We start from the raw sequence: 72,089 nt of genomic DNA on the forward strand, positions 1-72,089 counted from the left end.
TTATTTGTTGTCTCGTTCTACTTCTGAGCCCGATCCCTTTATTGACGAAGGCGAGGATATTGGTTTCGCTTCCTCGATGGCAAACATTTCTTTTGCGATTTGTTTGTTCTCCGTACACTGTTTGGACTCCTCTCGATGTTGGGAATTTGAGGACCTGGTGTAGGGTCGAAGGTACAGCTCTCATGTTGTGAATCCATGGCCTTCCGAAAAGGGCGTCATGTCGCCGTCGATCACGTGAAACTTCGTTTCCTGGATGGTTCCAGCCGCGTTTATTGGTAGAATTATCTCGCCTTTGGTGGTTTCACATGCCAAATTGAATCCGTTCAGAACCAGGGTTGCGGGTACGATCTGGTCCCGCAGACCGAGCTGCTCTACTACCTCCAATCTGATGATATTGGCCGAGCTACCTAGATCAATCAACACATGCTTAACTTTAGTTTTATTCATGAGTACGGATATTACTAGCGCATCGTTATGAGGTTGTACGACCACTTCTGCATCTTCATCATTGAAGGACAGAGTTTCTGTGGGTGTGTAATCTTGAGTTCAAGATCGCTTTTCTCTCACAATCGATGTTTTAGTGCGTTTAAGCACTGGTCCCTGGGGGGTATCGGCACCGCCGATGATCATGTGAATGACGTGTTGTGGCTCTTCCTACTCGTTTTGCTTTCCGAAATCCCTGTTTTTGAAATGGTTCCTCGCCCTATCGCTCAAATATTCCCGAAGGTGTCTTTTGTTAAATAACCGGGCTACTTCCTCTCTTAGTTTCCTGCAATCTTCCACTCTGTGGCCATGGGTGCCATGATATTCGCACATTTGATTGGGATTCCTTTGGGTAGGATCGGTCTGCATGGGTCGAGGCCATTTAGTGTCTTTGATGCGTCCGATAGCCGACACGATGGCGGATGCATCAACGCTGACGTTATATTCTGATAACCGAGGTGCTTCTATAGGATCGACATATTTATCAAAGCCACTCTTGCTCATAAGTCCCCGAGAATTTTGCCCTCGATCAATCCTTCGATTGTTCCGAGTGGTATTGCGTGTTGAATCGTTGTTCATCCGATCTGCGACGTACGGTTGATATCGGTTTCTGTTCGATCTTTGTTCTCTGTCGATCTCTCTTTGGTTTTTAGTAGCTAACCTGTTCTGATGCATGGATCCAAACGGAGCTCCCAACTGGTCATCTTCGACCCTAATTTTCGACTGATATCGGTTGTGTATATCTGCCCAAGTTATTGCTGGATACTCGATCAGATTTTGCTTCAGCCGACGTGACGCTATCGAACTTTGCTCGTTCAACCCTTGGGTGAAAGCTTGGACGGCCCAATCGTCTGTGACCGGTGGAAATTCCATGCGTTTCATTTGAAATCGGGATACGAATTCCCTCAGCATTTCATTACCCCTTTACTTTACTTTGAAGAAGTGTGATTTCCTTGTTGCAGCCTTTATGGCACCAGCATGTGCCTTTACGAACGAATCTGCCAACATGGCAAAAGAATCGATGGAATTTGACGGCAGATTGTGATACCAAATCATCGCTCCTTTCGAGAGGGTCTCCCCGAACTTTTTCAACAACACGAATTCCATCTCACCGTCCTCTAAATCGTTACCTTTGATGGCACATGTGTAAGAGGTGACGTGTTCGTTAGGATCGGTCGTACCATTATATTTGGGAATTTCGGGCATACGGAATTTTTTGGGGATCGGTTTTAGGGCCGCACTCGAGGGAAAAGGCTTTTGTATGAATTTTTTCGAATCCAGCCTTTTTATCATTGGTGGAGCCCCCAGGAATTGATTGACCCTGGCATTGTATATTTCCAATCTCTTGTCATTGGCTTCGACTCGTTTTGTGAGTTCCTTGAACAATTTAGTAATTTCGGGAGTGGTTCCCGATTCTTGCTCGTTTGATTTCACTATGGCTGGCTCCGTTCTGAAGCTGATTTCTCGAAGCTGATTGGGATATGGCCTGCTTTGTATATGAGTTTGGCTATGCAATTGAGCTATCGCTACTTGTTGGGCTTGTAACATCTCGAAGATCATACGTAAGCTGACTCCAATTTCCCCCACGTTATGGGTGTCTCGAGCTACGGATCGAGTACCGCTCTGAATACTTTTTTCCGGTTCGGAAAATTGGTTTGCCTCAAGAGTCACTTGCGAATTGACATCTAACGGTACTTTGATTCGAATCTCGGGTACTTCGATTCGGGCCTCAGTGCCATCGTCAAGTGGCCTTCCGGCCCCGGGTAACAAGTTGTTGGTTTCATCTTGAAGGCCGGCTTCGTGGTCGATAGGTAAAGCCATTGCTGATTCGAAGTTGTAAACAAGTGTGTATTGCAGATTTATATCAAACAATCACTGTTATCCTTAGCCTTACGGTGGGCGCCAAACTGTTTACCCGAAAAATCGGATAACGTTAAATTTGTATATGGTTCTAAGGATATGTGATACGATTTGATACAAATCGTATAGAGAAATAAAAATATGTGTATTCTTGACTATGAGAATGGGAATAGTAAGCAAAAAGAATGAATAAAACAAAGCAAAACAAGCACAAGGAGATATCTTTCAATATCAGAAGTGATATTTTGTTACAGTGTATTCTCCGTCGTCTATGCTTACAAGGATTCCCCCTTTTATAATAGAGGGATTCTACTTTATTTATAATAAAATAAAATATATAGCGGAGGACCCATGATGAATTGTCTCTTCCTCGATTCCCGCCAAGATTCTCTCTCTTAGTGCGGTCGTAACGGCTCTTGTTTGTGAGCTCGACACTGGCTCGAACTCGTTATTGGGTCGAGCCCTCGGTTTTGGCTTGAGTTCGACCTCCGGGGTGGGTGTAGCGCATTTCTAACCTCGAAGTAATGCCTTGCAGATCGATTTGGTCACGGGCTCGATAAAAGTATCGAGCCGACTCCTCGATCAGCCTTCGGACTCGAGGCTCGTTTGTACTGCCTTCGGAACTCATCCCAAAATCCCACTCCGGTTGCTTACCATTTGAACTCGATCGAACGTAGGAAAGCCGAAATCTATTTCGACCCTATACAGGGTTATATTTTAGTTCTTAAAAGTCTACAAATTACAAGACATAAGTTCTTGATTTGGTGAGTTTTCTTTCTTTTTTCTTTTTCTTTCTGAAGTTGCAACTTCTTTTGATAACTCTTTTTGTCTTGCCAAATTTGGAACCTTACTGTTGAGAAACTTCCAAGGTAGGTGACGGCAAGGAAGGAATTATTAATGTGATGAAAGTAATTAATAGGTGACATTATTTTGATTATGGATGAGTTTGTTAGGAAATATAAATATCAAACTCGCTATAAATGGGATGCATAATAAGCTACTTGCATGACATCTCTTCTAACACTATGTTAGATATATAACCATTTTATAACAACACAATAAAACTTTAAAGCATGTTATAATCATTTCGATAAATGATTTCTAATCAATTACATTGGTACCAAATATATAATTGACTAAAGTTCTCCGTATTGATCCATAAATAAAATCAAGATTGTAATTTGCATACCCAACTCCCTCAGTCCATCTAGAAAACCACAAGAATTAAGAGAAGGATGAGCTATGGTTAGATGTGAAGCAGGAAGCAAATGCTGTTGACCTAAGATATTTGCTTATAATACAAGCATTTATTGTGAGAAATTTGTTGAACACTTACATGTACGTTCGATTAATGGTTAATTAATGATATTAAAGGGGAGCCCGATGTACTAAGCTCCAGCTATGCGCGGGGTCCGGGGAAGGGCCAGACCACAAGGGTCTATTGTACACAGTATTACCATGCATCAGGGCCGGCTCTAACGTTATTCCAAGTAAGGCTTTTGCCTTAGGCCCCCAAATTTTGGGGGCCCTATTTTTATTTTATTTTTATAGAAATAATAGGTTTATAGGTATTTAAAAAGTAAAATATTTAATACTTTTCATACAAAAGTAGAGTTTTCCTATAACAGTTGCCACAACGAAAAATAGTTTTTCAAGATTATAATTGATAAAATCTTGCCTGAGATTAACAATGTCTCAAGATGGTTTAAATGAATTGGCTATATTATTAATTGAAAAAGAATTATTAGAAGAATTCAATTATAAAAAAATTATTAACAACTTTGCATCTCGAAACGATAGAAAAATAAACTTCAAATAAAAATATATATCATACCTTTCTTTTAAAAATTTAGGCCTCATATTAAACTTTGGCTTTAGGCCACACATGTGTTTGAGCCGCCTCTGCCATGCATTTCTGCAAGAGACTATTTTCACGGTTAATTAATGAGATTGAAGATTTTAAAACAATACTCCCTTAGGTTCAAAATAAGTGATTTTTTGGTTATTTTCATACATATTAAGAAATTCACCTTTTAACATTAATTAGCAATAAAATTGACCATATTAACCTTTACTATCTCTTCACATAAATTCATTGGAAATATAACAGATATTCCGAGATTCTTTACTCGAAAGGCAACTTTGAAAAAAAAAAATTAATTCCTTCTTGATATCTGAAAAAATTAAATATTATGGACCACATAAAAGACCAAAATATCAATTAAAGTAGACCGGAGAGAGTAATAAAGAGCAACAACAAAACCAAAAGCATTTTATATGAGTTGAAATGGATATATAGTATCTCTCCCTTTTCTTATTCAGATGTTTCGAATTCGAGCTCCGAAAAAACAAATTGCGTGTCCGAATTAATCGAGCCACAAAATTGATACCGGACACCGGCTATAAGAAAAAAATGGTTAACGGCTAAAACCATTTTAACCGAGCCGTGAGAAAATAGTTTGGCAATAATCATGAAGTTGCATTGGCTTGGACCAGTAGACTGATAGAGCAATCACAGAAAATGATGTCCTATATAGCGTTGAAATTTAAGAGTAAATACAATTTTGACTTTTATACAATTTTGCCTGCTGACTTAATCCTTATTCCCTACTCAAACAAAGACACCGACATTAATATGTAATGTTATTGAGTGTCAACTGTTGACGCATCTTTGAAATAGGCTTTAAGCTTATAGAAATAGACTTTTGATATAGGTTTTAGTTAAGAGCTTAGCCTTCACTTTTTCTCAAGAGGCAGGCAAAGAAGACATGATATCCTCAACTTGAAAATAAATTTGGAGATCCGATTCCAGGACAAAAATTAGTAAACAAATTAATCAAGAAATAGAGGCGTACATAAAGATGCTAGTGGCAATATCAAATTCCATATCCCATATATATATATATATATATATATATATATATATATATATATATATATATATATATATATATATATATATATATATATATATATATATATATATATATATTGGACGGTGGACGTCATTATATTATCACCATAAAAGTTTGTTTCCGCCGCATAAGAAGAAGAAAAAGAATAGGTCAAAAACAGGCCTGACTCGGACTACTAATGACCTATGCTCGCATCCCTAATAATTTCAATAAATACAAAGTCAACCTACTTTTACCCTAGGGTTGTCTTTAACATATGTCTATGTTCTTGTTCAGAGCAAATTAATTGGTTGATTTCACGGATTGAACTCGTGGTTGATTTCACGGATTGAACTCGTCATCTTGCTATAGGTATACGCATGTCTCTTCATCAAATTTAATCATGTGGTGAAACATAATTGTGACTCTTGGATTGTGGTCATGATAGTTCAACAATAGTGTTACACATTGGATGGGAAGATTAGCATGAGCATGTACAAACCATCTCAAGCTCAATAAGGCTTTCTAAAGACAAAATTACCCATATCTATGTAGCACTAAGCATCAATCGTGCATTCACAATGCAATGGTCAAACTCGTAGTCGAGAAGCATCGTATTTTGACTCAAGATCTAATCCATTTAATTACTTTCAAACCGAACCAAACTTACGTTAGCATGAGGTTCAAGAGTTGTGCCTTTTGATTCCTTCTTACTCGCACAAGGTAGGAATAAAGTATGCATACAATCTACTTTTCCCATAACCCACTTATAAATCATACTAGGATAATATAGGTCCATCATGATTTAGTGTTTTAATATTTCATAATTCCAACTAATCAAGATCAATTATCATGCTTTTCCTAATCTCAGTCATCTTAATTCTTATCCGAGTAAAATCGACGTCTGATTATCAAGAATTGAATTCCGTGATCAGTTATAAGATAAATACCATTTCAAGAAAAAATTTATGCTAGGAACATCATATATTCTGATTATTATAAAGAGTTGAGTTGTATTCTTCTAAAGAATAATGTTTTATTTTAGGGAGTTTTACAGATGGATTTGCAGTCGTACATACCCTATATTTGTGTCACCTTTTAACATATACCCTATTTTTTAAAATTATTGATTTGTTAGCCATCTCAAAAAAAATCCGTAATAATATGATAATTACACCCTTGACAAAAGATATAAAACGACCTCCTCCACTTCTCTCAGCAACTTTATAAAAAAATCAGAAACTTGTCCAGATTCATCTTTAGAATCACACTTGCATGAAGTTGTTTCACCTTGAAGCTAAAACTTCATGTTAATGTAGCATGAAGCTGTTTCATGTTGAAGCTAAAACTTCATGCTAATGCATGCTGAAGTTATTTATCCTGCAGTCTATAGTTTTGTCATGAATTTTATCCGAAACTTTAGTCTAAACATGCTGAAATTATTTAGTTCATTTGCTAAAATTTCAGACTAAACATGCTAAAGTTATTTAGTTCATTTGCTAAAATTTCAGACTAAACATGCTTAAGTTATTTAGTTCATTTGCTAAAACTTCAGACTAAACATGCTTAAGTTATTTAGTTCATTTGCTAAAATTTCAGACTAAACATGCTTAAGTTATTTAGTTCATTTGCTAAAACTTCACACTAAACATGCTTAAGTTATTTAGTTCATTTGCTAAAACTTCAGACTAAACATGCTTAAGTTATTTAGTTCATTTGCTAAAACTTCATACTAAACATGCTTAAGTTATTTAGTTCATTTGCTAAAATTTCAGACTAAACATGCTTAAGTTTTTAGTTCATTTGCTAAAATTTCAGACTAAACATGCTTAAGTTATTTAGTCTTGTAGTATGTAATTTTCTAATGAGTTTTTGCTAATGCATGATGAAGTTATTTAGTTCATTTGCTAAAATTTCAGACAAACACATGCTGAAATTATTTAGTTCATTTGCTAAAATTTCAGACTAAACATGCTGAATTGTTTTAGTTCAGTTGCTAAAATTTCAGACTAAACATGCTTAAGTTTTTGTCTTGCAGTATGTAATTTTCTAAAGAGTTTTTGCTAATGCATGCTGAAGTTATTTAGTTCATTTGCTAAAATTTCATACCAAAACATGCTGAAGTTTTGTAACGCAGTCTACAGTTTTGTCCTGAGTTTTATCTGAAACTTCAGTCTAAACAAGCTGAAGTTTTTTAGTTTATTTGCTAAAACTTCAGCCTAAACATGCTCAAGTTTTTGTCCTGCAGTTTGTCAATAGTCTTTTATTAAAGAAGGGCAAAATCATCTTTTAAAAATACTTTTAACAAAAAAATGAATACGGATACAAACAAAAAAATAAAACGGATATAAGTTTATAAAAGGACGACCAAATAGGGCGCCCCATGCAATTTTTCCAGTTTTACATGACACATCTGTTTGAACCTTTATATCTTCAGCATCGAAATTGATTTAAGTTAGTTGCAGGCTTGCAGTTCCCATGAGGAGTGTTAGCTCTAGGGCAAGCCGGATCTGGCTTTCTTTACTTTTCTTTCTTTTCTTTTGTTACAAAAATAAATAAAAAATTTATCCACTCTCCCTTGACCAAATTTAACATTGTTTTGGTAAGCACTAACAGGCATGGGCGGATTTATAGGCAAAAATATGGGGCATGTGCACCTATGATCTCTCCGCAAAATTAGATATTTTATATACATATTTTTTAAAATTGGTATAATATTAACTGTTGACACCTATGCTCAAATAAGGTTTAAAAATGCACTTGGTTGAAGGTTGAATTAATTACCAAGAGGAATAAGGATCAATGTCCATTTAATACATATAACAGGATCAACTTTCATAATAGAGGGAATTCAGATTTTGTCTTTGCCAACCTATGTTAATAGCAGTATAAATGATAGCCGGTATGACACAGTATCTTAGTTAATTCATCAATTTTCTGGTGCCCAAAGAATTACAATTCCATTATTTGCAGCAGCTTAGCCACTGGACAGAAGAAAAATATTGGCATTCATGTCAAGGAATGTAGTACATTGGGTTAGGAAGCTTGAATGAGCGAATAGAAGCAGAGGAACCCAACAGATCACTCCACTGATCTCCAGAGTTGCCCACTATTCTGAACCCCTCTTTTACCATCTCATCCCTTTTCTCTGATTTATACATTGTGGCTGATTTTCCATGGTCCTCCGAACCCCTGCATAGCACCATTAACAAACATTAATCCAGTGCACATGTTCACATTTTGTTTTCCCCACATGGAAAACTAAGTCCAATCACTCCAGGATTGCGCACATCTAAAGAAAGCCCCAAACCCACTCTTACACCAAATCTATATTTCTTAGTATCCTTTCTTTGCAAAGACTACTATCTGTATCCAAACCCCAACAAGTTAACCACATGCTGTTCTTCAGACTTTGACATCTAAAGAGAAGAGAGCAGAGAGCATTGAAGAAAGACAAGGAAAATATTCATGCTAATGTTTATCTTCATCTTGCATTCGACCCACCCCTATGAACTTAGATGTGATAAGTAATTCAAAGGCGCCCAGAAGGATATCTTCCAGATTAACAAAATAATGGCCTTCTTGAGCGGGGTAAATTTGGTCAACAACAACAATAACTATACCCCCGGAGGGATAGGGAGGTTGTTTCCGAGAAAAAATTGGTCAACTAAAAGACAGAATTAAATCTACTTAAGAAGGGTTCACCTCACCTAGATTAAAAATATGTGCTGGTTGTGAAGTCAAGGAAACAAGTTGCAGATATCAAAAGATTACACGCTCAGAACTACAGCATAAAGCACTATTTCCAGAGTCCTACAAGGAAAGACAATGCATAAGATTATTTTCTACTTTCCTCTGGTGTTTTATTGTCATATTCCATCCAATAGTTGTGCCTGAGGATTCTATCTACTTGATAAATCATCATAAGATAAAATCATCTTTTGGTTTTAGCACCTATACTTTAACAAGTTATCCACTTGCTAAGGCTTCATAGCTAGGTCTCCAAATCTTTTGCCATGTAAATATCTTGCTGGACTAGGAATTATTTGACCTATACAGTTTTCAGAAGTTTGGTTCCTTTTCATGCCTTTAGAGCTACCTAGTACAGACCAAGTAGGGTTAATCATATTCCTGGAAAATTAATTGCAGCATGTAGAATTCCCTGGATTGATATCAGAGAGTCTAATATATACAACCATAACCTGAACAACCAATTGAACATGACAAAGATGCACAAAAATTAACTGATTTCAGCTAATGGTGAAGTACTACTCATCACACTTTCCTCTAACTAATTCATTCTTATGGAGGACCAATTTGATTCTTCTCAAAATTACTATGATTGTGAATTAGATAAGGGCTTTACAAAGTATCTCTAAATTGTCTTAAATGACAAACTATTTACTATAAGTAGATCTAAATAGAGCAGAATAGGTACAAATCAACATATAATCAATCATAGCTAATTTCCATTTTCAAAGTTTCCGGCAATAAATGGACACAATTCTATTGATATACAATCTGATGCCACTATAACTCACCTCAGTATAAGCTTGTCCCAATCCTGAAAACCAGCATTCATCAAATTCTCGACTGTAACAATTCTGTGTCTTTCACTACGCCCAGTCAGCAAGAACACTTTGAATCCTAGCCTCATAACATCTTGATAAAGCTTCAAACTTGACCCAATGGCAGGCGCCACTCCTTTCTCAACCCATTCATCAAATTTCACACTGTCAAATACCTCCAACCTACAAACAACCCCCAAGAAAACCATTTCACAAAATCAACAAAATTTATCAGTAGCATACAAATGTACATAGAATTATGCTCAAAATAAGATCTCATATCAACATTCAAGTTGTCCCAAAAGCTTAAGTATAACTCCGAGTATAATAACAAAGTTCCTTTTTTTTATCACTTACTCCCTCCATCCTAATTTATGTAGCATATTTTCCAAAAGAATATTAGACTTCCATATTTAGAAATAATTTAATTTTAAGCTTCTCATTTTTTCTTATTAGACCACAAGTTTCAAAAATATTTCTTTCTTTTTATACTTTATGTCCATATCACCCCATAAATTGGAAAAGAGGAGTACTAGAAAGACAACACAACACTGCCATTTAAAATAAGAAAATTAAAAACCCCAATCTTGAAAAAAGTTATGAAAATCATACCCATAGCCATGTTGCGAATAATAGGGAAGATTTGAAAGCAAAGTCTCATCAACATCAAAAACCCAAACATCTTTTCCATCTCCGCCCAATTTCATGCTTTCTGCATAGGTTCCAGCTTCACTTGAAACTCTATCAATGTCCAACTTATAAGCCCCACCATTAATATATTGCCTCACGTAATCGGCACATTCCTCTGGAATTGTCTTCCATGGGCTTAAATTATTAGTCTCCACAGCAAACCTCCAACTCGTACACTCTAACTGAAGTTCATCAATAATGGTTTCCTTCAATTGGGGTTCAGTATTTTCAGGGAACTCAACAATTAAGGTATTAAGATTTTCATGTCCAAAGGCGAAATTAAACAGAATCAAGAAAATAAAAATTCTCATTTTTTGGGTATTTCAAGAAAATTCACGCAGGTCCTCCTTATAGGGTAGGAGGAGGAAGGGGGGTTACTGTATATATACAAAGAGAAAAGAAGGAATACGTAGAGTTGCGTGATGGGGTTACAATTTTTTGCAGAGATTCGATTCTGTATATTCTTTTCTTGATTATGGATAGGAAAACTTAAGATAGTAGTAATAGTAAAGCTTTGTGTCTGCGAATTCGATACAGATGGATAAAAGAAACAAAGAGGAGAGAAAGGGAGATAATAAGAAAAGAACAAGGAAGGTTGTAATGGGAAGGAAAGCTATGGTAGTAAAGTAAATGGAGTCAAATGAGATATACAGAGAATATGTCATACGCGTATCAGGTGTGGGGCCCGTGGGGATTGGTAGGCCAATGAGATTGCTTCATTGGTTACGGGGACGTTTAGTCAGTTAGGTGCGATCATTCATATATTTGCCTAGGACTAGGATTCAAAGTTTTGTTTCTGTTTTTGGTTTTCTCTTATGTTTTTAATTACTTGGAGCTAAGGGTCTACTTCATCTTTGTGCATCCATGATATAATTAAAATTATTTTTAAAAAAGAGTTAATTTTTTTCCAACCCAAAAACAAGGGAGCATATGATATTCAATACGTTCACTTTCAGAAAATAAATTCTTTTGTTTTATTTTTCTACAATGATGTTTAATTGGACACATTTTAAAATTATCAAAAAGTATAAGAAGTCATTTTTAGAACAAACTAAAATAGAAAGAATTATAAAATAAAATTGATGAAATATCATAATATTTTATTTATTGAAATACTAAAGTCGTATCTTATGAATAAATAGAGTCAATTGTACAATAGACAATATTGCCTACGTGGTAATGATGCCCAATCTTATAATTAGAAATAATAAACTCAACAAAGATTGTCATCGAATCTCACACAAAGTAGGTGTGTGTTAAGGTGTTAAAGTGTGTGCAAATTTGATAATTCTTAATGTAATCTCCAAACAAAAGAGTGTTTGTTCAACTGCTTCTAAAGTTACTCCTAAAATTACTATTAGAACTAGGTTAGAAATTTTATTGAACACATTGAATGCAAGTAAAATGGTTTGATTTCTAATAAGAGAAGGACCAGAGTTGTAACCTCAATATGGCATAATTAGTTCATGGGTGTATTTAGCTTGCCTAAATATTTTGGAGTAGTGATTATAGTCCAATTGTTAGCTACCCGCTAAACTTTTCCCACTCTAGCAAGCTTATCCTTAAAAAGTTCTTCCAAACCCAAAGAAATACATTAAAGGGATTTTTATTTTCCTATACTACATATGAAACTTATTTATCCTCCATAATCAAGTTTTAACTTAATTACAAGAGCATAAATAATTTACCAATTATATACAAATTAGTATTTATGCGTATTTCTTTATATTATGAATTGAATAAGGAATCAGTTATTTCCCCTCCCTCCCTCCGTCTCTCTCTCTCTCTCATTCTCTGTTCTTCCCCAATTTTTCTTCCTTCGCCTTTTATCCTCTTTTTTTATCAATGAATTTCAATTGTTTTTAATATAGAGTGTTAATTTAGCAATTTCCTTTCATGTTGCATAATTGGTGTTCGAATTGAAATTGTCAATCAATAAATTTGAAGGTGTTTGATTCTCCACCATTGATAGCCATTAAAAAGCTTCAAAGCTTTGAATTCGAATTTGGATTTTCAAAAACTATTATTTGCTTGGATTAGGTGTTGTTGCAAACAATTAAAAATATTTTTTGGAGTTTATATCTCAATTTTGAGGGTGTTTGGTAAAGATTAGACTTGATTTTGGCTGAATTTCATATTGAAACTCGACGAAGAAGAACACATGACATACAATATACTTACCAGATTGTATTAAAGTTGTATGTAAATTGTATTTAAGTTGTATTCTGTTGTAATTATATACTATTTTTTTAATTTAAATGATATATGAAAGTTGAAAAATAGTTGTATAATGTATGAATCGTTATATGAAATTTGTAGAGAGGAAGAAGAATACACCGCTTACAAAATATATAGAAATCATATACAAAATACATACAAAAGACGTATTGTATAACAATTGTATTTAAATTGTATGATGTTGTAGTTGTATTTAACTGGGTAGAAATGATGTATGACAATTATAGATAAGTTGTAAATAAGTTGTATACTATATAATTTGTTGTATGAAAGTTATTTTTACTATGTATGTTGTTGTAGATATTCAAATTTTCATTAAATTTGTACGAAATTTATTTTTAATCTGTATGTTAATGTACCATACATTGTTCTTTTCTCAATTGATTTATTAAGGAAAGAAAAGTAGAGAATGAATTCCAAATCGACTCATGTGCACTAATTCATATTTGTTTGAACTGAAAAACTTGAATATTGATGGGAACTGAATGATTTGGTGGAAAAATTTCGAGTTTCACAATAAAAGTGCCATCGCCGCATTTTGGAAAAATTGAATTTATGTGAGATTTAAATTTTGTGTGAGAATTTAACTGGGTGGCATAGATTCTCGTTGAAAATACTAATACAAAGTAATCTTAAGTTTGGAGGCGATATATTACAAGATATAAGTGATCGGTTTCTGATCCTTTTCTTATTCCCAAACTGAGTTACACTCCTACTAGTTCAAATTTAATAGAGTATAAAAGCACTCTAATCACTCAGATTAACGTTAAGAAATCACTAAAAGAAAATTGACCCAACATTTAATCCTTTTTTCTCATTAAATTGGGATTCAACGGAAAATTAAAAGAAAGACCGAAACTGTTCCCCACTGCGAGCGACGATGTGCAACACCGGGAAGGGATGTTAAACAGCTAGAAGGAGTCTTATTAAAAGAGGAGTGAAAGAAAAAATAAGAAAAAGATGCAACTAAATCCCCTAAATTAAGGCACTAATAATGAATTGTATATAATTTGTAAGTAATCCTTGTTTAGGGCGGGTAATATACAAAATCAGGACAATTTTGGTAAATAAATTTTAAATATTATATAGGAATTAAAAAATCTCTAAGGACCCCAATTGATAATGACCCAAGTAGAAATCTTTCTATTCCTTGTTTTATTCCTTGTTTGATTTTACTAATCAAGTTTCATTAATTCCTAAGTAAGTTTAAATTCTTACTACTTGTTAACTACCCAATCTAACTTTTACTTTTTCATAGTAAGAAATAGATAATAGAGGGCTCAATCTAGTGTATGTAATCACCAAATTAGCGTGAAAGCATGAAAATAAGTAGGTAATCACAACCCAAGTAATAATACACAATGAATATCAAATGTCTATTCACATTAATACCATAAGAGTCTATAACCCCAGCTATGCTATTCATGCTAAAGATAAAAACTACAAGTTGATTTAAGAAGATAAACATAATTAAAAACTAAATGAGTAAGAAAATTCAAACTCTATGAAGATTCCAAATCCTTACTAAACTACGTTAATAATTGTTGTCTTACACCAAAGGATAAAAGATGATTGAAGAAAATTAATAAGCTAAGAATCTATTTATAACAGTGTGAAAGTCCTGACAAAAATGTCCCTAAAATGCTAAATCTTGGAGCCAAAAAGAATTTGTTTCCACATTTTTTGCTTCTCTTCAGTTCAAGTCTTGTTTCGGGTGTTTTTCATGAACTGAAATGGTGGAGCTGAAACTTTTTCGTGGGCAGAGTTTTAGCTCTTTTAGGTATCCAAAATCGTGGAGCCAAAAATATTTGATCTTCAGGTTTTTCTTCAATCTTCTAAACTTCAATACTTAACAAATTCTTCCTTTTTAGCCTCAAAATCGGCTCCACGGTTATGACACACGGGCACGATTCTTTTGCTTATTTCAATTTTCCAATTCTTCAATCATTTATTCCAAATTATTCCTTTTTATTAAATCATTCATCAATTGTTTTATTTAGGCTCAGACACCTGAAACCAATTAAATTTAGTTAGTTAAGGCTATTAAATCTTATTTAAATTACCTTAAAACTCAAGAAAAGGTATGAATATCACATGGCAATTAATAGCTAGGTTGAATAGTCTCAAATTCACTAGCAAATGAATGTGGGACCAACAATCCAGTAGATGCATGATATATGTTTGCTCATAAACTCTTGGAAAACCATGATTGATTTGTATATATATTCTCACCTTATCAAATCATTTAACCATGGTAAGTTGATATAATTCAGTATAAATATCCGATGCAAACAAATTTTGGTTGAGTCAGAAATGGTGTTAGCTGGCCTCTTCAACATGTTTCCATCAGAGTAGTAGGACTTTAAATTTAATTTAATCTACCTTTTTGAAAACCTTTTGGATAAAAGAAAAGTTAGTGCAAATGAAAAAGATATTTAATTATTGTAGTTTCTGAAGATTGTGAACGTTTTGCAGGTATAAGTAGATTTCTTTTTTTTTCCAAGTACTTCAAAACACTCCTCCATGCAAATCTTTTACTTTTTTTGTATTCATTTTGCCAAACACCTTAACCAAACAACAAAGAGTAGCCCTCAACTAGAAGTGAGAAAGTTTCAGGCTTTCGCTGCAACCATAATGTTTATGCCCGAGGGGAAAACAAAGCAAGCTAAAGAACAGAAAAGGTAACTGCTTTGGGCTTGAAAAACAATTGAGTATTCTTCCTATGAATTTAACAAATACATGTACTGTTGACAACTGCAGTATACTAATCTGTTTTACCTTTTCAAAAAAATTGCCTCCCATCTAGAGAGAAAAAGAGAGATGGCCACAACAAATCGTGTTTGTATATACATCTTAACAAGAGGCTATACTATCCTAGAAAATATCCTACATAACCGGCTACAAAACATGAGGGCATTCTATCCTAAAAACGTCCTAACCAGCTACAAAATTATCTCGAACATCCTCAGATTTCCGAGCTCTGTGCACAACTCATAAGTAGGGAAAATATGATATCAGCCCGGAGAGTACCCAGCTTTTCCAGTCCTGCTAAGTGGTAATATATGTGCCCTGATACCTCCACATGCAGGACTAGGGAGTGCGGAATGCTGTGAGGTGCTCATTAGCTTTCAACACAGGAAGGGGCCAGAAGATAAGAGCCCTACACTGCACACCCTTTTCTGTAGATTTCATGATTGAGTTAGATCAATATGAGTTCAGAGATATTGCCGCAAGCTTTCACCACTCATTGATTCCATCTCCTTGAGAATTTCTTGTGCAAGAGACTTGACAGGAAGCTCAACATCTTCAAGCAGTTCCCCAAGGAAGGGAATGGTCTCGGCCAATAAGACCAGATATTCTTCTTTCAGATTCTCCACCAGATACTTAACAATTCTCAACCCCAAAATCCGGGAGCGCAATTTCTCACTACGAGTTTGCATTAGCACCTGTATAGATAGTGTGAACAGTCAAAATCTCTCTGAAAAACTTTATGGTTTCTTAAGCATGCCAAAGGAGCGAATGAGTGATCAAATCAGGACGAGACAAGGTTGACAGGTTTTTTGCATAAAAGATATGTAAATTAATAAACGCCAAAAAGACTACCATTTCATGCATTTATCCAATTTAGCATGTTGTTCAGCAGGTCACAGGTAATGTCTCAGGAGCAATGAACAAGAGAATTTGATGATTAAACAGAGAATTGAGAAGTTATACCCAAAAGCTTGCCAGGATGAGTGGCAGACTTAACTTTTTTTGGGTAATTCCCGCAACAAATAAGTGTGGGTTTAATTTGTCATTTTCTATTTAGTATTATCAAATACAATGAATGAACAAAACAAAATGTAGAATAAGATTTTGGATGCAATTAGTTCAAAGGAGTAGCATGATAGAGAAGAAAAAAGCTGATCTCTTATTGCAGCCCATACCAATAGTAACAGAAACGGCAAAAGTCGACTTAGGATGACCACTTTAAGCATTACCAAAGAACTAATACATAATCAACTGACATATGATACAACCCGCTTAGATCAGCAGGTCATTAAAAGTACTGAATGGATCTCAGATATCAGCTGGAGAGGAAAACTAGAAAACAAACACAGAATCTATAGTTTTCTCATTCTCTTCAACAGAGGGATTCTGGGGGTCACTGTGGTAGAAGCGTATACGGATAAATTAACATGAAACAGAATTGATCCCAGGAAATTTTCCAATGTGGGTCACAGAACAGAAAATAGATAAATAGTAAATAATAAACAGTGGTAAAAGTAAAAATTTTGTAATCACCTCATGGTTTAGCGGCTTCCAGAGTAGGTCAGAACCAGCAGTTACAGCCATCTGACCAACACATGCAACTAATAAATCATCAACAACTTCCACTGATGGCACATTGGGATTTTGTACCAGGGTAGCAGGTGGGTCTGTTACAAGCTGTGACACTATTGGTTTTAAAAGAACCTAATGAAACACGAGGAATATCAGTCAACTGAAGGGAACAATGAAACAACAGTCGGAAAAATTTATGCCACTTTCAGCTGTACAGCTAGCAAGAACCTACCTTCTGCTCATATTTAGCACAACACACGTTCTTTACACCTTATATTACCACACATTTTAATTAACAGTATGCAAAGCAACTTGTATTATGTTGGATGAAAATAATAATCACTACACCCATACGTTCTCCGGCATTCAGAATATATCTTGGTTTCAGGTTAAATTTTTACCAAACAGGTGATGCTCATAAAACAGACCCCCCCCCCCACGCACACACACACAAACAAGGGAAAAAAGGATCAAAAGTTGTAGAACCTTAAGAGAATATATGCCAAAGTTTGCACTTCTAGATTCATTGTTAAGTAAGAAAAAAATAACAGAATACTCTGTAGTATATGTTAAGATATTACGTATTTAATTATAAAATATTTACTTACCTTATTAGGCATTGAAAATTATTACGTGTCATAATGTACGTAACCTAAGACTCCTATTCCTGAACATTATTAATCAGTCAATGAGAATTCTTCTCTTCTACTTTTTCGCATGGTATCAGAACCTCTACAATCTAAGTAAAGACTGAAAGAGCTTCCACCCAGCATCGGACAGACTCATGTTTTCTTCTTTCATTATCTTTTCAAGCGACGTCGTTCATCTCTTCGGTGACCATTTCGGCATCATCCCACTCGATGATTGAAAGACATATTTATGGGCTATAGCGACTGCAAAAGCAACTAGCCTTGGATTTATTACTTAATATAGTACGAGTAATCTCGGGTCAATCTAGTAAGTTCCAAGCATACATATGTAGTCTAGATATACCAATGCAGGCACAAATTGGAATTGGCAAACATATTGATTTGACAAAAAGGTGTCATTGACACCTTGAAATTTTTTTGTGGAGATTCAAAACTAGCTCCATTTCTAATTTTGAGAAATGCTGGGCAAGACATTAATTTGGTTATTCAGGCATAGAAAGTCAATCTGGGCATACTAAGCAAGCAACTGACAATAAAGGATGATCTATCCATACTACCATTAAATATTTTTTAAGAAGGATACTACCATTAACAATTGAAGGTATCTATCTTACAAATACCATATCACGGGATAATCTATCAACATTAGTGACATATATGTTAAATAAGGACCTCCTTAGCAATAGAAAACAAACTTATTCATTGACGGTTTCCTTATACAAATGTATGGGCAGACAATGAGATACATAAAAAATGATACTAGAAGAATATCACGTATTTTCAAGAGGAGAAAAATGAAAAACTACTTGTTTTACTAGATCAAACAGTAAATGCAAACAATGACATGGTAAGCTTCTCCAAGTATACAATTAACAGAAGAAAAAAAAAAGGAATAAGCAGTCTAACTTACCTGAAAATTTGCAGAGTCTAGAAACTTCAGGAAAATGATACTAGAAGAATATCACGTATTTTCAAGAGGAGAAAAATGAAAAACTACTTGTTTTACTAGATCAAACAGTAAATGCAAACAATGACATGGTAAGCTTCTCCAAGTATACAATTAACAGAAGGAAAAAAAAAGGAATAAGCAGTCTAACTTACCTGAAAATTTGCAGAGTCTAGAAACTTCAGGGTCCCAGTATCATACAGGAAAGACTTATGCAGGGAGGACAAAATCAAAGCTCTTAGATGCCACAAACCGATGGAAAATCCACCATCCGCATCCTTCTTCCGGCTACTGGCTTCCTGAAGCTTGACCTTTTTTTTCTTGTGGCTTAGAGCCAATTTTGCATCTTCATCATCCATGAGATGTCTTACACAGCCGTCAAGCAGATACTTGAAGTATGGTACAAACAATGATCTGAGGAGAAACATAAATATCAATACCTAATATTCTCAGAAGTATTCCAGCTAATAAGCATCACTTTACAAGAGTATTATTGCAATAATCTCAAACTTTTTCCTAGATAGTGGCTCAACAAGAAAAGATTCATAAAGAAGTCAAGGTGATATAACAAACAATAAGTTCCACATCTATAGCCATAATTGCCTCAGAGAGGAAACAATAGCAATGAAGGAAAGGAATAGAAACGTAGGAAAAGAGTAATAAAAAAAGTAAACAAGCTTTGGCATGGATGAAGGCCCAATAATAACAGAGTCCTCCTAGGCATCATAAGCTTGTGGTGGGCGGTCAAAAACAAACTGAACCATGTAGTCCATTAGCTAAAACTACTGTTTCAGGGCTCTGATATCAGTCTCATTTTGTAAAAGAAACCTCCTCTACTAATGAGTAGCAGAAATTTCTGACCGTACTATCGAAATCTCAACAAAAAGCACCACCTTCACCCCTCAAAAAGGGGTAAAGAGAGGAAGGGGAGGGCGGGGAGAGGTAACAGCAAAGCGTGGCGGCGAGTGGGGGAGGAATAGGAAGGAGTGATATGCCAAATGCATCCACTGAAAGTTGCAAAGGCACACTGTGACCTTCAGTATCTGGCCAAATTTCAACCTTTCCGTCAAAGTCATCATCCACATAAGGTCTACAGCAATTAGCAGAATTGTATATGTCTGGGAACCAAATTCAATTCCATAAAGAAGTGACCATGGAACGGAAAAAATAAAAGGTGCTGACAACTCACCTATGGCTTTCAGCTAGACTGTTAACCAAACCATAGAAGGCAATAGAGCGATCAATACTTTTGGTCCCTTCATTTTCATTTTCTTCAACAATTGACTCTGACCATTCAATACTCCTCATGAAAAGAGGTTTGAACACTTTTTCTGTAAGTTTCATGGTAAGCCTAACCACTGTATTAATGACATTCTTCTCAACAGCATCAATATTTCCAACAGCAGCAGGGTGCTGACGTCGCAGATCAAGAGCTTGCAAGCATAAGTCGAATATCCTTACATGATAGGCATCAACCGATGATCTATCCATAGCAGCCACAAGGTTTTGTATCATTTCAAAAGCAATCGATACACTAGAATCCCCACACGTAATTGCATCAGAATATATCCTCAACAATGGAGAAAGTAAAAGACGAACCTGCTCAATCAATGAGTAGAAGAAGTTCATGGTAACCTTCCAAGTACTGCATACATGAAATCATATCATAACAAGAAATGCAGTAGATGAAACTTACAGGGACCCTTTCAGTGATTAGCTTCCGCACATAATCAGCTTTCAACTTCAGTTTTAGTTCTGACGTGGAAGTGTACTGAGGCTTCAATAACATAAGTTCCAAAATATCACCGAGATATGGATTTAAAAAGGCACCAAGCTTGTTTACAACTGCCTCTAAGGCGAGTAGAATAGACATGGAGACGGAGTCATTCAGAATCGGTGAAACAACGGAAACATCACCATCAGTTTGCTTGGTTTCTGCTGTTAAAGTAGACAAAGCATTGCGAGATTGCCTAATCATGCCTTCCATGATAAGAGGCAGCTGATGTAGCGCCTTTGGCCCTAACACATTAATCAAGGCACCAGCTGTACGGAGGCAACTAGAAGAAACAGCAGAATTGTCCGCACATATGCTTTTACTAACAGAATCTAAGCACACGCTAAACACTGAATTATCCGAAGGAAACCTGTTTGCCAAAACTTCCAATGTTGACACTGCTGCCAGTTTCAAAGAACTACTTGATTCGCTCTGTGAATTAACTAATTTTAATATCTCAAGGCACAAGGTGTTCAGCGATTGCAAAGAATTCGCGTCCAGATGAAACCATGATCTCCTCGCATTTAAAGCTGGACCCCTTTTTTCATGCTTTGAGTCAACTAACCCAGTATCCTTCACTGTCTCAGACAAAGTTCCAAGAGCCTGTTTATAAAAGAGAGAGATCAGATTAATACAAGAGAAAAACAGTATCACCAAGGGAAAACTGAGAATCAATAGATCAGATTATTTCAACAGTATCACCAAGGGAAAACCCAGTATCCTTTCACATGTCACATGCTCAAACACATTTATTTCAAAGAATGAGAATCAATAGATCAGATTATTTCCAGCAGGAAATAGCCCCAAAGTTGAGGCCCAATGCTGAAATCATTTTAAATTTTAAATACTGAAAACCAGAAATTTTGACAAGTTTATAATTGAGAGATTGCTCGATCCACCATGTAAGACATGTAACGTGCCTAAGCTCCAAAAGATAGCAACCATCACAAGTGTAGATAATGTTTTCTGACTGGGAATTCTTTCTTCTGAATAACAATGACAAGGATAAGTGTCTACATTACCTTCTTTCTCACACATTTGTCCACATGACCCAGCAACTGAACAATTGCTTTGAAGTATATGGAAGGAGTAAGTCGTTTCGTAACAGCACTTAAAGTGGAATTCATATATTCCTTTAGCTCCTTTCGGAAAACAGAAAGAGAGCCTTTCTGCTTTCTTTTCGAGTCAACAAGTTGAAGATGACAAACTGTTTCCTTCATGATTGCCCCAATTGTCAACTGCACCAGCAATAAAAATAAATGGGTTAAGGAAAATATTTTATGCAAATGCACAAGAAAAACAAGGAAATATTATCCAAATGCGCATGAAAAAACAACAGCTAAATCTGCCATGGCATTTAGGTGATCAATTCTCAGTATAAAAGGCATTCTAACTCAGAGCAACAAGGCATCTAACCAGAGGCGAAGCTAGAATTTAAAGTTTATGAGTTCTGAATTTACCACGGAACTCATAACTCATCTTATTTATTGGGTTCGCAATTAGAAATTTGTACATATTTAATAAATTTCCTAGTACAAATACAATGTTTAAGCAAAAGTGACTAGGTTCGCCGAACCCACACATAATAGGCTAGCTCTGCCTCTGCATCTAGCTACATCCACGCATACACAAATCATATGCCCCAAAAATTGTGCCAATGCAATCATATATCTATAGAAAGCTAAAAATTAGTCCAATCATTTCAGAAGTTTGTTATAAAAGGCAAATCTTAAGGACCTAATTAGTGCAAGGAAAGTCAGAATATTGTAAGTAACATAAGAACAATGGCGTCTGCAAAGAAAACTCTAACTACGGAAAGCAACAAAAAGGAGCAGTCCACGTATGACACTAACCAGATACAAAAAGAAATAGCATAAGACAAGTACTTCAAGTAATACAGCCAAGCGCACGTAAGAAATATTGTGGTTTATAGAAAAGCTTTAAAGGCATTCCTGAAATTTCTGGATTCCTCCATGCTTTGCTGAATTTTAGATCAAGATCTCAAATAAAATTCAAAAATAAATTATCATAGGACGGTAAGCAAGATCATAACATAATGATCAGCATATGAACCACAAATATTTATTGCAAGGATATTAAAGAAAAAGAGAAAGCCATTGAAAGAATAAAATACTCATCTGCATACAAACCCAAAAGATTCTATTGCATGCATATAAGAAGAGGAGGCATCATTCCTCAGATTAAGAAGCAGTCATACACTTTTCATTTAGCACGAGACCAGGAGAAATTCACAACCATTTATTGAACAGTTGGGCAAAAGAAATTACAAAAGATACAAACCTGAATGTCATCTGAATCTTCCCCTGAATCAAGCTTAAAAGCAATTTCAGGATTTTGGAGTTTGTTTGAAATGAAATACAGTGCAACTAGCAGCTCCATAAAGAGTGCTGCATCACTGTCATTAACTACTATTCGCTGAAGAAGCATCAAAATTGAGGGAAGCCATATTGTGCATGAATATTTTTCCAACAATTGCACAGCGAATAAATATTCCCATCGTGTATTTATGAGTGAAATTGAGTAACTCAAAGATGGATCACTTCTGTCATGCAAGGAGGAGCAGTTTCTCGCAACTAGTGAACGAAATAGGAGGTAGAGCAATGATCCTAAACTAACACTCTCACCCAAATGCCTGCAAGAGAAGAGTATTAAAGAAAATGAAGCGGACAGAGAACTATCATAGCTCAAAATTTGAACTCTGTACCTCAAAACGTGCACAATCATTGAAATCCTCCGCTGTTCAGAGACCTGCGGCAGAATGTTTACAAAGATCTGGAAAAGCAAACATTGACAGAATCAGTAATAAGTTCCATGAATACAGCATCTACCAGAGGATGCTACCCATATTACCTGAAGCAAAGCGTCGGCACTGTCAGTTTTAGACAACCAACACGGTACAACCGCAGATATGAGGTCCTCAAATATATGTTGAAAATTGTTGTCCCACTGTAGAAAGATAACTTGAGGATTTAAAATCACTCGTGAGATATGACATAAATATATACACACTCGATACCATAAATGCAGTGTTCAATTTCAAAAAATTTGAGCTTTGAGTTAGTAGTTTCAACTACAGTTTCAACATGCAGACTGACATGTGACTCCTGTGTAAATGTGATACATAAATGCAAAACAGTTAACACAGTACAGGAGTACTGAAAAATAAAAGAGGGGCAAAAGGAAAAGGAAAAATTCATATGCTCAAAGAAAGACCTGAGTGACAGCAGATTCCCCAATGACGACAAGAATTTCCAAGATATGGTCTAAAACTTTGTCTGGCTTAGCCCTTGAAATAGCAGATAACAATGAGAAAATTTGATTGCGTGTGACCATACTGCTCACAGAACGGGCACAATTAACAAGGAGCTCAACGTCAAAGTTCATAGAATTTTCATCCTGACAAAACCATAAGTAGATGTGGATAAGGAGCCCAAATAACTCAGTAAAACACATATATACAAAAAGGGCCTTCAGTAAAACCTCAGATGTGACACTAGCAGCAATGTCTTCCAAGATAAGGAGCAACTCTTGTTGGATGTGAACTGCAGCATCAGAAATGCTCTGAGAGTTTTCAGATGAAGCATGATAATGTAAATCATCCTGGTTGGCAGCCAGATGAATCCACTCATTATCAATGAACGCATTGTGAAGAAGCTTGAATAAGGGACCAATGAGAGAAGCTCTACAAAATGATTAATGATACCGTCAACAGCAGTAAACAAGGGTGTCTATAAAGGTAGATAAGTCAAATTGACTAATCATGTATAAGTTAATAAGACAAGTTAACTGACCTGTTCTCCATGTCTCTCTTCAATAGCAACACATCAAGCAGAGAACCAACAAAAGCAATGACATTTCCACCTCCCGGAACAATATCAAGGCAAACATCATAGTTATTGGAGACAATTCCTTTCTTTTTTTTCTTTTCACGTCTCGACCCAATTGACCAAATTTTCTGCTCACAAATGAACTCAAGAATCCGACTGACAATCGAGCAAGTGATCTGGAAGAAGAAATAAGTCAATTCCCACTAGCTATCATTACTTTGCATTGAAAAGGAAAACTAACCAGAGACTGAACACAAATTTAAAGTTCTCCAATTAGTCTTACCAGGCAGTGCACGATATAAAGATACCATAGGCTCCACTGGCCATATATAATCAAGTCAGAAAAATAAGTAAATCTACTTGCAAAAAGGAGTCTCTATCCGGGTCTACAACCAGCATGTTAGGTTGTCCTTATAAAATTATTTGAAATAGAAGATGATGAAATAAAACAACAACAAAAAAAGTAAAAATAAGCATCTGTATCTTTTTAGTTAAATACTACTTCAAATTTTAGCAAAAAAGACAAATCTCCCGCACATAGTAAAATGTCACAATTTACATCGGGTGCAGGCAAAAGAAGAAGAGCAAAGATCAAAATGTCATTGCTGAATATAGAGCGGGTGGAAGATACACTCCTGCTCTAGCAGGACTACAACATGATTTGGCACCAACTTAACTCACGACGGTGCAACAAGGCAGATTAATAACTCCAACATGCTTAATATTCTTAAGAGGGGTGGCTTCAGTTGCTAATTACTTAAGGATATAGAATTTTGGAATTATAACACATAATGAGCCATAATACAGGATGTTATACATCAACGATATCGTGATGGCAAATCTGACCATTGTCATCAAATTCTAATGTACAGCTTTAGAAGAAGAGACGGTCAAAATCAACAGCAAGTATATAATTATATACACTTCCTACAAGGTACACAAATTGTCTAATCCTCAGTCAATATAGAAATTTATCTTCATGTAGTAGCCCCCATTGCTTGTGTCACAGAGAAGCAATTTTAAACAACAAAGATGTCAGATAGACTACTGTCTCAGATCATTCAATAGACAAAGATTGTCTTTGAACTAGTCTATCTTGTCACCCATCCAGACACAATACATTTTTGTGAAAATTAGAGCCTGTTTGGCCAAGCTTCCTATGAGTAGAATTTAAATTAATATTGAATGATGTATTTTGATATATTTAAATTATCATATAAACCAATAAGTAATACCAAACACTCAAATGTTATTGCATTGGAATAACTATATTTTATATTGATTGAAATTTTTAATTTATATTTTTACTTTACATTTTATATTTTACTTGAATTCTTGTATAATAAATGTTTAAGTTTATTTTTCTTTTCTAAATGATACTAATCGCAAATTGAACCTATATTGTCCTTTTTCGTAATTTGACACTTAAAGTGCTTTTTTAAAAGATTGGCGAAACACAATGAGCTTGCAAAAAGCACTACTCAAACGAATTGGCCAAACACAAACTCCTATTTTGCAAAAATATTTTTTTCAAAAAGCGCTTTTTAAAAGAAGTAGTTTTTGGCAACTTGGCCAAACGGGCTCTTATACACCTCTATAACATCTTTTCTTACATCCACCAAATCCCTGAAACTTGATACAAAACTGATACAGATTAGGAATGGAACAATAACCAAATTTGCTGAAAGACATCTGCAATATTCTCTTAGCATTTTATGATAAAGACAAATAGTTTGTGAATGTATGGGAGAGACCCGTATAAAAGAAGTATACCAAAAAAAAAGAGAGCCTACACACAAATATGCTTCTCTACAAAGTACACCTAATGTTCTATACAAATTGGAACCTCATGGTTTGCGCTAAAAAGAAACCAAGAATAAGACACACCTAAGTTTCTCTGACATGGCAGTTTAGGCGCCGCACCCGTGTCGACACGACACTAGTATGGGTGGATTGTTGAAGCCATTCCCTTTGTAGGGAAACTTTCGTATCTATGATTTAGTTTGCTTTCGTGGAGTCTCTTGCTTTGTTCTCTGTCTGGGTACATTGACCATGACGGACGGAAAAATTAGAGACGAGATACAAATTGATTCCCGAAATCAGAACCAAAACTAGGGTAAATTTGAAGAAAATAACATACCTTATCTAGGAAATCAATCACTTACTTATCTACAACTTGAGAATAAGAAAACAATCACCACTTTACAAGCTATATGTAAGTATTCCACAAAAAATTTCATAATTTAGAGATTTTTTTATTTTTTTATTTTTTTGAATTATTTTTAGCCGGATCCCCGCACCTGTATCCGTACTAGGATCCGTATCCCCGAATCTTAGAATTTACATCTCGAAGGATCCGACCTAGATCCGCACCCGTGTCTGAGCAACTTAGAAGGACACTCCTCATATATACAAAATCAGTTTCTACACCATCAAAACCTCTCCTATTCTTAGCACATGGATTGTGGTGTATATTCTTCGGTTTAGCATACGGACAAAGGTGTTTATTATTCAAATTAAACTGACAGAAACTGACTCAACCGAAAATTTCAGTTTATCTGGTTTTTTCCGGTTTTAGGTTTCTTTTTGGTTGTTTTTTATGAACATAACAGTTTTCCACTACAGGTCACCGCTAGTATTTGCATTCCCCTCTCCATTCTGTCTGCCACTGTCTCTTTAGCTGGCATTGACTCACTAGAGAAATGAAGAATCTACTCACCATTCTGTGTTCGTTTACATATTGTTGCTTATGAAATTCTGGAAATTGGTATACTATTTTCCTTATTGATCTCAGCCTTAATACTCTTCTGCGTTCCTACACAGGTTTACATTATTTTCTGACAATCGCATAGATGAAAATTTTTTTCTTAATTTGCAGCTCAAGGTACAAAATAAGTGATTTCAGTAGTGTAATAATTATCCATAGAGTTAGTCCCTTACTCCCTTTATCGCTAGCATCAGTCAACTGCCTATCTTTTGCCTTTTTTCTCTGCACAAACATTTACATATCCGATAGGTAGTAATTCAACTATCTTATCGTTGTCTTCAGAGCACTTTCTTGGTGTCTGATCATTTGCTTCACGCAACCCACAATATGCTCAGGTTAGGAGGTGTGAGACGTTAGCATTGGCAGGTACGAGGAGAGGTAGAGGACGACCTAAGAAGTATTGGGGTGAGGTGATCAGGTAAGACATGGCGCGACTTCAGATCTCCAAGGACATGGCTCTGGATAGGGAGAGATGGAGGTCGAGCATTAGGGTTGTAGGTTAGGGTTTCCGGGGGAGGTGGGTTGTTAGTGGTTTATGTAGTTTCCTCACTATTTTCTATGGTAGTATTGTTGTTTATAGTTATTGCTTTTACATCTATTTTTCTATTTCTTAAGATGTTGTTAATACTTTTTATCTTCTATTGTTGTCACTGATCTATTGTCTACTGTTTATTTTTCTTCTTCTCAAGCCGAGGGTCTTTTCGAAACAGCCTCTCTACCCCTATGGGGTAGGGGTAAGGTCTGCGTACACTCTACCCTCCCCAGACCCCACTTGTGGGATTTTATTGGGTTGTTGTTGTTGTTGTTGTTGTTGTTGTAACCCACAATGTTGTTAATATTTTTATCTTCTATTGTTGTCACTGATCTATTGTCTACTGTTTATTTTTCTTCTTCTCAAACCGAGGGTCTTTTGGAAACAGCATCTCTACCCCTATGGGGTAGGGGTAAGGTCTGCGTACACTCTACCCTCCCCAGACCCCACTTGTGGGATTTTACTGGGTTGTTGTTGTTGTTGTTGTTGTTGTTGTAACCCACAATATGCTCAGGCTCAGCTAATGATGTCATCTTTCTGATTTCTTGCATAATTGTTGGTTTCAATTTCATATACACGAGAAAGATACCTTTTTTTATAGAGGAATGATTCCCTTGTCTGAGAACAGCATTTGTGTACTATTCCCGATTTGGAGAGCACAATGATCAAATTCTAATTTTTCCACACAAATTGAAGTATATCATTGAGGTCTACAAGATCAGGAAAGACTGGATTCTCTTTACCATAAGAGAATGACTTTATTTATTTAAAAAATTTGTAATTCTAAACAAGACTAGTTGGGTCCCAAACTGGAAAACTGAATCACGAAAATCAAACTGAGAAAAGAAAAACTAAACAAAACACCGACGACGACAATCAAATAAACTGGATCGAGTACCCAAAAAAAAAAAAAGAGACTGAACCAACCGATTGAACACTCCTATACATTACAATGTAGAGGAGATGTAACTGAGATTAACTACCACCCTATCACATGACACACAATTAGGGTTAATGGACTTGTATGGTCTTCTCAATTACAATTGGTAGTTGGTGTTAAGTCTACCATAAGCTAGAACGTGGAGACCATATGAAAGCCTTAAATTTTTGCAGGTTCCAGATCAAAAGAAGCTAAGTAATGTTCTAAGGGTTATTAGAATGTGCTAAGTGCCAAACAAAAATCTGCACGTGAAGACACCGACAGATTCCCAAGTCTATCGTTTATTGCCGCGAGCACTCTCGCCTATGTGCTTTGTACATAACCAACTTGTCACCTATATGCTTCAGTTAAGATATAGACACACTGTACTAATAGTAATTAGTAAGTAATTATGTAGGCAAGACTGCTTGCTGCAAAAGAGTGCTTTTCAAGTCACAGAACACAGAGTTGGACTTTGGATTTGGGTGTTCTACAGACACATTTTTTCTCATTTCAATGAGCTATATTAGTTTCACATAGACTTTTTATAAGTGCATGTTAATTGGTGCCAGATATTCTGCAAAATGAACTTGGAACATGCTTAGACAATGAATAATCACTGCAAATCAGATGAGAAGAAAGTATGGAACATACATTAATGCGAAGCAAGGCTTCTCTTGTAGCTTTTTGTATATCCCCATTGGTACTGCGAAACAAGACCACAAGATGCCGAAAGACAAGATCCTGAAATTCAAACCATAATCAATGACATTGACAAATACAAGTTTTCCGGAAACATGCTTTTTGTTAAAAGAAAGAGATTCAAGTCCATGCACAATACCATTAGAAAGAAGAGAATAGCAGCAAAAGTAGTCAAAGAAGTCTAGACAGTATGAAGAATGAAGCATCCACATATTAAGCAGCAACAACCACCCAGTATAATCCCACTAGTGGGGTCTGGGGAGGGTAGTCTGTACGCAGACCTTACCCCTACCCTGGGATAGAGAGGTTGTTTCCGATAGACCCTCGGCTCCCTCCCTCCAAGAACTCTCCACCTTGTTCTTGGGGTGACTCGAACTCACAACCTCTTGATTAGAAGCGGAGAGTGCTCGCCACTAGAGCAACAACTGAGAAGAATATAATAACGGAGGAGAAACTTTCTCCTATCAGGCATGCATGCACTACCAACAAACTAAAGAATATAATAGTAGCAAAAGTAGATAAAAAGAAGCCAAGACAGCATGAAATACCAAAAAGAAATGCATTACTCAATGAGAAGAATATCTTTATCAGTAAAGATTGAGAAGAGAATCTATGAGTGATGGAGAAAACTCTCGTCCACTTAACCGTTTATTCCCTCTTTTTCACCAGAACAAGATAGTGCCAGAAATAGAATTATTTCTATGGTTTCCCCTTCTTATCTTCTTTAAGGTATAGCAGACTTGAAGAGGCCATCATAACATTGCCATAAACAATAAGAAAATGTGCTGCATTATAAAGCTTATGCTGGCTGGTCAAATAGACCTACGGAAACACAAAGACAGTTAACCTAAAAACAGGCTTAAAATGCATTTACCACATGTAAACCCTTAAAATACTAGACTCGATGAAAATTCTCAGATTGTTTACATGGCATAATTCTGCCCTGAATCCAATTCAAGCAGTGCAAGTACTTTATCAGGTACTCCTTCCGTTCCATTTTACTTGGCATGTTTGCCTTTTGCACGCCCTCAAGAAAACATCAATTAAAAGGAGAATTTGACTATATTACCCTTATTTATTCTTTCAGCTCAATTATTACTTCTCTTCCTTTCCCTACATTAATATACTCCACATTTATTAGAGTAAGGGTAAAGGTGGAAAAAATAATTAATTCTTTCTTGATTTCTAAAATGACAAGTATTTCGAAACAACTATTTTAGTAAACATGACAACTAAATGGGAATGGGGAGTATATATCAGGCAATTGACACATAAATAACCAAAAGAACAGCTTCATATATGCAAAATAGCCAAATGAGAAAAGAATACACACACATACACACACACACATACATAGCCAAAGTAATAGAAAACATATTATTGAGCAAGTACTGGAGCACTAGCATGCGTCAATCAGCTCTTTTTTTTCTCTTAACATGAACATCCTTTGGCTCGCTAAGATGAAAAATTCATGAGAAAAAATGAGGAGAAAACTGCTTCGAATCAGTCTTTGCATATAAAGCAAAGGTAATAAATGTGCAATCATTAACCTGACTGCCAGTCTTCAGATTTGCGTAGAAGGAATTGCTAAGAACACCCAGGACAGTCATACAAGGCTTCAGAACAGCAGGATCTCCGGACGACACATCGCTGACCTAGGGCCAGAAAGTATGGCATATTATCAATCAGAAGATACTCAGAAGGTTAAGCTCCATCAAAGTACAGAAATCTATACATATCCAAAAGGTGGTTTGGGGGGGGGGGGGGGGAGGGGAGGACAAAGGTCAGCTAACCTGCAAGGCCTTTAATATAGGGTCCAAGAAGCCAAGGTCACCAACAGTTGTAGTAGAAGGCATTATACACATCTATGAACAACGACAATCCAAGTCAAACTTTTGAGAAGCTTAGATCAACATAATAGGAGCTAATAGAAGGGATGTAGATATTTTACAATTTTACCTCCAGTAGAAGACAAAGAATAGTGACTTCAACTTGTGACAGCTTATGGCATGACTTGTCAAAACGAATATGGCATTTCTGGCGTCTATCAAGAAGATCGAGCATTAATGACTCAACACCATGAACACGTATAACCCTATCTCCAACGCCTTTAAGCAACGACAAAATCTTCAGCTGCAATACAGGTTGTCAACAGTTGTAGAATAAGTCGAAATAAAATAAAACAAAAAATTGCATGTATAAACATATTATCAAGGCCAACCTTAGCATACGCAGAATATCTAAGGGCAGAACCTATCAAGAACGCCAGGATTTCATCTTTAGTGGTCTGATCAAATCTGCAAAAGGAAAAATAAGCAACCTCCATTAATGCAAGGTGATTGTACATAAGATGATGTTGACATCTGACAAGAATCCAAGAATAAGCCTTTCAACAAGCCCCAAGTCTAACAACCATTAATAAAAACCATTACCTATCAACAAAAAGCCAACCACCATTAATAACAGATTCTAATAAAAAAATAAATGGACAAAGTTCAAGCTACAGTGATTATGGCTATTTATACATAAAACTGTCTTCAGCGGAAGATTTTTCAAAAGCATTACAAAAAAATTAAAAAATAAAATGCCACAACAGGGTCTGTTAGGTTTGCTCTCCTTCACCAGAAATATTGACCTTTTATTGACTGCAAAGTACACACAGCTACATGCTTTAGAACAAGTGCTAATATAGATTCTGGTATAACTCCTCTAAAAGTTACAGAGAAATGTAGAAATAAGTTAACAACTATGACTGACTAAGCATGTCCGAAAGGGGAAAGATCGCTGGAGATGGCCACAGCAATACTAAGATACAACTAAGCAAAAATGTTTGCCAACTTCGAGAGATAAAAGCAAAAGTTAACATAGACCCAGCCGCTACAGGCTTGAGAAAAGTGGGAAGGCAATCTTTTAGAAAAAGTTAAATCGTAAGGCTCTACAGAAACCTCCACAAAGCTTTCCAGAGTGACACAATCAATTATCCCACTACTCACATTAAACCAAAAAATATATCAATGCTGCAACTTCAACAGATAAAAAAAAATTTAACAGGGCCTGCGATCCAACTTGCGTGTACTTCGACTACTTCACCGGGTACCTGCTACCTCCCACCAGCATAGGTACCGGGTTACTTGGCCCACCGAGACTTGGGCAGATGAGAAGAAATCACTGGTCGTCTTTTATCTCCATTTGGGTTTGAACTACCACCCATGGTTTCTAGCTGCTTCATTGACCACTAGGCCACACTCTTGCATGCAAGTTCACCAAATACATCAACAAATCAAGATATTACTAATTCTATAATAAATGCTAAGATTTCCTAGGCTTTGGTCGCGCAGTAACTTGCCAGAGAAATGCAACAGAAATATGTCTGATATTAGCAAAGAATGAAACATTTACTGCAAATAGTGATGGGTGGTCTTATTAGAGCACAGAGCCAACCTCTTTCCAATATTGTGTTGCACTAAGAGAGAGTCGTTGGACGAGCCCAGCAATGATGAAAACAATGATGAGAGGACATTTTTGTCCGATATTAGCAATCTCTTCTGCTGAACTATTAAGCCCAATAGTTCTCCCAAAAAATGAACCCAGACGGCGTGCAGACCTGTCATTTTGCATAATGGTAATGGCATATGGAAGAGAAAGACATCATGAGAGAACCTTTATTTTTTCCAGGGGTAAAGAACAAATATGTTGATGTGGGAAAAATGCCCCGCACAAAAGTGGTACAAAAAACTAGAGGGGAGTTGACTGACTTATGACGGAGAGGAATACCATTTTTAGATCTGGATAAATTAATGCGTGACCACAAGGAGAGAAGTCCTTCAATGGTGTTCATTGCTGCTGTGCGCACATCCTATATATAGAAAGAAAAGTATGTCGCTTTATACGTGAAACAGAACACCATCAAAAGCATAGGCAACAGAATGTTTCCTCTTTCCTCTGATAAAAAAACTAGCTAAAATGTGTCCCTTTTTACAAAAGAGGTCAACATGAAAATTTACTAGGAAAACAGTCTTGAGTTGTTTTGCTGAAACAATCTAGATCTAAGAAATAAATGGGAAACCTGGTTATCACTTGATAGCGGAACTAGGATCGAAGGAAATTCAGCAAAGAGTTGAAAAGTGAGACTCTCATCCGGACGAGCGCAAAGAGATGTGCAAGCATGAAGACTTCCGATAAGGACAGAAGCAGAAACTCCTGCAGGATCAAAACAATCCAAAAATATCGTAAAACAGAATAACACAAATCCTCAAGGAAGATCACAACGGAGCAGTGAATGAAAAATTCTATACAGTTAACTGGACCAGAATGGCCATCCTCGCCAATTTCATAAACATCAAGGAAGCATCTCTGCCACTATAACAATCTATTATTCAAGCAACTGTCATAGGCCCCCTTTTCTGAAACAACCCTTTCTTAAACTTCAGCAGACCTCCCGCTATTGGCAAAATTAGGAAGTTCAATCACTTTCAAAAGTTATCCTAAAGTGTATCTTTGCCGTCCATCAATTTTGTTCCTTGATGTGCAGAGTTCATATTTCACAAGTATCCTTGAGAGACCATACAAGATACGCATGGTATATCCATACTCTTCAGAGCAATATCTTCCCAATTACAAATCTAGAACTCACTAAAAAGATTGACAAGGTTCTTTTCTTTAGCTGGGTTGATCTTACATTATCAATTTAGTACTGATTTAATACAGAAGGGATTATGGTTTTTGTGCCATGTGAGGAAAATTCAGAGAAAGAGAAAATTAACAAAGAAATCATTTTTTAGCTGGAGAAAAGGAAAGGCGATAGACTGATTGCCCAGAGAGACAAATTGACAAGGCTCATCTCCGGAGAACTTGTACGAACTTCAAATCTTTTAAAAGCACATTTACTAGCTTGGCTTCTTAACCTAAATTTTACATATTATAGATGAGGTTGAATGTAGTTTCAACATGCTTGTATTCTACAGATGCTTTTAGAAGCTAATGTTCTTTAAGAGCTTGCATAGCAACCATTTCATTTGAGCAGAAAAACTTGTAATTCAAAGGACCTTAATCTCAGAAGAAACTACCAACATTACGCAGAAAGGACCTTAATCTCAATAATTGATGAATGACAACTGCATGAAAGGAACTTTTTTTAATCATTAACTAAAAGAGAAGAATATTAAAAGGGATTGAAGGTAAAATTAGTGATAGCAACACATGTTACCAAATAAACAAGAATGTAAAGAAAACATTGTCAAAATCTCCCTCAGTAAAGAACTTTGAGAGAAAAGTAAATTTACAACTCGGAAAATCAATATGTCACCGTGGGTTATTAACAGCAAATGTAAGGCAGGAGCCTTTCCAGGAATTCATATTCATAAGGGTCAAGATAGGACTACTTAAAAAGGACGGATGACAATTACAAGGAACATAAAAAATGAGTCCGTAATAACAACACTCATACAGAATGATGAAGAAGTTAAAGGATCTGTCTCAAAACCTTCATCAGTAAAGAACTCTGAGAGGAAGTGCGATGTCTGGATCTTGCATTTTGCAACAACATTACACAGATGCTTCTTAAAAACATGGTTCGTGCTGGATACAATAAGGACAAACAGTTCCCGAAAGCAGCATAACCAGCTCTCATGCTTATCCTGCAAATGGAGACAGGAAACACATCAGCTGACCAAAATGCAGGAAAAAAATAGAAAGTAAAAACAAAAAAAGGGTCACCAACCAAAGGTCCTGTTTCAGCTGCCATTTTATTAAATGATCCAAGCAGCCTCCAAAACAAGCTAGTAAGAATTTCACCATTGAGTACTTTCGGGTTGGTAGCATCCATATGTTCAATAAGCCCATCAATGTCTCCCTCCCATACTCCAGGGTTGAACTGTGATTGTGTAAGGTAGGTAATTAGCAAAAGATGGCGCCAAAAACCAAGCAGCATTTATCTGCTGCTGTGAATGGCAAAAAATTACAGCATAGCAGCTACCACTTCTGAAATATTCCCTGCAGACTCGAGCAACTCCCACTCCATTCGGAGGATCGGAAAGCAAGTGGCAAAGAAGGTTGAAAATCGAGCATCTCCTAGCAATGAAGGGGAGGAGCCAAAAGTAAAAAACACAACAACATTTTCCAAAAGAAAGTTGCAGTGATCTAACATTAGAATTCTAACAGTAAAGAGCAAAAGTATCTCTTCAAATCACTCTACACCTTTGTCAAATATTAAAAATTAGCTTGTATAGTCCTGAGTTTTTGAAATTTGAATCAGTAACAGAGCCAGAAACTCTCTAATAAGGAGATTGAAGAAAATGCAAGAAGGCAACACCATAGTCAAGAATGAAAGACGAGGACAGAGTGGAGCACTAGCGCATCAAATCATAGTCATAAAATTACCTGTTTCGAGCAGCGTGAAAGATTGCAACAACACCAACAAGAACAAGGTTTTTGACAGTTCCAAGGTTTTGCAGCATTCTACCAGCCAAGGAAAATATTCCTCGGGATGTGTTGACAATGCTTTTGCTAACACATTAATGTTTTCCACGTTCATTGAGGATATTTTCCCAGAATCTAATTTCTAAATATAAATAAGAAAATTCAAGATTAGTTCAATGATCATTCATTTTTTTACCAAATTAAAATAAGAACAACAGGTTCGGTTTAAGATTTTTCACGATAAAGTCTTTTCGTAACAGTTGGGGCATTCCAGTCAACCTCCCATTGCCCCCAATGGTAAAGAAAAGAGAATGATTTAATTTGTAAATGGAATAGGCTTCTGCAATCATTTATTTGCTAGCTCACTAAAAGCAAGTCTCAAAGTTGATTTCTGCTAACATTATGTTATGCACACATATTTTTACATCCGAATATAAAGAAAAGAAATAAACCAAAATACTCATTGCAAAATTAAATAGCAGTTGGAATTTGTGACTACCTAGATTACTATGTTCAGATTCTACAGAACAATTACAGCGGCGGTAAAACACGCTATGCGAGAAACGGAGCACAACTGGAAATTCTTAAAACTTAAAAGACTTATTTAAGGTTTCAAATCAAGACTGGCAATCTTATCATTATCGGATGAACTGCTATACGACAATAAACAAGAGATACATGGCAATATAATAAAAACCATTACCTTATCCAGTAGAGAAACACTGACCAGATTCTCATAGAAAGGCCACTTCATTTGCTTGGCCATTTCAACCGCTTTCAAATTTAATCTCTGGGTCTGTATTAAGCATCAAAAATAAATAAAGTAATCAGCAAGCTAATTATGCAATATCTGGGGCTAAAAGGGAACAAGTGAAACTCTTAAATGAAACCTTTGGAATTATTATGACAAAGGGTAAAACTAATGACGCCACCATCTTCACATATTCATCCTCATCTAGCACTGTAGCATGCTGGAGGCAAGACAGAGCAACGTCAACCGCCACTGAGGCACCACGAGATGCACCTGTAATTTTGAGGAGTTAATGCGAAAATGCTGCATATAAAGGTCCAATTTAGGACAAAGTTCACCAAATGCAAAATTCAACATACTTGATGCTAATATCGCAATGCATCTTTGGAGCACATTCTTGAATGCATCAATACGAAGTGGAGCACTTATTATTTCGGGCAATGCCTCTAGATTTAAAGCTGCCTGAACAACAGTCAAATCTTCATCATAGAGCCGGCGTAGTATAGCATCTTGAATGGTGCCAAATCTCTGAATGGAAGAGCAGATATTAGGGAAATGTAGTGGAAAGTGATTCAACAATAGACTAATTCAATGCACCTCATAAAATATTAATGCAGAATATACGAGCACCAAATTCTAGAGAAGCTCGCATAACAAATAAAATAAACCTCCAAATTACAATTATTTCAAAAGACACAGCTGCACACAACAACCAATTAATATTGCAAAGTCATGTTCCAGTAAAACTTTTAAAGCACAATTCCTTCAAACGTTTCAAATGGTGCCAAGTAACACAACCAACAAAATGAAGACTAGAGCTTCCCAAACATAGTACAAAGGCATTTTCTTCCCCATTACAGTACAAAGCCATGTCTTGTAATCTGTAAACATCCCAACTGAGGAAGTTAGCATTCAGCAACCACAAAATTGGGAGCATGCTTGATGTTCAACAAGCTACATAAACAGCTGAATGTCAGAAAGAAAATCATCAAGAATCGCATCAGTATAAGCTAAAATTTTACAGCGATGCTGCGGTCTTCAACATATTATCTCATTTCGCTTATGGTAAAAATGGCCCAAAGATGAAGTCACCCCAAAAATGTTATGTCAATTATTCATGTTAATAGTTTGATAGGAGTATATCTAAAATACACAAAAACTGAAGATCTGCTCAATGCCTAGGCAATTCAGAATACAGCTCAATTGCCAGAACCTAAAGCTTTGCAGACACTATCACAGAAAGAAGAGTAACAATACCAATTTTGCTTATGATCTATTGGAGCATCAATTTCTCTCTGCATGAAATCAAGGAACGGCAGAAAAGGACAAATAGTTGAGAAAGGGAGTACAACATATCTAGATTAATGGAATGAAGCATTACCTGAGAGTCAGCTGCTTCAACATTTAACATACCACGCACATCCAGACCCAGAAGTGCAGATCGTCGAACCTCTGCCTGCAAGTAAAACACAAATAAATGCATAAAAAATAATAGTTTGTACCAAAAATAACAGGATTTGATCTCAGAAGTTCTTTAAAACAAGTAAAAGTACAGACTCATAATGATCTATTCTTTAAAACAATATTTACAAAGTACAGACTCATGATGATCTATTCTTTAAAACAACATTTACAAAGTACAGAATCATGTAGAAGAAAACTGATTTATATTGAAAAATGACTGCACTTCTTCAAACGCCAATATCACTAGGTTCATCAACATTTACAAAGTACAGAATCATGTAGAAGAAAACTGATTTATATTGAAAATGACTGCACTTCTTCAAACACCAATATTACTAGGTTCATCAGTTGAAGAACTCATTCATACTGGTGAAGTTTCTTAAAGATGGGTGACTCCATTTTCCTGGCTAACTTTTTAACTCAAAATGCCAACTGGTATGCAACACGGATGCTATCTTTCTGTCTGTTTTAATTTTTTGTGAACTTAGGCTGTTTTTCTTGCAGCTAGAAAACTAGCAATGGGGGCGAATCTGCACCCATTCCGGTCTATTTAGTGGAAAATATCATATTACCGCCAACAAAGTGCTGCTGCTTTGAAGATTGCTCCCAATTATCAGGGGGAAAAACCAAGGTTGCTCCCAATCATGCAGTCATGCTCATGTCTTTCATGTATTTGAAGATATGAAGTGCAAAAAATATCCATTCTTTTTTTGGGTAAAATATCCTTTTACTTTATCTTCTAGCAACACAGCACTTACACGGAAAAAGATAAGAGGAAAGTAGCCAGCCCAAAAGGTAAAGCCATCAAGTAGAAATATATAATATGGAAAAGAAACAAATATACCTTTGGATGTTCCAAGGAAAACCAAACTTTTGAACCAGATATTTCATGTGAAAGATCCAAATTACAGTTCAACATCCTGATAACTATTTCATAGTCATTTTTGGACCGCAGTTTAACATCCTGCATGCAAAGAAGAAAAAAGATATTTTACACTAAACCACACAATTACCCCATAAATAAGAAAGGATCAAAAACATCTGAGGATATGGAGATTGGAGAGGCAAGCAACAGGCATGAACCTCGATATATCTGTTAACAGCTTCACGTGACTCAAACAGATATTTCTTAAGGAGAGAAACCAATATCAGATTGCACCGGCTCCCTGACAATTACAAGCATAGAATGATATGAGAAAGAAATACAGGCGAGCAAAAGAAGAAAGAGGAATATTATTCAAGAACAACAGGATCTGAGAAGCTTGTGCTTATTCAGATATGCAGGTACAGAACATCAAGAATCTACATCACTAAGGCTGAGCAAAGTAGTAGTGTATTACTTGCATGTTTCTTCCCATAATACCCCTTAACCACTACAAAATAAAAAGGTAAAAAAGCCACCACCTAACAGAATGGGAGTTTATTTCATTTCCACTCTGCCACTTATTCCCCTTTCTCCCCCTCCCCTTCTCTTGCTTCTTTTCTTTGTACCCAAATACATTTTTTTCCTTTTATCAACATTTAATAGATATTGTAAGCACAGACGCTCAGACAGTGTGTGCCTACTTAACTAGTTATACCATATATGACATTTATGTACACCATGTTGCAACATCAATAAAAGTATTCTAAATGTAATAGGATGAATAGATGGTGGGCATGCTAATCTTAACATAAAGTAGAGCTGTATCTGCAGGTGCTGAATCATTGTCCTTCAATATTCTCAAAGATGTGTTAAGCAGCTATGAGATCATATGAGCTACAAAGTCTAGAATAAGTATTTAGTTACAGAACATCAAGAATCTATCACTAAGGTGGGCAAAGTACTTAATCAGAATGCCTTTATAAAAGGTAGACAAATAGTAGATGCTGCCCTGATTGCAAATGAGAGCGTGGAACACTTTATGAAAATGAAGACCAGAGGTGTAGCCTGTAAACTTGACCTTGAGAAGGCATATGATCATGTTAACTGGTCATGCCTGATCAACGTCGTGAAGCTAATGAACTTTGGAGGTAAATGGCTTGAATGGATCAGATTCTGTATTTCCACAGTCAGATTCTCAGTTCTCATTGATGGAAGCCCTCATGGCTACTTCAAATCCCAAAGAGGACTGAGACAAGGTGACCCCCTATCACCTTATTTATTTGTTTTGGTTATGGAGATGCTGAGTAACATGCTGAAGAAGGCTGAACTGCTGGGTTGGATCAGAGGACTTAAGGTTGGAAGAAGGAATGGTGCAAATGTGATGCTATCTCACATACTGTATGCTGATGACACTTTGTTGTTTTGTGAGGCAGAAAATGAACATTTTCTATATCTCAGAGGAATCTTACTGGCTTTTGAAGCAGTCTCTGGGCTGAAAGTCAATCTGGGGAAGAGCAATATTTATAGCTTCAATGCTGATGACAACATAGAAGAACTAGCAAATATTCTAGGATGCCAGACGGATAAATTCCCTACAGTTTATCTAGGATTCCCCCTCGGGGTGAGAAGAAATGACCAAAGTATTTGGCAAGGTGTTTTGGATAGATGTGCTAAAAAAATGACTCCATGGAAGAACAGTGTCTTAGATGGGATGCCATCCTACTTAATGGCTTTATTTCCTACGCCTGCTGCAATTGAAAAGAAATTGAACTCCATGAGGAATAAGTTTCTATGGGATGGAAATAATGAATGTAAAAAGATTCACTTAGTCAATTGGCAGACAGTTCTCAGAGATAAAAGAGCAGGAGGCCTAGGTGTCAAGAACTTGAGACTTCATAATAAGAGTATGATGTTCAAATGGTTGTGGAGATTTCATAGTGACGAAGAAGCAGCTTGGGTTAAAATAGTTGAAGCTATTTATGGTAGTCGTCAAGGATGGAATCCCCCTTCAGTAGCATGTATACTAGAGGGGGAATTTGGAAAGAGGTTTGCAAATTATGGGAGGAGTTCAAGCAGTTTACTGGTTTGGAGGTGGGGAATGGAAGAAAGATAAAATTTTGCAGTGACTTATGGAATGGTGAGGAATGTTTGAGAAATAAATTTCCTGTTTTATTTAACTGTTGTAACAATAAGGATGGAGTGGTGACTGGTTTCTTCTCAGATTCTGGTTGGCAGATGTATTTCAGAAGGAATTTAAATGATTGGGAGATAGAAAATTTCTGTCAGATACTTTCTCAGTTGAATTCTACCCACATTGATCATAGTAAGAAGGATTCATTATTGTGGAATGCTAGTAATGACAGAAAGTTCTCAGTCAAAAGCTGTTATAATTTGTTAAGGAAAAATGCAAGTCACTGGGAACCTAATTGGCCTTGGAAAGTGATTTGGAGGAACAAAGCTCCGGTAAAGGTTGCATGTTTTGGTTGGACTGCAGCTTGGGAAGCTTGCCTTACCCAAAATAATCTTCAGAAGAGAGGCTTTGTTCTGTGTAGCAGATGTTAGTTGTGTGAAGAAGATCCGGAGACTACTAATAACCTTTTCTTGCATTGCAGATATGCTAGACAGTGCTGGGAGCATTTTTTCAATTTATGTGGGATTTTCTGGACCATGCCTCAGAATGTCAGGAACCTTTTGAATGGTTGGCAGTATCAGAAGACACATAAAGCACTTAAACAGATTTGGAGAACCATACCTCTGCATATTCTGGACTATTTGGCTAGAGAGGAATAGAGCTTGCTTTGATGGGCAGAAAGATCATATTTCTAGAATAAAATATAAGTGTCTGCACAATCTATTTCTTTGGTGTAATAGTAGTTTGGTAGATGATATTGATCATTACATGGATTTTATGGAGTTACTTAGAAAATGTTGTAATTAACTGCATGGATATTCCCAGCAGTTTTGTACTCTTTTCTGGTACCATCTTGGTATTAAGTTAATAAGCCTTAACCTTTTCAAAAAAAAAAAGTACTTAACATGTTTCTTCCCATAATACCCCTTTAACCACTACAAAGTGAAAAGGTCACCACCTAGCAGAATGGGAGTTTATTTCATTTCATTTCCAAGAACCCCTCCCCCCCCCTCTTCCCGCCTCTCCACTTTGTTCTTAGTACCCAAATATATCTTTTTCCTTGTATCAACATTTAATAGAATTTAAGTTAAGCAGTCATTCAGACAGTGTGTGCCTACTTAACTAGTTGTAGCATATAGGACAATTATGCACATCATGTTGCCAAATCAATGGAAGTCTTTAAAATGCAATAGGATGAATAGATGGCGGGCATGTCAATCTTAAAAAAATGTAGACCTGTATCTGCAGCTGCTGATTCATTGTCCTTCAATGTTCTCAAAGATGTGTTAAGCAGCTTTGAAACTATACGAGCTATGAAGTCTTTTAAAGGAACCATCTCTACTACAGCCAATAAAGTCCCATGGCACAGATCATCGTAACAACTACAAAACATAAAACATTAAAGTCAAAGGTGCTAGCAAATAGAGAAACTCCTCAGCAGGTAAAGCAGCCATTCCCACCTGTACTCGACAAGAGAGTCCAAAAACAAGCCCAGAAATTTCTCTGTGTTGAACACCTCTGCCAATTCACTTAGAAGTCCCGAAATATCCCTTTAGACAAACAGCGAGAAACAGGATTCAGAGGCTAGTTATAAATTTCCAACCAAGGCAACACGGGTCTAGTATGTTTGGTATATAAGCAGGGTACAACATAATACCTGATGTCCTTAAGGATATCAATGATCTTCTTGGGGATAATTTCAACCGATTGCAACTGCACAAAATGATTTTAAACAGAAGTACGAAGTTAGAGCCATAGTAACAATTCCTAGAACTCTTAGGAAATTCAACCAGCGTGCCAATTGCCAACATTGTAAAAGAGAAGGATATGTTCCTATCTTATTCGTTATGCAATCAAATAAAGAACTAGTGGCACTCTATCTGGAGAATGGACTGACAGACAGTCATAATGACATAGATACAGATGAATAGAAGCAATATGCTTAACATCGTCTTGCCATTGGCAAAACTGTAGGCATTCAGCAATCTAGAGAAATACCTATAGACACCAGAAAATCCCAAAACAATGTAAACTGGATCGCAGCCAAAAGAAATGAAATTTGAGAAGGAAAAGACCGTCATCTTGGGAATCTGATCCTTCATTGATACCCAAGACTCTACTTCCAAAGGATAACTCTCTTGCATACAACAAGTCCGTTGTTTTATCATAACTAGTACCATCGGTACGCCACTGCTTGTGTACCCATATTAATGAGTATACAATCTTAAAAAATATACAAATATTTTTAAACAGTGTGTTTAAGTTATACAATAAAAATTTAAAAGGTATAAATTCGTTATGTGCTTTCGCAAGTATTCATCAATTGTTATTCCGGTACTTATGCTTGATAAAAACAAAATGATACAAAACAATTGCCTTTGGAACAATTATGTTTGGATTACCTTGTTTAACATTGATCGGTCGGATTTGTGTGATTAGAACATAAATACATCAATTATCATGTAAAGGAGCTTAAGTGGCCTTTATTTTGACGGATGTGTTAAAATCAATTTCGTAAAGTTTTCCAAAAAATAAAATTTAAGTTTGTAAAACTGAAAAGCGTCTTCGAAATTTTTTAAACTTTTTGCAAAAATTGAAATTAATGCGCTTGCTCGATAAAATATTTATAAAAAGACTAGTTTATGGAGAACTTGAAAAAAATCAAAATATAATCTTTTTCACCTACTGTTAGAACGAATGCCACCTTATTTTGATAAACAACGGAAATTTAATTAAAACCACAACATCACTTTACTACTGATTTTCCTTTTTTCCAGTTTTGATATTACTTGCCTTTTACAAACTATAATATTACATAATTTAAAAATGGAAAGGATTTAAAAGGTATTTAATATTAGAAATTCCTACATATTTCAAAGAAAGGAGGATTTAGTACACAAAATTTAGTTGATCTAGAACTCCTAAATTTTAGGGAAAACTCAATTGATGATTTTGTCCGATGCAAAATTTTATTTTTGAAGGGCAAAAAAGTAGGTCAACATTCCACCAAGGGCTTTCGTGCTTTTAATATAGTATAGATACTATAGATAGATGAAGGTCCAAGATAGATATGCATGCAACAACACTATTATTAACTTATAAAGAAAAAAAAGACAAGTTATCCTTCTCAAAAGAACAAGTTATCCTTAAAAAGAAAAAAGACTAGTCATAAAGCAAAGATATGCAGGCATGCAGATAAAGTCCTCTTTTACCTTTTATCTTAAATCTCAATTGTATCCAAAACTCTTATCTGGAACCATGCGTCAGAGGGAAAATACATAAGATACAAGACATCGTTATGTTAATAGACAAGGATACTCTCCAAAAAGTTATGTTGAAACTAATCCTGTTCAGCCATGTAATTCCAGATCTCATGATTTACGAAGCTTTCTGGAAGGTGATCGATGCAAAACATGGGAAAAGAGACAACTGGAGCACTAAAATTGCAAATTGAGTAATGAATTTTTCCAGAGGATCCACTTCAAGCCTGGTAAAGGAGAGCACATCAAATTTTGGAAAGACATGGCTGAATAACACAGCCCTCATGGATGAATATCCTAACATTTTCCAAATCGCCATGGACAAGAACTCATCTGAGAAGGTTTGTCCAAGACTGGGAGATGGAAAGTTTGATGGAAATGCTAGCAAGAGTGGAGAGCTACAACATTGTTGAAGATCTTTCAGACACTGTGTTGGGGTAGCAAGGGTATCTTCACAACCAAAGATTGTTACAAACAAATCTGCACTCAAAATCAGGTGATTGATGCATGGCCACGGAAATTGATATGGACCAAATTACCTACTCCCTCCGTTTCAATCTATGTGAACCCATTTGACTGGGCATGGAGTTTAAGAAAAGAGAGAAGACTTTTGAACTTGTGGTGTAAAATGAAGCACATATATTTTGTGTGGCTATCAATCATTGCATAAAGGTAAATTGATTCCAAATAGGGAAAGTGGTCATTCTTTTTGGGACGGACTAAAAAGGAAATAGGTTCACATAAATTGAAACGGAGGGAGTATTAAGGTTATATGCTTCAATTGGATTGCATTATATGAAGCTTGTCTAACACAAGACAACCTTAACACGAGAGGACTCCAGCTGGTCAACAGATGCTATCTAAGTAGGAGGAATAAGGAAACTGTCAGTCATTTGTTCTGCACTGCCCAGTGGCCACTGATATATGGAATATGTTCTACAGTATTTATGGCTTTAGCTGGGTTATGCCACAGAATATGAGACAGGCACACATTAGTTGGAGTTTGTGGAAAGTTGATAAGGTCATCAAGAAAATCTGGTTGATGATTCCTGCAGCTATTTTTTGGTGTTTATAGAGAGGAATAGAAGATGTTTTGATGGCATCTCAACTCCAAATCACTCTCTTAAGGCAAAATGCCCACTTGAATTTTTTCTGGACAAAAATGTCCCCAGTAATTAGTACTGGACATTTTTTGGACTTTGTTAGTACTCAAGTCCTAGATTGACACTTCGTATAGGGCCTAACTTTAATGATAGGGCCTAACTTTAATGATTTGTTTTTGTCTTTTGTAACTAGGCGTCCTGTAAATATGTACGATGCATCTTCTTGATGCTTTTTTTAATGAAACACCTTACTTCATCCAAAAAAAAAAGGAAATATTTCTGTAAGCCGATACAGAAAAGTTACCTTTTTTTAATTCAACGTAATTTTCTATCAGCAACAAAACGGTGTCAACGATAATACAATAATAGACTAATAGAAAGACACCATTTACCCCCTGGAACCAAACAATAACAAATAAGGAAGCTTTCAACAATTGCCCATTTGGAAATCAAACAAGAAAGTTTATTAGTAACCACCACTCCGCTACTTAGACTGGTCAAGCCTCCCTTTATTCCTCCAAATCGAGCGGGGCCCCAAAAAAACTCTACATGTGATGTTTCGAAAACATAAACATGTGATTTAGTAAATTAGAACCCATTGTGGGGTTGTTGGCCTAAGCTTTTAGAAATTGTTGATAGTAAAAAGAGAAGCATAATTCACAGGCGCTCTTGAGCTCACTTAATATTGTCTAATATCCGTTTGGATATCTAGCTGTCATAAAATATATACAAGTAGTTAATTCTTGGTTGATTCTTTAGTATCAATGACCATACGAACAATAACTTTTTAAGGTAACTCCGTGATAAAGAGCCAAATAAAAAATACAAAACTATCATAATGATCGGGTGAAGAAATCAGTCATTTAAGTCCAGAATGCTTTCCAGTAGGACACAACATGATTTGCATATGACAATATATCAGAAAGAACCACAAACTACCATCCTTCTAATCCAAATCAGAGGGAACACATACTGAAAACACTTCTATGCATCACAGCTTCACGAGTTCACTAACAAAACTATTTTGTTCTAGATCCTGGACACCGGCAGTAATAAAATTCTAGTTCACCTCTGATACCAAATTGACTGAAACACGCTGATACCTGGACAAGATTGATTAGGGCCATCAAAGACATACGACACCACTGCAAGTCAGTAGAATCTCTTGCATCTGCTCGAGCAATTTCAGCAAGGGAACGCATCAAGCTTTTGACAACTTTAGGGGACAGAGCTACCTTATCAGCTAGTAAGCTTACAATCATCAAAGCACCAGCCTACAAAAGTCGAATCCCAACCACAAGATCAATGAATGTTCTATGGATTGAAGCCTCTAGAATGTCTAAATATAAGGATATAGCTTCACCGCAGAATATGTTTCACATTTTAATCAAATAGTTAAAAGAGGAAGCTACAAGAAAGACTCTAGAAATGTAAGTTAACATGAACGGAATGCAAAAAAACACATCAAATATGACTGTATTTCCAGTCTCATTTCACAACATGCATAAATCTCTGTTCGAGTAGCACTAACAACCAAACAGAACAAAGGTACATTACAGCCTCCATATCTATAAATTACAGGTCAAGCTAGCCAACCTCTACTCTAGAGTATCAAACAACGCCCGATATCTTTACACTAAGGAGCCCTTGGTGACAAGAGGCAAAAGGAAAAGAATGTCAAGAAGCGATTATAACGTAAAACAACTATCACATACAAAGCCACTAAGCTAACCTTTTGATCGGCTCCTCCTCTGGCGCCTGGTTGAAGTCCAAATTCCACAAAAGGTAGGACTCTCCTCACTACGTCACTGTCTATAGTAGTGAGTGATCCTAAGACCTCAAAAATTACAGCTGTACAAAAACCAGTGACAGGCCTTGATGGCTGAACCTTCTTTGATGTTGACACCTAAAAATTTCCACTCACAGAATTTGTAAAACATCAAAAAAAAAATCAAAATGACCATCACGTATACATACATAATTGCACAAAACGTCTAAGATCCCCAAATCACGTATACTTTGTTGCACAATAATCTTCCTGGGGAGTGGTGCACCGGAAGCCTTAACTCCTTCAAGAAATTTCCATTTGCTATTCCTGAAACAGGCAGAAGGTATTATATTCTTCTATCTCATCACCTCTTCCACCGAATAACAAGCATTAACATTCTTACCCAGTGTCTATTAGTTGCACAACCCGAACGAATACATGTGTGTCATGGTAAGGCAAGGCACATAAAATTAATTCTTCAATATTATACATGTGAATTCTGTTGAAAAAAAACAATGACGAGTTAGATATAGAACAAATGTAACTAGCATTTGTATTTGGAAGTGCCAATAAAGAGTGCGTGCACAGAATTAAATTAGCTTACTTGTATCTACGAATCAAGTACTCTAATGTCTTTAGAGCTGCTGATAACTCCAAATATCCTGATAACAAATGCAAGTAGGAACTAATTGAGGCATTGATTCGGTTGTTTTCGTCAATGCCCATCAAATCTCTATCCAACTCTCTACTCCCGTAACTAAACAAGTCATTTTTGTACTTGTTAAATTTTTCTTCGATGCTTATTAACACCTCCAAGCCTGAATTGCATATAAGAAACACCAGCAAAAGCTTCATTTAGATGATGTCCAATACAAATGAATTATGTTAATAATAATAACAACAACAAAAGCAATGGAGGTCCAGCTAATTATTGAATATTTTAAAAAATGGTTTGGGACCTGAGAGAGCAATGTTGAGAATGGCGTCGAGCTCAATATCAGCGGCTTCTTTAGGGTCAAACAAAATTGAAGGCCGAGTGAATGGTCGTTTACGCGGCTGCTCAGAATCCGGCACTGCTAACCGCTGCAGTTGAGCAACCAGCGAAGTCGCCATCCTTAAACCTAGCTATAACCTCTCTTCTGCAACGGCGTGCGTAGTGATTGATGGTTTTCTAAAGCAAAGAGTCTCTTTAGTTTTAAGCCTTTTTTGTTAACGTGAGACTGAGACTGAGGGAGAAAGGGGACGGTGTTTGGGGTTTAGGGTTTTAGAATCCACCAATCTTTAATAGAGTCGGTCTTTTTCTTTTTCATTTTCTTTTTCTTTTCTTTTTTCTCTTTTGGCTGAAATAACTAACTATACTCTTTATATACTACAGTATATTTTTTACTATGTTACAATTGGATTACTACAAGACTATCTCCGACCATAAGTTATACCAAAATAGTCAAATGACAAATTGTCAGAAAAGGAGGGATGTCCTAATGAAATGACAAAAAAATATATTACTAATATATAGAAGAGCGGGAGAAGCAGGTCGAGGTCGTCATGTGTGCTTGCTACTAAAGGGTATTCTGGTCATTTCATATTACTCCTAAATTTTGCTGAAAGTTAATGCGTGTTAAATCAACTTGACAGCTGGTGCAACTACAAGAAGTTTGCGGTACTTCGGTATGACAAATAGGTCACTCTCTCTCTCTATTTGTTCATCTTCTTTGTTTTTCTTTGTCTGCCTTCTGATTTGTATCTTAAATAGGTAATTTCAAAGTCCATAATTTAATTTGCTCTCCTTTTGTCTCTCTTCGCTCATAATTCCATAATATATAGAAGAGCGGGAGAAACGGGTCGAGGTCGACATGTGTGCTTGCTACTAAAGGGTATTCTGGTCATTTCATATTACTCCTAAAATTTGCTGAAAGTTAACGCGTGTTGAATCAACTTGACAGATGGTGCAAATACAAGAAGTCTGCGGTACTTCAGTATGACAGATAGGTCACACTCTATCTCTATATGTTCATCTTCTTTGTTTTTCTTTGTTTGCCTTCTGATTTGTATCTTTCAGAGAAGAATTAAATAGGTAATTTTAAAGTCCGGAATTGAATTTGCTCTGCTTTTGTCTCTCTTCGCTCAGAATTCCATAACCCTCTTCTTCGCTGTAAGAAAAGAATTGGAGTTTGACTTGGATTTTTGTAGTTCATTAGTTGCTAAATTGACAGAATCACATGGTTGAGGGTCACCGCTGATCTTCGCTCATAATTCCTTTGGCCTCTGCTTCTTCGTTGTAACAGAAAATTAGGGTTTTGCTTGGATTTTTGCAGTTCAGTAGTTGCTCAATTGACATAATCACATGGCTGAAAGGTTAGTTTATTATTCTATCTTTTTCATTATATGCGACAGTGATTGTTTTATTTTTGGGTTCTTGCTGATTTGTTGCTCGAAATTAAATTGTAATTTTATGTTAATTTTGTGAAATTCAAAAATACCTTGAAAAGAAATTGGGATTTCCGTCGACTACCTAACTATTCTCCATGTTTGTTTATGTTTGAAGGTTTTTTGTATTTTGACCAAGAGTTATAAATTGGGGATTTAGAATGGATGAATGTTACTTTCTTGGATTTAAGCTACAATTTTAGTCTGCTACTGATGTATTTTATTTTGTTGATTTATTTCATTTTGTTATTATGAGTTGACATGAAAAAAGTGAGTTAGTTCTTAATTATTTAAAATTTCTGTACATGACTTCTTACTTTTGAGCTCAGTGATTAGTAGCTTATATATACAAATTCGATAGAACTTTGGTGTTTTTGGATTTGTATGGTCCGGTAAATGCATATTTATAATTTTTAACATTCTTTCCTAAGAAATCAAAATTCTCTCCCCTACCCAACATTTAGGAAAAATTTGCTTAAGAACTTGGAAGTCTATGAGCCGTGATGTTTCTGCTCATTCTCTTCTAGGATGTTTCAGCTATAACTGTCGTATTTATTCCAAATATTTTAAAAGTGGAATAAACCAAGATACAGAAGTCCCACTGTTTTTCTGCAGATTGTAGCCATATCTGTTGGGAATACTGAGATCATAAGAACAAAGGATACATCAGGAATTGTTGTCACCTTTTTATTGCATACTTGAACTTGGAAGCATAGATATATTTAAACAACTTGACTTTGGGTGACCAAAAAAAGATTTTGAATATGCTATTTCGAAAGTGGTTATCAAAGTATTCAATCTCCATGTGAAATTAAATATAACTACATGTGGATCTCGGTGAGTAATCATATAAATATAATTTGAATGGGCAACATGTAGCTTATCTTATAACACTATATATTTGGCATGTAAAGAAGAAAAGAGGATACTTTATAGCTATTCACCAAAACAAGTATAACTAATTATATCATTGTTCATTTTTCAAGCCATCACTAAAACATTGAATCTATCTATCTATGTGTAATATCCAATAATTTTAAACAAGGATATATAAGTTATTTAGCAACTAATTAAGTCAGAAAAAAAAAGTGATACAAGCACAAAAAGGGGCCGAAGCCTGTTCTCTAACCAAAAAGGCAAAAAGAACGAAAAAGGGATTTAGGGGAAGGGAAAACTCACGGCAACAAGACAACAAAAGAGAAAAAGGGAGCTTTGAGTGCAAACGAGTTCCATCGTAGGGGAGATTGCCGGAAGCAATACTATAAGGGAAAAATTTAAGCTTCTGGCAGTAAGAGACACAATCAAATGGAGGAGAATTGAACATATATAACAGCTTTCAGTAGACGTATTCTTCGACATAAAGAGGTTAATTTTTCCCTTTATTTGATTTTGCTTCTATTTCTGGTGGAATTCTTTATATCTCAATTCATCTTATGGTATTTCGATCGGATATTGCAAATATATATATTATGACAACAAAACTACTTAAGGTTTAATTTAGAGACGCGGTTGTGGAAATTAAATAGTACAGTAAATTATGTGAATGCCGTTTATTTAGAAGATTTTTGAATTGGTTTAAGTTAACTGTAGCAATGAGTTGAGATACTAAAACGGGTCTTGATATTTCAAGTTGAATAAGAGGGATTTGTTGAGTTATTATAATTCGGTGAATTAAGAGCCAAATATGAAACTCTAAGGATTTGGGTATTCTAAATTAGCTATGAATTAGCCTAAGAAATTAACATGAGATCGATATTATGTAATTATGGATTGATTGGAGGAAGTTGTACGAATTGTTCGAGGTGAAGCATTTGGTATTTCGGCACGAGTACTATGAGTAGTAATCTTACCGCAATTTGTATTTTTATAACTTGCATGATTTACACATGATTTTTAATATGAATATGTTACCAATTATTTTAAGTTGCATGTGGGACAAGTCTTTTACTCGATATGATATCGAAATAGTTATTTGAGATGATTACCGTTATTTTATGTATTCTTGTTATCACTAGACATGTTTTACCATTACTTGAATTTACTGTTATCGAAATAAAATTACATGATTTGATAAGAACCGAAATGCCCTATATTGTTATAAAATATTTTCTTATGAGTATATACGGATTACAAAGATAAGTATAAATGAGAGTAGACTTTGAAGGATATCGTAGCTAACGGCGGGTTCGTTAGACCCGGTGCACCTTGTAATTACCGATTATCATTACAGCCCTCACTAGTGAGAAGGTAGAACTAGCATACCGTTACCGATTTTTCTCGAGTAGGGACTACCGTTATATTTGACTTCTTGTGAAGAAGTCCACAGTTATACCGGTTACATGATCCATTCATTGAAACCTCCAAAACATGAATACTGATATTACACAGTATTTACCGAGCTTATTACTGAATTGTCAATTGATTTATATTACATGAAAAACATGATGAGACCGATTATTGTTTATTGTTTCTGAAAGGGCATTTTTATGATATTTTCTGTTTAATATACTAGCATGTGTTTCTGACTTGTCCCCAATAAAAACGGTTGTGGTTAAGTGTTATTGCTCACTGAGCTAGCGACTCACTCCCCGCTAAAATTTTTTACAGAGACAGCAGTTGACACGGTCGAGGATTTCGTTAATTAGAGCGCACATGTTGATAGTTCTTGGTGAGCCTCGCACTTGTTCACGTGGGCAGAGATTATATTTATTTTATGATCTTTTCTTTGAACTGTTAGAGTCGCTCCATAGTCATTCTTTTAGTGTTATGAGTATTCTTTGTTATTATAGATTTATGTTGAGAATCACTCTTTATTATAAAAGTTGGAGATAAATTAGTATTTCTAACTGTTAGTTGGTGGACTATTAATGGTAGATATTTGTTTGGGTTAATTGATAAAGTTATTGTTGTATGGATTGATATTAGGATGGTTGGTTGTTGATTTGAGACAGAGAAATTTTTGGATAGTCCCAAAAATAGGGGAAACTCTGTCAGTTTTTTCTGTAAAATATCGGTAAGGCTTACTTAGGGGCACTTGCTCCTAAGTGTCGGTCATGATCCTAAATTGGGTCGTGACAAAGTTGGTATCAGAGCTTAGGCTTTAAGTCCCGAATCATGAAGTAATGTTTAGTAGAGTCTTGTTCATGGGTATGTAGGCGCCCATACTTATGATCTTGAGGCTACTGAACATCTAGTAATGTTTTCCCTTATTTCATTCTTTGATCGTACGTTGAGATAACTTGAGATTAACTTTGGAGTATTTCTTTCGCAGATGGCTAGGACGCGCACACCCTCATTTGCTAGACGTGGTGCTGGACGTGGTACTACCCGTGGTGGTGGTCAAGTTGGGGTTCATCAAACTAGAAGACATGCTGCTCCTCAACCTGAAGTTGAGAACATGGGTCAACCCCAAGCTACTATGCCAGATCAAGTACAAGAACAGGGGGTTCAGGATGCTCTATCACCAGTGCCAACATTGTACCTGTTGTTGCCTTACCTGCCGGCGCAGTGGCAAGGTTATTGAATGTGTTAGAGGCATTGGTGCCTACTCAGGGTGAAAGTTTAATTCCTCAGGCTACTTTACAGACACAAACACCTGCACAGACTCAGACTTTCGGGAATAAGGAAGTATCCCTACAAAAGTTCCTGAAATTGAAATCACCAAAATTCACAGGTTCTGATAATTCAACAGATCCTCAAAGTTTATTGGATGGGACACTCAAGGCATTACATGCTCTAGGATGTTCTAGTGAGAGAGCCGTGGAGCTCGCAACATACAAACTAGAGGATATGGCCAATACATGATATGAAACTGTATTGCTAGGAAGGCCAGCAGGAGCAATACCACTGACATGGGACGAATTCACTATGTTGTTCATGAATCATTTTCTTCCAGACAACCTGATGCAAAAATATGCTAGAGACTTTGAGAGATTGGTTCAGACTCCAGATTTGGATATGTCAACATATAACACCAAGTTTTGTAAGCTTGATAGATATGCTCCTTACCTAGTGCCTACCGAAGAAGCTTGAGTTCAGAGGTTTGTTGATGGATTGGTTGGTCATCTATACACTGCAGTAGCCCCACAGATGAAGACTTTATCCTACTCTGATGCAGCCGACCTTGCTAGAAAAATTGAAATCAAGGGACGTGATGAGCATGCAGCTAGTGACTTACGTAAGAAGGCCAAGACATGAGGGTTTTTTAGTGGCGGTTTTAGTGAAAATCGAAGAGCAGGAAATCAGGGATAACAATAACAGGGTTCTCAGACAGGGATACACATGTCATCACAGTCCACATACATACCACATTACAGACAGGGTAATAGGGAACCATCATATTCTAGACATCGTAATTCTGGGCAGATATATGTCACTACTCCAGTTTGCCAGACCTGTGGTAGATCACATTTGGACCAATGTCGTGTTCTAACTGGAGATTGCTTTCGGTGTGGCCAGTTAGGACATCACTTGAGGGATTGCCCTCAGCCTCCGAGGAATTTCAACCAGGCTTATATTCAGTCAGCTACACTTACTCAGACTACTCGTAATACTTCAGGTGCTAGATATACAGGAAATAGAGGTCGAGGTGCTGGAGACCATGTTACTGTAAATCAAGGACAAGGAAATGCTGGTAGTGGTCAGGTGAGAGTTTTTGCATTTACTAGACAGGATGCTCAGGCCTCGAATGTTGTGGTCACATTTATTCTTTCTGTCTGTTCATTTGATGCGTTTGCATTGATTGATCCGGGATCTACTCACTCTTATGTGTCCTCGTACTTTGCTTTGAGGTTTGGTAGACAACCCGAGCTATTGAATGATCCTTTTCTATTTGCTACTCCTGTTGGATAGTCTCTATTAGTTGAATATGTGTATCGTGCTTGTCAGATTCGGGTTGAGGGTAGAAATACTTTAGATAACCTTATTGTACTTGATATGATTGACTTTGACATATTGATGGGAGTGGATTGGTTATCTTCTTGCTGTGCTATAGTCGATTGTCATGCAAAGATAGTTAAGTTTGAGTACCAAATGAACCCAGTTTTATTTTAAGAAGGAGCCAGATTCTAGAGATTTGTAAAGTTGTATCTTTTATGAAAGCTCAACGACTTCTGAAGAAAGGTTTCTTGGGTCTCTTAGCTATTGTAAATGACACAAGAAAGGAAACAGTTAGTATAGAAAATGTACCAGTAGTGAGAGAATTTTCTGATGTATTTCTTGAGGATTTACCAGGATTGCCTCCAGTACGAGAAATAGATTTTGGTATTGATTTTCCACCTGACACACAGCCCATATCAATACCCCCATATCGGATGGCACCAGCAGAGTTGAGGGAGCTAAAGCAACAGTTGCAGGATTTGCTAGATAAGGGTTTTATCAGACCTAGTGTATCACCATAGGGTGCACCAGTACTATTTGTAAAGAAGAAAGACGGATCCGTGAGAATGTGCATTGACTACATGCAGTTGAACAAGATAACAATAAATATCATTTGCCTCGTATAGATGACATATTTGATCAGCTATAAGGAGCTGCCCACTTTTCAAAGATTGACCTCCGTTCTGGTTATCATCAACTTGGAATCAAAGATGAAGATATTTCTAAGACTGCTTTCAGAACTCGATACGGGCACTATGAGTTTCTTGTGATGCCTTTCGGACTGACTAATGCTCCAGCTGCATTCATGGATTTAATGAATAGGGTGTTCAGGTCGTTTCTAGATAGATTTGTCATAGTATTTATTGATGATATCCTAATATATTCTCGTAACCAAGGAGAACACGAGAATCATCTTAGGACTGTGTTGTAAACATTGCAAGAACATCGACTTTATGCTAAGTTCTCAAAGTGTGAATTTTGGCTAGACTCAGTATCATTTCTGGGGCATGTTGTATCCAAAGATGGAATTATGGTAGATCCTAAGAAGACTGAAGTTGTGCAGAAATGGCCCAGACCTACTTCTCCTACAGAGATTCGCAGCTTTTTAGGCTTAGCAGGCTATTACAGGCGTTTTGTATATGATTTCTCCAAAATAGCAGTGCCACTAACTAAGCTAACACAAAAAAATACAAAGTTTCAATGGACGGAGGAATGTGAGTAGAGCTTTCAAAAACTCAAAACATGTTTGATAACTGCACCAATATTAGCCTTACCATCAGGTTCCAGAGGATTTATAGTGTTCTGTGACTCATCGAGGGTGGGATTAGGATGTGTTCTCATGCAAAATGGTTGCGTTATAGCTTATGCTTCGAGACAATTGAAAAAGCACGAGCAAAACTACCCTACACATGATTTGGAGATTGGCTGCAGTGGTATTTGCTCTAAAAATTTGGAGGCATTATCTATGCGGCGAAACTTGTGAAATTTATACTGACCATAAAAGTCTGAAGTATATCTTTCAGCAGAGAGATCTGAATCTTCGGCAGCGTCGGTGAATGGAACTACTCAAAAACTATGATTGTTCTATTTTGTATCATCATGAAAAAGCCAATGTGGTGGCTGGTGCATTGAGCAGAAAATCTATGGGGAGTTTGGCACATATAGCTCCTGCAAAGAGACTTTTGGCCAAAGATATTCAGAGACTAGAAGATACAGGTATCAGATTTAGTGTCGGAAATTCAGAGGCATTGTTGGCTTGTGCTCAAGCTAAGTCTTCATTAGTTGAGCGCATTAAGGCCATCCAATATGAGGATGAGCGATTATGCAATTACAGAGATGAGGCCTTAGCTGGTAAAAGCAAGGATATGATTGTTGAAAGTGATGGTGTGCTTCGAATGGGTGACATGCTATGTGTAGCAGACGTAGATGGGTTGAGACATGCTATTCTTGAAGAAGCCCACAACTCTAAATACACTATACATCTTGAATCCACAAAAATGTTCCATGACCTGAAGCGATTTTATTGGTGGGAAGGTATGAAGAAAGATGTTGCTAACTTTATTTCTAGTTTTTTGACTTGTCAGTAGGTCAAGGCTGAGCATCAGCGACCCGCGGGACTATTACAACAAATTGAGATTCCAGAGTGAAAATGGGAAAGAATTACTATGAATTTTGTCACCGGTCTACCATGAACCCTTAGAGGTTATGACTTGGTATGAGTGATTGTAGATCGACTGACGAAATCAACACACTTTTTGCCAGTGAAGACTACATATGGTGGAGTGAGGTATGCACATATATTTATGAATGAAATTGTCCGACTTCACAGAGTTCCAATATCCATCATCTTTGATAGAGGATCACAATTTACCTAACACTTTTGGAAATCTTTTCAAGAAGCATTGGGTACACGAGTAGATCTTAGTACTGCATTTCACCCACATACATACGGGCAGTCTGAACGTACTATACAGATCTTGGAGGATATGTTGAGAGCTTGTATTCTTGAGTTTGGAGGTAGTTGGGACGTTTATCTACCTTTAACTGAATTTACTTACAACAATAGCTTCTAGTCCAGTATTCAAATGGCACCGTACAAAGTATTGTATGGTAGAAGGTGTCATTATCCTATCGGATGGTTTGAAGCTGGTGAGACTAACTTATTGGGACCCGACTTAGTACAAAAAGCTATGGACAAGGTCGAGTTAATCAGACAGAGATTGCTTACAGCTCAAAAGCAGACAAAAATCTTGTGCGGATAAGAGAAAAAGAGACTTAGTGTTCGCAACCGGAGACAAAGTATTCCTACGAGTCTCTCCTATGAAAGGTGTGATGCGATTTGGGAAAAGAGGCCAGTTGAGCCCAGATTTATAGGACCGTATGAGATACTAGACCGAATGGGAGTTGTGGCTTATCGTTTGGCACTTCCTCTTGAGTTGTCTTTTATTCATTTAGTACTTCATGTCTCTATGCTTAGAAAATGTATATCGGACTCCTCTCATGTCCTTGAAGCACCGACTATACCACTTGATGAGAAGTTGTCTTACGAGGAGGAGCCGATGGCAATTGTTGATAGACAAGTAAGAAAGCTAAGGTCAAAGAAAATTGTGTTCGTGAAAGTCATATGGAGAAACCATACAGTTAAAGAAGCTACACGGGAAGTGGAAGATGCTATGCGAGTCAAGTATCCTCATTTATTCCAGTCTACAGGTATGTAATTGAGTTAAATTCGGGGACCGAATTTATACAAGGTGAGGAGGATGTAATATCCAATAATTTTAAACAAGTATATATAAGTCATTTAGCAACTAATTAAGTCAAAAAAAAGAAAAAAAGAAAAGGGATGCAAGCACAAAAAGGGGCCGAAGCCCATGCTCTGTCCAAAAAGGCAAAAAGAAAGAAAAAGGGATTTAGGGGAAGGGAAAACTCTCGGCAGCAAGACAACAAAAGAGAAAAAAAGGGCTTTGAGTGCAAACGAGTTCCATCGCAGGGGAGATTGCCGGAAGCAATACAATCAAATGGAGGAGAATTGAACATATATAACAGCTTTCAGTAGACGTATTCTTCGACATAAAGAGGTTAATTTTTCCCTTTATTTGATTTTGCTTCTATTTCTGGTGGAATTCTTTATATCTCAATTCATCTTATGGGATTTCGATCGGATATTGCAAATATTATATATTATGATCACAACACTATTTAAGGTTTAATTTAGAGACGCAACACTATTTAAGGTTTAATTTAGAGACGCGGTTGTGGAAATTAAATAGTACAGTAAACTATATGAATGCCGTTTATTTAGAAATTTTTTGAATTGGTTTAAGTTAACTGTAGCAGTGAGTTGGGATACTGAAACGGGTCTTGATATTTCAAGTAGATTAAGAGGGATTTGTTGAGTTATTATAATTTGGTGAATTAAGATCCAAATATGAAACTCTAAGGATTTGGGTATTCTAAATTAGCTATGAATTAGCCTAAAAAATTAACATGAGATCGATATTATGTAATTATGGATTGATTGGAGGAAGTTGTACGAATTGCTCGAGGTGAAGCATTTGGTATTTCGGCACGAGTACTATGAGTAGTAATCTTACCGCAATTTGTGTTTTTATAACTTGCATGATTTACACATGATTTTTAATATGAATATGTTACCGATTATTTTAAGTTGCATGTGGGACAAGTCTTTTACTCGATATGATACCGAAATAGTTATTTGAGATAATTACCGTTGTTTTAAGTATTCTTGTTATCACTAGACATGTTTTACCATTACTTGAATTTACTGTTATCGAAATGAAATTACATGATTTGATAAGAACCGAAATGCCTTATATTATTTTAAAATATTTTCTTATGAGTATATACGGATTACAGAGACAAGTATAAATGGGAGTATACTTTGAAGGATCCCGTAGCTAACGGCGAGTTCGTTAGACCCGGTGTACCTTGTAATTACCGATTACCATTACAGCCCTCGCTAGTGGGAAGGTAGAACTAGCATACCGTTACCGATTTTCCTCGAGTAGGGACTACCGTTATATTTGACTTATTGCGAAGAAATCCATAGTTATACCGGTTACATGATCCATTCATTGAAACCTCTCAAACATGAATATTGATATTACACAGTATTTACCGAGCTTATTATCGAATTGTCAATTGATTTATATTACATGAAAAATATGATGAGACTAACTATTGTTTATTATTTCTGAAAGGGCATTTTTATGATATTTTCTGTTTAATATACTAGCATGTTTTCTGACTTGTCCCCAATAAAAACAGTTGTGGTTAAGTGTTATTGCTCACTAAGCTAGCGACTCACTCCCCGCTAAATGTTTTTATAGAGACAACAGTTGACGCGGGCGAGGATTTCGTTAATTAGAGCGCACATGTTGATAGTTCTTGGTGAGCCTCACATTTATTCGCGTGGGCGGAGATTTTATTTATTTTATGGTCTTTTCTTTAAACTCTTAAAGTCGCTCCATAGTCATTCTTTTAGTGTCATGAGTATTCTTTGGTTACTATAAACTTATGTTGAGCATCGCTCTTTATTATCAAAGTTGCAGATAAATTAGTATTTATAGATGTTAGTGAGTGGATTATTAATAGTAGATATTTGTTTGGGTTACTTGATAAAGTTATCATTGTATGGATTAATATTAGGATATTTTGTTGTTGATTTAAGACATGGAATATTTTGGATAGTCCCAAAAACAGGAAAAACTCTGTCCGTTTTTCTGTAAAATATCGGTAAGGCTTACTTAGGGGCACTTGTTCCTAAGTACCAGTCATGATCCTAAATTGGGCCGTGACACTATGAAGCTGCAATGGTTTGTATTTCCTACATTTTGACCTTTTAACAACTTTGTTTCATTGTTTGATTTATTAGTTCACACTAATTCTTTGGGGCGTTTGGCAGTAGCTGCGTAAAATGGTTTTAAAGTTCTTATGAACCCATCATATTGTCATATCTTGAGCAAGTGCAAGGTACTCTCCCTCTTAATTTGTTCGGACAGTTTAGCCTACAAATTTTACCTGTTGTTGGCACTAAATCACACTAGATTAAAATATTTTTCAGGAAAACACATAGTTTTTTATTTCATTAGAGGGACACTTAATTCTTACTATCTAGATACACATGAGTGTATAACTAGATTAAAATCTTTTTCAGGAAATCGCGTAGTTTTAGAAGGGTTTTGAATGAAGAGTTTGTGGTAAAGAGAGTTTTGAAAGAAGAAGAATGTTGATGGTAGTTTGCTGATGTTATTAGTTTTCTGTGGTTTGTAAGTATTTTACTGTCTTGATACCAGATAAATAACTTCCATATTGCCGTAATTTTTTTTTTACTTTTCTACTTATATATTCTCTGTAGTTTCTACTCTAAGCTCTTTCCTGGGAAGAAGACAACATCATCTAGATTAAATGGTATCTCTTTTGCTTAAATATTTCTTCGATCACATTTGAAATCGCATAATACAAAATACTGCATTTTTGGTATAATACATACACTACTTTTCGTATACTTCTCTAAAAAGAAATCTATTTGCTTTTGGCATGAGTGTTATGTGGTCGAGTTAGCTTTGAATTTCTACTGATCTCTCCCCCTATTAGAAGATATTTCCATTGATAAACTTGTGATGCATAATAATGAAGTTTTTCCAAAATAGGTTTATTTTATTTTTTTTGAGCTTTTCTAATGTGTTTTCCTTTTCTTCACATCTAAAGGAATAATATGGCAAGAAATACTGAAGCTGCTGCCAACAAGTCAAAAAATGAATCTAAGGTAAAATTATTTTTTACTTTTCCCTGATCATAAAATATGTTCTGTTGATTTATGATTTATTTTCAAGATTGTGGTTTCTAATTTTTTAATTGGATTTAGTTTGAAAAGATAAAATAATGATCTTGTGTATGTTTGTAGTGAAGATTTGGAGGGATATGGTTATGGTTGTTTTGGAACTTGTATTTTCAAAGGTTGTATTTAATAAAGTATTGGTTATATTGGTTTATCAGTGCTCTGTGCCCCAGATATATGTATCTTGAGAATCCAAAATTTTCAAGGCAGTGAAATAATTGTTAAAAGTTAATTCCTGAGTTAGCACTTGAAAGGTTAGTGAAAGAAAATGAGAAAGAATTAAGTTTCTTCCTTTCATTCTCTTGAGGCAACTAATAGTGCAGCGATGACAGTTTTCACTATGTTCTTTTTCATGTCTTCAATAATTTCCTCTAATCAACTTAAAACTATCTGAAATTTAAAAATAATTTGTATTTCTTCCAGTGGTGTAAAAGCTTTAATATGTTTAATAATTTGACTATTTTTTGTATAAGTTACTAATAAATATTTAGAAACTTCGTCTGTCCTTGTGCTCTTCTTTCCATTGTACAATAAAACGATGACATTATAGAGGTAAATTTATAAATCATCATACAACATCATTAGGCATACAACATGATTACCACTATTGAATTCTTTGTTTCGGTCGTCATCTTATTTACCTAGAATAACAAATACATACTTTGAATTGTAACTCTTTGTATCTGTTTGTAGAACATTTTATATATAGAAATCGTTGTTACTGCAGATTTGATGTAAGATTTTTATAGATTGCTTGAACTGTAGATGTTGATTGACAAAAAACATTTACCTTCACCTTGCTGTCCGCAGAAAAGGAAGCAACAGTACTCAACAGAAACCGTCTTTAAAATTAACCGTAGGAGACGTGATTTGTACAAGCAGTTATCAGTTGATAAAAAAAGTCGCTTTTAACGCAACGTCGATCAAAAAAACTTGAATTAAAAAAGGGTCACACCATGCTGCTTGAATATACCAAACAAGTTGCTGGGCTTGAGTTACGTACACAAAAAACTCTGACGATAATGGAGCCACCATGCGTTGCTGGGAAAGGTTAGAGACCAAAAATAATTTATTCGAGCAAAAGACACATTTACATATACACTGTTTGTAGACACAAATATATGCCTGTATATATATGTGTTCTTCGTGATTATATTTAAATACAATTTGCTCTTACTAAACATATTTGGATTCGCATATTAGCAGATATATCTTCGGTTGTGGGGGCAGTAGCTGATTGTGACAAAGGAAAAATTATAACTCATCACTTCTCTGTTTTTGAACATGGTAAATGAGTGAAAAAATATTGTTTAGGTTTGACTGTACTGTCTTTTAATGTATTAATTAAAAATATTTGTATGGTAGGTTCGACCTCTGGTGCACCCTGTGAACAACATCATGCAGAGACATCTACTGTAATAAACAAAGGTTTGTCTCAATTTAATCTTAAAACACCACTTACTGCCTCTCTCTTCTCAACACTAATAGGATATATTGTTGCAACTAATATACACAGGTTCTAAATAAAAAATAATAGGTTGGAACTGGAACATTAGAGAACTACCTACTGATGCAACCATTTTAAAAACTGTACCAAATTATAAATATTGTAGTGCAAAAAGGTTAGAATATGAACGGCCAGCATTTTGTTGTAGCAATGGTTCAGTTAAGTTGACGTCACATGAAATGCCTGATGAACTCTTGAATTTATATTTAGGCAATATAGAAGAATCTGAACACTTCCGTACCTACCTTAGATTATACAATAATATGTTTGTATTTCTTCGCTTTGAGTGAACTATGTCAAAGTACTAGCAAAAAGAAACCAAGCAATTTATACATTTAGAGTACAAGGTCAAATGTATCACTTTATAAATGATTTAATTCCAACAAATCGGCGGCCAAGAAATTTACAGTTGTATTTTTACGATGAGAATGCAGAAATATTGAATCGAATGGCTTCCTCATATATACTTCGACAATCGATAGTTGAGAAGCTAATGAATATACTGAAGATAAATCCGTATTGTGTCTTCTTGAAATCTCTAATACATATCCCAGAATTATCAAACTTTTATATTGCATTGAGATGTGGCTTTGACTTAGATCAGCGAGTATATAACCTGCCAACTATGTCAGAAGTAGCAGCATTATGGCTAGAACAAGAAAGGAACAATAGTAGTTCTGCACCCGATATTCGAATTTATACTCACAGTAACAAAAGTTAATTAGTAAATTACTATTATGGTTGTTATGATCCTTTGCAATATCCACTTTTATTTCCTTATGGTCAAAACAGTTGGCATTGCGGTATTCCAAAAATCGCAGAACCTAGAAATAAATTGAGAAAACGAGCTTACTATGAGACCGAACAACTTCTGAGTGTCTCTAACATGTGTTCAATTGATGGATTACTTGATATGAAAGCAGATGTTTTGCAAAAGGGTAAACGAAAAAAAAATAATGTTTCTTGTCGTGAATACTACTGTTACAAACTCCATATGAGAGACAAGGAGGAAAATGGAGTTTTACATTCTGGTAGATTATTTCAACAATATTTAGTTGATGAATTCATAAAAGTAGAAACTCAAAGGTTAGATTTTGCCTAATTTAACCAAGATTTATTTTGGATAGATGTACTACAAGGACTTTTAGATATCTTAAGACTTGGCGAAAGAGCAGCTTTTAAGATAGGAAAACAATACTTTCTTCCAATAAATTTTACGTGTGGTCCGAGAGATATGTGTCAGTGTTATATGGATGCTATTGCGCTAGTGCAACATTTTGGAAAGCCTGATATATTTCTGACCATAACGTGTAATCCCTCTTGGCCTGAAATAAAGGAACATATGCTTCCAACAGATGTAACTCAAAATAAGCCTGATTTAATGTAATGACCCAAAATATCATCTTTAAATTTAATAAATAATTCTGTGTTCTAAGACCTCGAAACACACTAATTATTATTCCTCAACTTGCGTGCGCAATCCGTAAAATTTTTCGGAAAGTTTTTATGTGAAAAATGGATTAAAATGTGAAATAAAGCCTTAAAACTCAACTGAGTTGACTTTGGTCAATATTTTTAGAAAACAGACCCGGAACAGTATTTTGATAGTTCCGGTAGCTCCGTATCGTGATTTGGGTTTGAGCGTATGTCCGAAATTTAATTTGGAGGTCCCTAGCTCAAGTTATGACCATTTAAGTGAAACTAGTAATTTAAAGGCTAAAGATTTTCAAGTTTGACCACGGGGTTGACTTTTTGATATCGGAGCCGGAATTTGATTCTGAAAAATTGAATAGCTCTGTTATGTCATTTATGACTTGTGTACCAAATTTAAAGTCATTACAGATTTATTTAATATGTTTTGGCACGAGATTTGCAAATTGAAAAGTTTAAAATTCAAAGTTCGAATCGAGGTGTGAATTGTAATTTTGATGTTATTTGACGTGATTTTAAACCCCGAGTAAGTCCGTATTATGTTACGGGACTTGTTGGTATATTCGGACTGGGTCTCGAGTACCCCGAGTGTGATTCGAATCGAAATTGGAACAATAATTGGACTTTAGCAAAAATCTGAAATTTGGCCTTCTCGTGTAATCGTACCTGCGGATTTTTGACCGCAGGTGCTAGCTCGCATAAGCGAGCCTTCGATCGCAGATGTGCCCGGGCATGGCTGGGCAAAAGTCCGCAGGTGCGAAAACCTGCACGCACCCGCGCGTCCGCAGAAGCGGACACAATAATCGCAGAAGCGGAGGTCAGCGTATGTGCTCATTTTTCCTCCGCAGGTGCGATGCCTCGCCTGGCAGCCCCATTTCGTAGATGCGAGCTCGCATGTACGAGCCCAGGCACCGCATGTGCGAAAATACCTGGGTAGTGTATATATCGAAGAGTCCGGTATTATTTTCACATTTTGGTCGTTTTGAGCTCGGTTAAGGCGAATATTTTTGGGCAATTTTCACGGGAAACACTGGGGTAAGTATTCCTTATCCTATATTGATTATATTTCATGATTACATACTCGTTTATATCATGAATCTATGAATTTATGAAAGAAAAATCAGAATTTTCTAAAATCTTCCAAAAACGAGAAATTTAGATTTGAAGGTCCGTTTGATATCGGAATTGGATAATTTTTGTATGGTTGAACTCGTAGCGGAACGTGTATTCGAATTTCGTGAGTTTTTTCGGGATTTGAGACGTGGGTCCCACTATCGAATATTTTAATAAATTTTAGATTTTTATCCGGTAAATTAGTAAATTCATATGGAATTAATTTCTATGATTCGTATTGAGTATATTGAATTGTTTATGAATAGATTTGAAGCTTTTGGAGATAAATTTAAAAGGAAATGTTGTGGTCGAGTAATTGATTGGAATTTGCAAAGCGAGGCAAGTGTCGTGGTTAACCTTGACTTGAGGGAATAGAACCCTTAAATTATTTGTTATGTGAATTGCATGTGAACGACGTATAGGCGAGGTGACGAGTGTCTATACGTCGTTGAATTAATTATTTGCATAATTATTTGAAAATCATGAATGAATTATTATATTATTATTTCACTCACAATTCCTTGTCAAATATTAATTCTTGAATTCCTGTAATAATTGCTACATACTTATTTGAATTATGTGCATTAATTGCTACTTGACATATAGTATATTAAATATTAAACTGCCTATTTTCTCCCTGATTTTCATAATAATTTTTTATTTGTCATTGTTTGTTTCATAATTAAATCATAATTATTGTATGCTTGTTGTCTTATAATTTTATATAAATTGTTGCATTTATTGGGGAAATTTCTTCTATAAGAATTGGTAAATGGATATATTGGAGGATCGGATTGCACGCCGCAACAGACTTATTAAAAAGTCCATTTTGGAGGATCGGGTTGCACGCCGCAACATACTTATTAAAAAGTCCATATTGGAGGATCGGGTTGCACGCCGCAACAGACTTATTAAAAGTCAATATTGGGGGATCGGATTGCACGCCGCAATAGACTTATTTAAAAGTCAATATATATACTTGATTAAAAATAATTATATGAGATGATTAAAAGTCCATATTGGAGGATCGGGTTGCACGCCGTAACACACTTATTAAAAATTAATATTTGGGGGATCGGATTGCACGCCGCAATAGACTTATTTAAAAGTCAATTTATATACTTGATTAAAAATAGTTATATGAGAGGATTGAAAATGAATATATTGTGGGAGCGGGTTGCACGCCGTAACATAATTGAATATGAGTATATTGTGAAAGCGGGTTGCACGCTGCAACGAAAATTAATAGAAATGATAATTGGTTATGATTGTTGGGTTGGCTTCAATTATTATAAATGAGTTATCTGATTATTTCTATTATTGTTGTTGTTACTAATATTGCGTATAGTAATGTAAGTGACCCGCCTTAGCCTCGTCACTACTTCGTCGAGGTTAGGCTCAACACTTACCAGTACATGGGGTCGGTTGTACTGATACTACACTCTGCACTTCTTGTGCAGATTTTAGAGTTGGTCACAGCGGCGTACCATAGACTTGCTCGGATTTCAGCTACCAGAGGAGACTTGAGGTATAACTGCATGGCGTCCGCAATTCTGAAGTCCTCGTCTATTTTACTTTAGTTGTGTGTTTATTTTCAGATATCTTTATTTTATTCAGACCTTTATTTGTATTATTTTAGAAGCTCGTGCACTTGTGACACCAAATTGGGATGGTATTTAGACACCGTTATTTTTAAGGATTATTCACTATATTTTAGACTTTACTTCCGTATTTATTTCTTTGATTATTAATAAATTTAAAAAATATTTTAAAAATAAATAATATTATTCTAACGTTGGCTTGCCTAGCAAGTGAAATGTTAGGCGCCATCACGGTCCGAAGGTGAAAATTTTGGGTCGTGACATTTCATTAGTCGAGTATTCAGAGCAAAGGTAAAAAAAGATGAAAACATATATATTAAAAAGAAACATATTTGGAAAAGTTGCAGCCTTTATGTACAATATAGAATTTCAAAAACGGGATCTTCCACATGCTCATTTTCTTGTTATACTTACTGGTGACTACAAATTATTAACGCCCGAGGCTTATGACAAATTTATTTGTGCTGAGCTGCCTGACCCTGATACAAACTCTTACTTACATAAGCTTGTTGTTAAACACATGATGCATGTGCCTTGTGGTCATTTGAATCCCACAAATTTATGTATGAAAAGAAATGAGTGCAAATTTAAGTACCCCAAGAGCTTCGCTGATGAGACAACGAAAGGAAAGAACTCATATCCAATTTATAGAAGACGAAACACTGGTAAATCTGTAAAAGTTAGGAAATAATTTCTTGATAACTCATGGGTTGTCAGTACAATCCCTATCTTCTATGTAAATACAATTGCCATATAAATGTAGAGGTTTGTTCCGATATTAAAGTTGTCAAATATATATATACAAATATATCTATAAAGGACATGATAAGATATCATTTGGCTTACACGAAGATAACACAAATATACAAATAGATGAGATAAAAGAGTATCAATCCGCTAGATGGGTGTCACCTCCAGAAGCTATGTGGCGCTTATTTGCGTTTCCTATTAGTGAAATGACTCCGAGTGTTTATCACCTCCTTTTACATCTTAACGGACTACATTTTGTCTCTTTTAAAAAAATGACACAATAGACAGTATTGTGAAAAATCCTATGATTAAGAAGACGATGCTGACGGAATTCTTTTTGATGAATGACACAAACAAGATGCTAAAAAGCTTAAATTATTGTATAAAGATTTTACACAACACTATGTATGGTCATCTACCTATAAAATGTGGACTCGGCGATAACAAGGTCACGTTATCGGCCGAGTTGTAACATGTCATCCAATAGAGGGAGAAAGATATTACCTTAGATTATTACTAATGAGTGTGAGAGCACCAAAATCATACAAAGATCTTCTAACAGTAAATGGAATATGTTGCGACACATTTAGAGAATCTACGAAAAAAAGAGGGTTGTTACACTGTGACAACAACTTGGTTGAATGTATGTCAGAGGCTACATGTTATCAAATACCTTGTAATTTAAGACGTTATTTGCTATATTGGTATATTGCATCCCTGACAATCCAAGGGAACTGTGGGAACAATTTGAAGATTCAATATCCGAAGATTTTAAAAAACCTAGCCAATACAGCAACAAAAGATATCCACCTCGCTGTCCTGAATCACATTAATGATATACTACATTCTATGGGCTGTGATATTAATGAGTTCAATCTTATTTCAGAAAATATCACATCTTCGAAAATGGCAAATGAAGTGAAGGAAGCATATTTCTAAAGAAACATCATTGTGAGCAACGAAGATTTGTTGTTACATAGAAAATTAAATACAAAATAGAAAATAACATACTACATAATCCTACAGAGAGTATTTGCCAACGAATCAGGAGCATTTTTTATTGATGGTCCTGGAGGAAGTGGTAAGATATTTTTATATTGTGCCTTATTAGCATCTGTGAGATCTAAAGGATTTGTAGCATTAGCAACAACAACTTCCGGAGTTGCAGCTCCGATCCTTCCAGGAGGACAAACAGTTCATTCACGTTTTAAATTTTCGATTAATATCGATGAAAAGTTTTCTTACAATATTAGCAAGCAAAGATCACTGACATTTTTTATTCACGATGCAAAATTGATTGTGTGGGATGAAGTATCAATGACAAAAAAAAAATGATTGAAGCTTTAGATTCTCTTTTGAAAGATATAATGGCTACAAATGTGCTTTTTGGTGGAAAAGTTATTATGTTTAGAGGGTATTTTAGACAAACTCTTCTTGTGGTTCAAAGTGGAAAAAGAAATACTTCATTCGGGAAAGCATATTGAACTCCGAAATATGGAATGAACTTGGAAAACTTCGGTTATCAGAAAATATGCATGCGAAAACTGATCCCTCCTTCTGTGAATATTTGACGCTGATTGGAAATGGAAAAGAAAAAAAAATATGGATAATAAAATAGAAATTCCGAGGTCTTTCATTGTTCCTTATATTACTGAAAAAGAATCGATAGATCTTTTATTCAACATAATATATCCTGATTTACATACGTCTCTTCACGATTCTTCTTTTTTAACTTCACGTGCTATTTTGACGACCAAAAATGACTTTGTTGATGAAATAAATGATAGACTTATAGCTCATTTCCCTAAAGACGCCAAGACATTTATTGCGATGGATGAAACTGTTGAACCAAATGATCAGAGCCAGTTTGAGGATTTTCTACATTCATTGAACCATGTTGGTTTGCCTCCGTACATATTAATCTTGAAGGAAAATTGTCATGTTATGTTACTACAAAATTTAAATCCTTGTGAAGGTTTATGCAACGACACGCGATTGATATGTTGTGATTTTAAGAATTGTGTTATAAGCGTTAAAATTGCAAGCGGTGATTTTAAAAATACATATATATATTTATTCCCAGAATACCGTTGTTATCTTCAGATGATGAGAAGTTACCTATCCCTTTTAAAAGAACACAATTTCTTGTACGCCTATGTTTGCAATGACGATAAATAAAGCGCAAGGACTGTTACGCGGCACCTTCCTGAAGTTCCTTGGAAGGGTGACGTAAGGCTAAGCAACCGATGTCAATGCGATTGTTGTCCGCCTACTGAGATCCCCTCCGTACGCTTGACTAGATTGTCAGTACCGTACGGAAAAACTAATGTTGTGATCAATTGAGAGAGAGAGAGAGCAGAAAAGAGAATTGAGAATGAAAGAAAGCTTGATTGCATTAAATGAAAGCTATTACAGAAAAATAAGACGGTGTCGGGGGGGGGGGGGGGGGGAGAGACACCAGTACAGAGAATTGTTTGCTTGCTTGAAAGTTTGATTGCTTGGTCCCCCTTAATAATGCTTGAAAAAAATAAACCACAGTTATATGACTAGACCTATAAAAGCTGGAAAATTACACTTAAAGAAAATGCAGTAAAACTACTCTATATTTACAATGAAAAGGACTTAGTTTTCTACAAAGCAGAAACAAGTCCGTTGGCAACAACTTTGTCTTTAGCATCAGGGTCTGCGCGCGCGGCGCTGTTGGCATCTGCCTGTGGCTGGGCACTGGCGATGGCTATCGGTGGGGCGACAGAGGCACATGCGCGCTTGTCACTTGGAGATGCCGAGACCACGAGGCCGACCGTGGTGACGGGCGTTGGGAAGCTTGCCAGGATGCCACGGGGCGCGTCCAAGGGGTCATGGGGCATGGCTGGAAAGCCGCCCATGACATTCTCCCCCACCTGAGTTGGCGACGTCCTCGACGCCTTCCTTGCAAGGTAATCATCAATCAGGCTCTTGTAGGCTTTGAGGTTTGTTCCCCTCTCCCAAGTATTCTCCCTCTACATCACATCCCTGCCATTTAACCAAGAACTCCTGGTGATCTTTTCTTGAGGCGTGAATCACTCGATCATCAAGAATAGCTTCAGCACGCCTTTTCCCGGTTGAATTAGGACCTCTAATACTTGGTATTGTGAGTTGGATTCATGAAGGATCCTCCATATCTTCCCGAAAAGGTTTCAGGAGACTGACATGGAAAATAAGATAGATTTTCCACCAAGCTGGGGTATCCACCCGGTATGCAACTTTCCTAATGCGCCTTTCAATGGACAAGGGTCCAATATATTTTTTCAATAGGCGAGGGTCATGGACCCCTACAAACAAGTACCGCTTTGGTATTTGTATTTTGACCATCACTTTGTCTCCCACTTGGTATTCAACAAAGTGGCTATTCTGATCAGCATGCCTCTTCTTCCGCTTTTGGGCTTTGACAAGATAGCTCTGCACTATCTCCAAATTTTACTTCCATTCTTTTGAGAAGCTAGCAGCCCGAGGAGATTTTGACATATTTGGTGCGTTCACTGTGTGTGGGATTAGCGGTTGTTGTCCGGTAACAATTTCAAAAGTGCTTTTGTTGGTACTTGAGCTCTTTTGTGAATTGAAACACAGTTGAGCAGCATCCAGAAGCTTCACCCAATTCTTCTGCAATCCGGTCACAAAGTGCCGGAGATATTCCTCTAGCATGCCATTGAATCGCTCCGTCTGGCCATCAGATTGCGGATGAAAACTTGAGCTATGACTCAATTTTGACCCGAGACACTTAAAGAGTTGGGTCCAAAAATTGCTAGTGAAGCGTGAGTCACGATCACTAACAATGTCTTTAGGTAGGCCCAAATATTTGACGACATGGGAGAAGAATAGTCGAGCTGTATCTTATGCTAATATATATTGTGGGGCTGCTATAAAGGTAGCATACTTGGAAAACCGATCCACCACAACCAAGATAGTTGTGAGATCTCCGACCTTGGGCAATCTGGTGATGAAGTCCAGGGAAACGCTTTCCCAAGGTCTTTTTGGGACAGCTAGTAGTTCCAAGAGCATTGCCTGCGTCAAGCGGTCTAACTTATCCTTCTGGCATACTAGACAAGTCTTCACATACTGAGCGACGTCATCGACCATTTGAGGCCAATAATATTCACGTCTAAGCAATGCCATGGTGCGTTCCTCACCGGGATGACCGGCCCACAAAGTATCGTGGCATTCCGCTAGAAGAGCCCTTTGCAGATCTCCTCCTTTAGGAACATAAAGTCGGTTCCCTTTCACTTTCAGGAAACCATCTTTAGTGTAGAACTGGCGAGTCTTGCCCTGTCCTACCAAATCAACCAAATACTGTGCAGCAGGATCCTTGATGAGTAGATCCTGTATCTGGTCTTTTATGGTGGTGGTTACTTCGCTTCCCTTTAGGGCGGCGAGTACACACATCGATGCTAGATCAGCTCTCTGACTGAGTGCATCAGCAACATGATTGGTCTTTCCCACTTCGGTACTCCAGGTTGAAGTGAAATTCCGCTAGGAGTTCCTGCCACCTAGCCTGTCGACCAATCAGCTTTGGCTGGGTCATGAAATAGCTAACGACTGTGTTGTCTGTCTTGACCATGAATGGGGCTCCGAGTAGATAATGCCTCCAAAGGCGTAAACAATGAACATGAATGGGGCTCCGAGTAGATAATGCCTCCAAAGGCGTAAGCAATGAACGACAACCAATAATTCTTTCTCATGGGCGGCATAGTGCCGCTCTGCATCCTTTAGTTTTCGGCTCTCGTACGCTACGAGATGCCCTTCTTGTAGCAATACTCCACCAAGTGCATAGTCGGAGGCATCCGTTTGCACTTCGAATGGCTTGGCCAAGTCAGGAAGGGCCAAGACTGGGCTACTAGACATAGCCATTTTCAATGTGTCGAAGGCATCTGCCCGCTTGGGGAACCAATACCACGGTGTGACCTTTTTGAGAAGTTCTGTCAACGGCACTGCAATGAGGGAGTAACTTTCACAAAACGTCGATAGAAGTTGCATAGGCCAAGAAACGACCTCAAGGCCTGGATATCCTTAGAAAGCGGCCATTATGTGATGG

The 72,089-nt window shown here is 36.3% G+C and overlaps 3 protein-coding genes across 4 annotated transcripts; 1 reads left to right on the forward strand and 2 right to left on the reverse strand.

The window, feature by feature from the left end:
* Positions 1 to 8,053: 8,053 nt before the first annotated feature.
* On the reverse strand, positions 8,054 to 11,112 carry LOC107795964 (acid phosphatase 1). Its single transcript, XM_016618673.2, has 3 exons — positions 10,418 to 11,112; positions 9,779 to 9,988; positions 8,054 to 8,429 (listed from the first exon to the last, which is right to left on the reverse strand). Exons 1-3 carry the CDS (start codon positions 10,804 to 10,806, stop codon positions 8,252 to 8,254), a joined length of 777 nt encoding a protein of 258 aa, XP_016474159.1. The 5' UTR covers positions 10,807 to 11,112; the 3' UTR covers positions 8,054 to 8,251.
* Positions 11,113 to 15,422: 4,310 nt separating this feature from the next.
* Positions 15,423 to 48,226, reverse strand: LOC107795963 (uncharacterized protein At3g06530). 2 transcript variants are annotated; one of them, XM_016618672.2, is made up of 39 exons: positions 47,913 to 48,226; positions 47,558 to 47,771; positions 47,357 to 47,452; positions 47,163 to 47,280; positions 46,918 to 47,091; positions 46,289 to 46,459; positions 42,480 to 42,535; positions 42,283 to 42,372; positions 42,059 to 42,204; positions 38,910 to 38,992; positions 38,671 to 38,790; positions 37,744 to 37,818; positions 36,722 to 36,890; positions 36,502 to 36,635; positions 36,315 to 36,407; positions 35,573 to 35,753; positions 35,169 to 35,260; positions 34,914 to 35,066; positions 34,677 to 34,830; positions 33,261 to 33,394; positions 32,969 to 33,050; positions 32,636 to 32,798; positions 31,416 to 31,491; positions 31,154 to 31,327; positions 30,988 to 31,059; positions 30,745 to 30,849; positions 29,147 to 29,236; positions 24,239 to 24,450; positions 23,928 to 24,129; positions 23,661 to 23,843; positions 23,298 to 23,393; positions 23,152 to 23,219; positions 22,728 to 23,079; positions 21,449 to 21,664; positions 20,349 to 21,029; positions 19,842 to 20,251; positions 18,808 to 19,066; positions 17,018 to 17,188; positions 15,423 to 16,179 (listed from the first exon to the last, which is right to left on the reverse strand). In XM_016618672.2, the coding sequence occupies exons 1-39, from the start codon at positions 48,064 to 48,066 to the stop codon at positions 15,949 to 15,951; spliced, it is 6,450 nt and encodes a 2,149-aa protein (XP_016474158.1). In that variant the 5' UTR covers positions 48,067 to 48,226; the 3' UTR covers positions 15,423 to 15,948. The 2 variants fall into 2 exon arrangements, with proteins under 2 accessions (XP_016474158.1, XP_016474157.1); XM_016618671.2 differs by having other exon boundaries at positions 35,169 to 35,263.
* A 7,588-nt stretch (positions 48,227 to 55,814) lies between these two features.
* Positions 55,815 to 56,345, forward strand: LOC142179997 (uncharacterized). The gene has a single exon (XM_075250914.1). The coding sequence runs from the start codon at positions 55,815 to 55,817 to the stop codon at positions 56,343 to 56,345; it is 531 nt and encodes a 176-aa protein (XP_075107015.1).
* Positions 56,346 to 72,089: the final 15,744 nt, after the last annotated feature.

This window comes from Nicotiana tabacum, chromosome 4 (genome assembly GCF_000715075.1).
Source record: "Nicotiana tabacum cultivar K326 chromosome 4, ASM71507v2, whole genome shotgun sequence".
Classification (NCBI taxonomy): Eukaryota; Viridiplantae; Streptophyta; class Magnoliopsida; order Solanales; family Solanaceae; genus Nicotiana; species Nicotiana tabacum.

What these genes read in the sequence shown, in the direction of transcription:
- LOC107795964 (XM_016618673.2), bottom strand. Translation starts at nt 10,806, where the DNA reads ATGAGAATTTTTATTTTCTTGATTCTGTTTAATTTCGCCTTTGGACAT. An exon ending in TATTCGCAACATGGCTATGG is followed by an intron (nt 9,989 to 10,417) that starts GTATGATTTTCA and finishes GGTTGTTTGTAG; the next exon opens with GTTGGAGGTATTTGACAGTG. An exon ending in TGGGACAAGCTTATACTGAG is followed by an intron (nt 8,430 to 9,778) that starts GTGAGTTATAGT and finishes GGTGCTATGCAG; the next exon opens with GGGTTCGGAGGACCATGGAA.
- LOC107795963 (XM_016618671.2), bottom strand. Translation starts at nt 48,066, where the DNA reads ATGGCGACTTCGCTGGTTGCTCAACTGCAGCGGTTAGCAGTGCCGGAT. An exon ending in TACTTGATTCGTAGATACAA is followed by an intron (nt 47,453 to 47,557) that starts GTAAGCTAATTT and finishes TTTTTTCAACAG; the next exon opens with AATTCACATGTATAATATTG. An exon ending in TAGACTCTGCAAATTTTCAG is followed by an intron (nt 17,189 to 18,807) that starts GTAAGTTAGACT and finishes GTGTTTCATTAG; the next exon opens with GTTCTTTTAAAACCAATAGT.
- LOC142179997 (XM_075250914.1), top strand. Translation starts at nt 55,815, where the DNA reads ATGGAACTACTCAAAAACTATGATTGTTCTATTTTGTATCATCATGAA.